Raw genomic sequence first — 72089 nt, 5'->3', positions numbered from 1 at the left:
ACTTTCATTTCTTGATGTTCTCCTGAAGGGCACCGCTGGTTAAAAGCCTGCATGGCAAGAAGAAAGGAGTGTTTTCCGATGGCGAACCTCTCACTAGATCTAGGTGGCCTAACACTCCTGTTCTGAACTTGTTTTGTGCACGATCGTTATCTCATTCCTGAGTCCGCTTACTCTCAAAAAAACAACTAACTTCCTTATAATCAATTTGTCTGAAAAATGTACCCATTCAGTACACACAAGTGTACTTACTGTACCGCATAAAAAAACTAACTATTTAAGTTCCTATGAACATACATCCTAATATCTGATAAATCATCTACAACTTAAAACTTAGAATGTCTACACTGATATTGTACGATTCCATGCAAGTGCACCTTCATTGTCGTGTTGGTCCGTCTCTTTTCGCTATTATTTGGTCAAACATGGATCAGTTTTCAATTATCCTTTTGAAGTTTTGGCATAATTCAACGACCAAGTACGAAATTGATTATGGAATGCTGTAAAAGTACAGTAAACGTTTACTGTTTTGTTTTTATTATGTAATTTTTTAAGGGCACTTTACTTTAGGGTCAATATTTGCTAAGGGGTTTCCTTGTGCTATACTGAAAAGTGTGGCATGAAAATAAGCTTTAGCAAATTAACATTTTCTCCTAATCGGAGCGTCAAAATTCAGCTGTTGAAGACGATTTGTCGTGCCCAAAGTTTTAAATATTTTAGATCAGGTGTAGAAAGCAAGGAACGTAATAAAACATTATGTACTTGGTATCTAAAGAAAAGAAAGCTATTAAACAATTAAATCCCCTTTTTCACTATGAAAAGGAAAAGAGCGATACAAGCGATGTGAAGTTTTTAATTTTTGACTAGTGACGGTGTGAAAGGAGTCACGTGGAAATGAATTATTGGATAAGAGGTATTTGGCACTTGATACTAGATAAGTTCCTAAAGATGTAAATACGAGAAGGAATAGAACGTAAAAATTAAGTATGCCACATTGATGCCAAAACCAGCTGTGACCAGAATAAATGACAGCGACCAACTAGGGGGAGGGTGAGACCAACCAAAACATGGCGTGAGGAACCAAAACGTGAGGAAATTGATGACTGGTTATTAATTTCCTAAATTCCTAATCCATTTTTAATTTTCTAAAAAAGGAGCCAGAAAGAACCAATAAACTGTACCTTGCTACGATGGTCAAGTTCCTAACTGTAATCCTGTTCTATCATGGTCAATCCATAAACTTAAAGCTTCCTAACCTTACACGGCCATAACCATAACCCTTTCTAACCGAACTTCACTATTAGATCAATCCCTACCTGTGGAATCCGGGACATACCGGATACTTAATCAGATTGGAAGTGAAAAAGAAAAGTCACGAAACATTGGCCCTCCTAAGTAGGAAGGAACAACAGGAAGCCACGCGATTTTATTTATTTATTTTTTGAGAAAATTGACGCTCGCCATGATTTAGACTTTACCAACACCTACAAATTTTCCTAGGCATTAAGAACGACATGGAAAAAATGTATACCAGAAACGGTTCACCTCAAGGAGAATGATACGTGTTCGTGTAATGCTGCGGCTGCCCAAACTTGGGAACACCTGGTGTGTTTCAAACGTTTCCTAACCTAGTCTCACCTAACCAAACAAGTCCCTTACCCTAACTTTATCTCACTCTAATCCTAACCTAACCTACAACGTCCCAAACTCTAACACTTCCTAACCTAACGCATCTCAACCCTAACAATTCCTAACCTTACCTCGCCTAACGTAATAAAGTCAATCCCTAAGCCTTTTTAACGTTTTAACATAATCTAACACGTTCCTAACCCTAGCCTAACCCAATCCATCCTAACCTAACTCAACCCATGCACAATCGCCGGTGATGGAAAATCGATGACGTGAAAATGGTCATGTAACAAAACAGTGACTCCAGGTAGAATAACATCAATTAATGTCAATTCAATTTTCAAGTTTCAAAAATCCTTGGCCGATATCTTTATTAAATTATTTCAAATAAACATATAAACACACATACAAAAACAACAATGAAAGATAAACAAATATCTTGTTATTTATTTGAATATAATACAGTATATTATATATTACATATTTTTGTTTCTGAGCGAAATGATAATTTTAATAATTATCAAATTGTATATACATTTAATGAACAATTTAATATTTCTAACATGTGAAATAATATTTTACAAAAGCAATCTTTATTTCTTATTTACTATAATAAAATGTCCGGCATATTGAGCCAATTCAGATGACAGTTGTTTTTGTAAAACAGCAAATAAACTAAAACAAATGACAACAAATGCTTGCAACCAAGGTGATATTAAGATTGCAATTTTTTTAAATGTTCATAAACACTTAAAGATTACCAGAATCAAGTTGTGTATGTTCTTCGGCTGGACCTAGTTTTCATATTCGGACATGGGATGGATTACAGTGGAAAGACTCCTGCATAGAAGGTAAGCATGGAAACAAATAATTTTTCAAATATTCTTTAATATCCATTGCAGTTCGTGGTCCGATTGACCGATTAACATTTTTCAATTAATTAATATTATTCTTGTTTCTTCTAGGGGTCCTTCCGAATTATCCAAGAAGTTCAATTGGAACATACGATAAACTTACTTGTTAAATCTAAAAATTTACTGACGTTCCAAATCACCAAAATTAATTAGCTGAATATTGTCACTAATATGTTTAAAATTGTGGCAAGTAAATTTAATTGTAGTGTCTTAACAGTTTATTTAACGTTTACTTTTTTGTAACTTTTTTGCAGATTTATCTATGTGATTAGGATAGATCTTTTTTCAAAGGTATATTGGATCCTGAGTGAGCTCAAAAGAGAGAAATTTATTTTCTTTCTTTTTATGTATAATCTCACTAGTCTCCAAACTGTCTATATCCAAGTAAATGGAGTACCCAATTACATTTATTAAAAATAAATATTTATTAATTCATTACAATCATTTTATTTTATTTTTACACTTTGGAAAATTGTCTAAGCATCTCTGAGTATATACAAATTATTGTATAAATTTAATTAACAAAAGGACAATATAATTAGGTTAATATTTGTCTATAGGTTTCATCTACAAGACTTTTGAAACAACAAAATATTAAATTAGGAAACGTTGCGGTCTGCCAAGTGATGAACCTAATCTTGATCGGTCAAACCACTTGTAACAAACAAATGGAAAGGAACGAGAAGGAGGCAATGGACTTTGGAACCTGTCGGAGGCAAAAGTGCAGGAAGGCTAAAAGGCGGAATACAGAGGACATTCCATTGGAAGACATCGAAGAATCCACATCGTACGTAGCTGCTTCAACTGGGCTTGTAAAAAAAACATCTGATGAGAAGATTTCAAGAAAACGGCATTCATCTTGTGAGTTCTTTCCTATTCCTCATTTCCTTAATTTTATTTCCTTGGGGATTGCGCATAGAGTAACAGGAATTCATTTATTTTAGTTTAAATACGTCTCAATTATATTTTAAGTTTTTTTATATTATTTCAAGGTGAATTGATTTTATTTTTTTGTATTAATTTAAGTTTAAAAGATTTTTAAAAAAAGTGTGAATTTAATTTTGAAAAAATAGAAACAATTAAGTTGAATTAAATTGGTTTTCCCTTACAGTGCCTTTTATTTTTAAATTCTTCCCATTATTGAAATAATTGTAAAAATAAAAATTTTACAATTATTTTTGATTAATCAAAATTGTATATTAATCTCTATGTAAAAAAAACCCTTAAAGTCTAACACACTGAAGATGTCGAAACGGGTCCGACACATAAAACCAGCCAGATAATACTAAGTTACAGGTACAAGACCCAGTCCCAAAATTAGACTCGAATTGTGAACATTCCAATTGTTTTTACTCAATGTTTTTGTGTAAATTAAAATAATTAAAATACCGCAATGGGCATAGGCTACGTGACTTCATAGGTGGCTGGAGTCAACCATGCGAAAGGCTTACAGACAATCTGTAACAAGTCCTCTCGGGCGTGAAGCTACCAAAATTACTCTATTCGTTATCCGAACTGAAGGAAACCAGAGCGACACAAGGTCTTGAACATGTTTGAATTAAGAAACGATTACGCTTTGCCGGAAGACCTCTCTACATGATATACGAAGTGTGCAAAATTGCCTAAATGGAACAGGACGTACATATGAAATTCCAAAAGATTAAGAAATCTCCCTGTAACTCAGGGCAAAATATGGTACAATGAATAATAAAAATTCCTTATAAGGGCGTAATTAGTACCAAATATTGTTGTGCCAATACTGAGTGATAAAAACAGCTCTTTAGATTTAGGTTATTGTTGAGATAACATTTTGAATTTAAAATAAAATGTATACATAACCATACAACAACGTTTTTCGAAAATAACGGGACACCAAGTCTCTGCTGTTGCCAACTCCCAAAAAAAGCATCGTTCGCCATTGTCGAAGGTCAAAAATGAAATGAATATGTGTGATCTGATTTTTACATGCTAATTTAAGGAATTTGGAGTAAGAAGAAACAATAAAACAAAATAAAATTATAAAACTAAAATACACACAATTTAAAAGTTAAATAACGCAGACGAGGTGGCTACTTAGGCCGGGACGCCCAACCTCCGGACTTAACCACCGCGATCCGTCTCTTTGACGTGAAAAATGCAATAAAAAGACGCAGAGAAACTTTCACGTATTAAGTGCACTGTCGACTTAGCACTCTGATATCTGACTCGTTGAAGAAGGATCATCCTCGATTCAAAATAGGCCATGCGAGGTTGACATTCTTTCCCGTCCTAAAAAGGACAATGAGGATCTTTAACGTCCACACCTAGCCTAGTCGGCCTTATCGGACGTTTTGATTCTCAAGATGAGAACTGACGCACCTCCAATACGACAGAATGGTGTTACTGCCGCAGTATTGGTATAGAGGCAGCTAAGTTCTGAATGGCCAAGACAACCTCGCTCCCCGCTTACCCATTCCGAGTGGTCGGGTCTGCATTAAGCATCAGACCGTATACCGCACGCAAAGGGCTACCTAAGCCGAAATACTCAGCCCGGTCTCCCGCGCACTCCCTAGATAGAGAAGGCCATTCTATCCCCCAGAGTATTGGGGCTTCTCTAGCGTCGAAACTATCGGATCCGCTCCGGCCGCAATTTTGTTTAAAGTGGAATTGCTAACCACCACGTAGAGGAGTACCGCCTACGGTAAAAGCCTCCAATCGAGCTCAGCCTACACCTACTTATGCGAGGTTGACACACGGACATTTACTTTTGAGTCAAACCATATATGGTTGCTCGATGTATCCCACTTAACTGAAGGGTGCCATTCCTTGGTACCATATAGAGAGCGTTTAGGAATATATGTGAATTGTGCTTGAGCACAGCAATGAGTCCCCTGTTCCGATTTTTAAAGAAAACAGCGTTTTTACTGTTTATAGTACTAATAGATTTGTGTAACTGTCGTGTGTTGAGTGAATGTATTTATTAGTGTGAATGTGCAGTATGTTTGTAATGTATGTACTTAAGAGTAACTGAGAGAGTAAATGGTTATGTTTTTAAGAACTGATTGCGTTGGGGTCTAAAATAACCTGTTGATATCCCCTCGAGTCCATCCTGGCACCTGGTGGCTGGATATATAACATTAGTAGATATGTGTAATCAGTAATCAATAAAAGTTACATATGTTCTTAACCGTCAAAATAAAATGACTTCACTTACATTTTTCTATAGGTCCAAGCTTGTCGAGCGTAATGCGCTAGAGGCAGCCAATCAGGGCCATTAAAAATTTTACAAAATTTCTCCCTTGATAATTCATAACATCCAAAAGCCAGTCTTCAAAATTCTAAAAGTATTGGGCATTGGGCTTCAAAGTGAAATCTGTCTTTTAATAAACTCGTGTAGAACGGAGAACATAAGTTTAATTGTCTATTGCTATAAGGCTTACCTTTAAATTTAAAAGTAATCAACGAATTAAAAAAAGCCAATGAATCGTTTGTTCGTCTAGGTTAGTCGTCCCTCTGCCTTGTTTGCCTTAATTGAAATTAGGAGCCTATCGCAGATCCCATCTGAGTCCTAGCAAACTCAGTAACCCCATATGCTTCACCAATCCATTCCAAGGCTTGACACAATATAGCTTACGTCTGACAATTTCCTCTGCGACAATTTTAGGGTAACGCGCTGGTAGTATATGAAATACCTTCACTACATTATTAAAAACGTTTTGTTTTTTTAGGTTATGGGAAGAAATGGTTTTAACTCTGTTAACAAGGACATATAGAGCAGTATACAGACAGGGAGGACAAACGTTGTAGTAATAAAACCATATCAACTGTTCAACCTTTTTTTCCAAATCCCTATGCTTTAAACGAGTCTACATAAAAAATCTTGTTGAACTGGCACACGGGCACTACTGGGTCTGTCTTCACTTGAGGTTTTTTTTGTTTGAGTTATTCAAACGCGTTTCGGCATTACGCCATCTTCAGTTAAAAACTCACACATTAGTGTCCGTGTGGTAGTTCAACATGAGTTCACCAACAGACCAAACACCATCATCTACTATAAAATATCTTGCTGCATGGAAGCTTTGCTGACAATGGGACCAAGGTGTCTTATAATATATTCCAAATAAAATTCAAACTTGTCGTGAGAAATACACTTAAATATTTACTGGTTAAAGATGGCGATAGGGTTTTGCTGAAAGACCCAAGTTTCTCTCGTACTTAACCCACCCCTATTCTTAAACACCATCACTTTCGATTCGGTGCCAAGTTTAGTCAACAAACCCTGGCCCCCATCGTGCATAGTATTTCTCAAGAATGTTAATAATAGTTTATAATTCTTCTCGTGATATAGCAACTGTGGCCGCACCATCTGTATATAACATAATAAATTAATACGCTACTCACATCGTACAGTTTGATAAGAATAAAGAAAACTTCAGTTATTTTTGTGTGTTTAGAAGTGAAGATCCATCTGCTTATCCATAATATTTATATACACGATTTGGAAAAATACTAGCTAACCGTGAAGCTCCAGAGACTTACACACCACCTAATCTCATCCTCGCCAAGTAGAGAGTTTTTCTCACATTCCCGGGTCCATTCAGTATATCAAGGTTTGATCTGAATACTATATTTTACAATACAACATGTTAATCTTGGCATTTGTTCTCTTGGTGCACCCCACATTTGAGCAAGACCACTTCTTTCCATTCATACTTACTGTGAACTTGTTGTTCTACCTGCTTAGAGTATTGAAAATATACAAAGCATTGTTCATAAACTAATGAATAATGATAAAGGTAAAAAGCCCAGTATGGACTTTTATATATAATGATGTGTTGAACACTATGATATTAACATTATAATTATTACTTCGAACTCCCTTCGGGGTTGCGTCGGAATCCGATTTGGCGATAAAATAGTTTGTTGAAAGAGCCAGCGTCCAATTAAATGTTATAAATGAGATCTGAGATGATATATCTGAGGTGAAAATGGCGTTAATGCTTGAAAGCTCAATTCACAGGGATGCCGATTCATCCGCCGCCGAGGAACCTGTTTTGGCTTTTTGCTGACGACGCTTGTAAACATTGCCATCTTGGGATAAGGCGACGGGATTCTGATGAGGTCCGTTTTCTCCCGCTTGTCTTGCCCACGGGTTTTCTCGGTTTTTCTGAAAAATTCCGTCGGTTCAAATGAACGGGATCGAGGGACGCAATTGGCGAAGAAACACGAGTAGTCCCAAATGAGAAAACTTTCTTTTGCATATTTCATTTAAAATGGAATTTTTTTATTCGTTTTAAAATTCATTCAATCCCAAAGTGATTACGATTTCTTATAGAAGCAAAAATCTTCGACTAATTAATCATTTTAAATGTTTTATTGTGTTAATCAGGGAAGCCTGCTGGATGGTTTTCACAGCCAATAAGATTTACTCTTTAATATCATAAACATACCATTCCGCTGTGGTCTATGCAATTGGGGAAAAAAATTGACCAAGCATTTTTTTCTAACAAAATATAATAGTCACTACATACACAATTAATTAGAGATCACATAACTTAGAATAAATGAAACGCTGAAACGAGTCAGTAACGCAGCCACACTTTTTGGTGCGCTTCAAAGGTGTCTTGGGGGCACCATGTCTTTTTATTTCTCCATTAAGGTTTAAGTAAGATATTTCAATTTTTGTGCAATTTGTTTTTTCATGGTTTTAATTGTTGTTTTTTATATGATAATAAAACAGGCCCTGAAGATGACAGTATAAAAACTGTCGAAAGCTCGGCGAAAACTGAAAGCAAGTTTTTCTCTGTGTTGACCTCTTCCGTAGATCCTCCGAAAAAGCTTCATGTTTCCAGCAGGTCGATAACCCAGCTCATCTTTACTAATTTTAGTTTTCCTAAATAAAAAAAATAGTTTTGTTCTTTAGAAGGCTACAGCCACTAACATTATCTAAATTCTCAGTATATTCTTAATCAAATTACTATTTTATAAATTCAAAGAACTACTAGAAAACCATCAACCGGTGACCAAGCTGAATTCAGAGTTATTTCAACAGTATAAATCTATGCAATAAATCAAATTGTTGAGAAGGTAAATCAGATGACATACACTTATACAAAAAACATTCGACGGTATAATCCATTTATTTATATATACAGCGTTTGAAATATGAATATATGAAAGCGCAAAATATTGAAATATGAGACAAATGTACCATTAAAAATAAGTCAATAGTAATGACAGCAAAGAAAGAGGAATATTTTGATGTAAACAGAGGTGTTCTTTAACGCAAACTGATGTCATCCTATGTATTCAGCTTTGATCTTCAAAAAATAATAGAAATTAAAATGGAAAGATAAAGGATTGAAACAAAATGGAAGACGCTGAAATAACCTACAATTCACTGACTTTTTTCAGTTTGTTTCGTCTCCACAGAAAAAATGCTACTCTCTATGATAACCGAATTCAATGAAGCTAGATAAAAAGCAGGGCTAAAAATAAAAGACTGACCTGCGACTATTTCTAGTTTGTAGGTGATACAGCCAACAATTTGAATATGAGCAGTATATAACCAGTTACATGGATAGACTATGTAGTTAAGAGAAATGTTGCCAGTGTAGTGTAAATTTTAGTTACAAACGAAGTTCTATAGCATCAGTGTAGTAAACCTACACTTGTTCAATAACCTAGCAACAGGTCGAAGTAAAAAAAACGAAAACTTTAAATTTTGCTTAAAAATTTCAGTATGTATGCGTGCGTCTGTTGCGCGTGTGTGACAGAGAGAAAAGGGAAAAAGAAAAAGTTCTTACGTACGTAGATAGTTTCAAAAGTTAAACTATTATTCTATCTACGTGACGGCATGTCTTGAAAAAAAAATGGAAAATACGATAGCATACATGCATTGTGCGATTTCATGCCGCGGATGCTAAATTGATTTCCACCGGGCGAAAGAAAAATGCCATTGGAATGAAACAACGATGAAATTATATGCAACTGTTTATCTGTCTCTTGTAATATATACATATTATACAATGGGGCCTAGAGGCTAAAAGGTGAAAGGGTTTTTTTTCTATCGCACCTGGTGAAGAGAGAGGATGGGGATAAGTGCACTAAGAAAGGCAAGTGGTATTGTTTTGACCAGGAAGGCCAGAATGTGCCTCCAGGGGGTGCTTCACCTCCTATTATATCCCATATATAATACATTGTAAATAATTATAATTTTATAATAAAACTCAGGGATAATGACAATTTAAAGAACACACTCAATGCTTTCGAGCAATCTAATCTTCAGAAATCGTGAGATGCGGTCTGGTGTGATGTAGGTTTCAGAAAAACATTTTCTTTATCGTGCCAACGTTTCGATCTTTATTCAGATCATCTTCAGGGCTCTAAGTGTTTGTCTTCTGTGTAATTGTGCCATTCTTGCGTGTTGTGTTGAGAGTGTCCCCTCTCTCTGAAACCTACATCACAACACACGGCATCTCACGATTTCTGAATAATTATCGACTAACGGTCACTACTCACCACACATTTCTACACGAGAAGAACGAAGAACATGGGATTCTATGAACAAATTTCAACTATGGACACGAAGCTAAAAGTATACTGAAGGACATCGCCAACAATGAGGGACGCTCCCAACACGACACGCAAGAATGGCACAATTACACAGAAGAAAAACACTTTGAGCCTGAAGATGATCTCAATAAAGATCGAAACGTTGGCACGATAAAGAAAATGTTTTTGTGAAACCTACATCACAACAGACGACATCTCACGATTTCTGAATAATTATCGACTAACGGTCACCACGCACCACATGTTAACTAATCTATTCACAATATTAGAACTAAGCTTGTGAATTTTGAAATTTACTAACTTCCCGTACAAAAATTATATTGTATTGTATGGATTATAATTATATCACATATTCCTGTTGAGCTCTGTAGGGCGTCGAACCTGTAGTTTGGTCGTATACGACCTTCCCGGCCCGTCTTTCCTCGCTAATTTGGTCTGTCAGACTTTTACGTCTTCAGTGGCTGATTTGAGTAATTTAAAATCTAATAAAAACAATATTTTTGAAAAAATTACAATTATCTCTTTCACATATTAGTTGAAGGGATTCAGTAACTATTGAGGTCGCGTGCCAATCTTTCCCAAGGCTGCCAATCGCAATGGTAACATAGAGGTTTGAATAGTATGTGCATTAGTACAAAAAACCATGGAAAATTAGTCGCCCGACGACGTTTTTATAATGGGCAAGACGCAATAATACAATGTTCATAACGTTGAATTGTGAAATAAAGTTACAGACATTTTTATTGGCAATGCTGAAATAATCAAAAAATAGACTTTATAAAAGATTGATTTGCCGGGAATCTTGCATAATTATTATCAGAAAGGATGTTTTGTAAAATAAACTTTAAAAAACTATCAATTATTTTAATTAGGAAAGCTCCGTGTGTGCATGTGTCTTTCCATGAATGAGAAGTTTTTCCCGAATACGCCTCCTATTCTTAAGCAAAGTTCTAATTACATGCCATGCTAATTAATTGTCCATACTTTTTCTTATTTCTTTGTGTGTGTTTTTGTGAGTTTCTTTGTGACTTTTGAAGATAAGTCTTCTGCTTTATAAAATCTTAAAAGATCGATTTGGGTAATACAAATCTTCTAAAATCATTAACTAATCGTTGAATTTTTTACCAGTTTTGTTTATGGTAGTTAAGATTACTTTTTTGATAATAATTATCCTAATTTCATTCGAGTTATGTAAAATTGCAGGAGTTGCAGTAAAAAATAAAGTCCGTGATGGATCGCCGTGTCGTGACACGGGAGCCGAAGTACTTCCTGCCCACATTGTTATTTCTGGTCAAGCGCCGTCTTTTTTAGAAAGCGCTCAATCCGAGCTAGGATAGTTAAATTAAACGCCGGAATCCAAATTCCCTTCTGGACAAATATCAGGAGTGCCTGAAGAATAAATTTGCACGATCGGAAGTCACACGTTGCGTCTGATTATGTTTAACTTTGGTTAACTAATCGACAGCGACCATTTCGCATTTGGCTCGGTGAGAGCTGGCATTTTCGAAAAAGATAGTCTTTAATTCCGTTTTTTGGTTAGCACGATGGATGAGAATCTGCAAATGAGTGTATAAGAGGATCATAGTGTACATTCAATGAGTGGTGATTGATAGAACAGGCTAGGTCCATCAAAAAGGACTATAGTGCTCCTCCTAGCATAGGCAATCTATCTCCCGGTTTTATATTAGTGTCCATAGCCTTGATAATGGCTCCTAGGTTAAAGTGATTTTTGGTTTCGTCTTCTTCTTGGCAGAACATACGAAAGCTATCTCCTGTCAAGTGTGTCGCCCATGTCCCATTAACATACCTGCAAAAATAGTGAGTTTAGTCCGGCATGGGGGTAGTAATTTTAGGCGAGATATTTTTTGATAAGATATTAACTTTATAAATTCGTTAATTGATTAGTTTTATGGCAGTTTGAAATTTTACAGATTTTTGAGTGCTATAGCACTGCAGAAGACAACTCCCTGGCTAGTCAGTCTCTTCGTTGCCCTTTAGTCCCTGGGACTGTGACAAGAGACAATTTGTTCTCTATTCCCACTTTTCCCAGCACAATCTGATCTTATAACAAGTGAAACCGGTGCTTCGAATGCAACTTGGAAATCAAAATACTTAGCAATCCTAGCTTTTTTCCAAAAGAAACTCGTAATTTCCTTTCTAAATACAACTACTGGGGCCTTGTTAAATTTTTCAGAGGTTATTACGCCAAATAGTCAATGTGATCAGAAGTCCTTTCTCCCATGCTGCACTTTTTTGCTCGATAATTTATACTTGCAGAAGATCTGTAGTATAGACGATATATGTTTTGTCGAGGTCATCACCAGGATATCATTTCTTAATTTGACTAGGTCGGCAATTGCTTTTTGACCATACGGCAATTTGAAATTGTACAGAAAGGTGTGTGTACTACTAGTGCTGTTGAAGCCCGCCCTTGCTAGTCTATGATTATCTTCCTGTGTGTCCCGAGATCCAGGCAAAAGACAAGTTTTTCTCTGCATCTACTTCTCCCAGTTCCATCACACAGTTGCGTACGATACGTTATCTTACCACAAGTGAGACCAAAGATTTGAGAACGGCTCGACTATCAAAACTTGTGATTTTTTAACAAGCTTTTTTCAAGGGTAAATCGAATTTTTCATCCATAAATAAAGATTGTACCGATTCCTTAAATTCACTAATTTCGTGGTCCGCTTGACCAATTAAATCATTACAATTATAATTAAGGTTTTTAGTTGAGATGAAAAAAAGTTAATGGCACGAGCGGGATTACAACCCACGATCTTCGGCTAGATACGCCGCTGCTCTACCACTTGAGGTCACGATAGCTCAAGTGGTAGAGCAGCGGCGTATCTAGCCGAAGATCGTGGGTTCGAATCCCGCTCGTGCCATTAACTTTTTTTCATCTCAACTAACTCAACTTAACCTTAATTAATTGTACCGATTGGCCATCGTTAAAAAAAATCCCTTCTCCCTTGCAATAGTTTGATTCCTTTCTCAATTGATATAATAATTTCGAATCTTTCGGGATTATTGAAGCTTTGAAGTAAATTTAGTTAAGAATTTTTTTTGACGAAGTCTTTCTCCTGATCTATTCGAGAATCGCTTCATTTTTCAACAATTTGAAATTTTACAGAAAGGTGTACTGTCTCTGCTGAGGACCCCATCCAGGCCCCAGTGTTCCGTTAGGACTTTGAACAGTCCTTTTACAAAACATACAAAATCGTTGATCAGTATTTCTTTCTCTCATGATTGATTTTTGGTACGATAATTAAGAATTTCTTATCATAGTTATACTTCAGAATCATGTTGTTTGTAGGCCTTTTGAAGTTCCTCTCTGTATGTGTTAATCGTTGTGAAGTTGCTTATGGCCTTGGATGAGCCTATATGTACTTGATATGAGAGATAGGTATAAAAGAACTTATTACCATTGATAGTAATCCCCCAAGAAGAACACATCAAAAGTCTTTTCTCTTAGCTTTAGCTTTCACTATGTTCGAACGGTTTGGAACCGATTTTTTGCTTCAAAAGGTTGAGATCTTGAGAAAAATTATATGGCCATGTTCAAATGGAGAAGAATTGGCTTGTTATTGAATCCTCACAAAATCCGCTAAAAGGCACAAACAAGTGTGACGATACGTAAAATATGTAAAATACTTCAAACAGAAAAAAATGTACTTCTCATCAGTCGGACGCAATTGGCTTAGGGCTATTCACCACTGGTCATATCCCATTAACTTACCATTTGGTGAAAATGGGAAAAGGTGAGACAGAAACTTGGTGACTCAAAAATAAAACATCAAAATATATTCTGTGCGTCTGTGAAGGCAAGATGAGATCATTTGAAAGGTTCCTTTGCGATATGGATAAAATTACTTTTGATATATGTTTTATTGTCATCTGCAGTGTGTACACTCTGTACTTATTGAAAAATTAAATTTAAATGAAATATATCGACAAAAAAAGAAAATCGAGGCACGCCCTTGTTTGGAGAGTTTTTGGACCGTATCGCCTTAAATAAATTAACGCATAGCTTGTTAGAAAGGAATAGTCCTGCCGCTGGTGTACCAGGTCTCGTTATCCCGTGGGAGTGGGGCTTAGACGAAGAAGTGGGGCCGCCTAAAACTCAACTTTTCAACCACCATCCTCACAAACGATCTGTCCGCATTGACGAACTCCAATGGATATGCCGCTGGTAAGTAACTGACACCATGCACAAATGAGTTAAACTCGCGATTTTTGTGACCCTAAAGAGTTCCTGCATAGTTTCTTATTAAGTGCATCGCCGAATGAGGTGCACGCGATGCCAGACAAAATTTTACATTCTACTATTCTCTTATTAGAGTAAGTAAATGGCAAGTCTTTTAATTGTAAAGTTCTTCAGGAGAAAGAAGGTTAATGCTGTTGATTGTTTACTTGACTTTATATTTGTGTGTGTGTGTGTGGGGGGGTCTGTTAGAGTAAGAAAAAGTGAGATTGAATAAATGATTGTCTGCCTGTATGTGTTTTAGATTTGTGAGTAGTACGCTTAGTAATTAATCTCTGTCTGTCTCTCTCTCACTCTCTCTCTCTCTCTCTCTCTCTCTCTCTCTCTCTCTCTCTCTCTCTCNCTCATTTTTGAAGGGGGTTGGGACCAAATTCAGGGTCGCTGAGATCCGATCCCGCCCCTTCCATTGATGAGGGCCGTGTCAATTTCTTTCGATTGCGGCCACCGGTCCCCTTAGGCGTCAGAAAAAACCCAGAGGCGAACCCACGACCGCGGGATCTACTGCTGAGAGTCTGACGCCTTAACCACTCAGCTACCGCGGCCCTCCCCCATTGATATGATGATGACGATGTTAGTGATTGATATGATGATGATATTAGTGATTGATATGATGATGATGGTGGTGGTAGTGGTGATGATGATATTAGTGATTGACGGGCGTCGGTGGCCGCAACGGTTTAAGGTAGCGCTCATCACTGTAAGGTAAAGGTCCCGGGTTCGAATCCAGCGGCCCTGCATTCGAACCCGACGTACTTACAAATTTTTTTTTTTAAACACCGGCACCCTGAGGGTTGATGTAATCTCTGCTGTTGCGAACCCTCGTTTAAAAAAAAAAAAAAAAAAAAAAAAAAAAAAAAAAAAAAAAAAAAAAAAAAAAAAAAATACTGTTATGACTCTGACACTGTCATTCTCACTCACATGCCTGACTGGAGCCATTTGGGAATAAGAATAATATCATTGAAATCAACGAAGAAAAAAGATTAACTGAAAGCAATCCTTAGACGTAGCAAAATGGAAGTACATAAGGTTACGTTTTGTGCAAATGGGATTAATCAGTACAAAAGTAAATTAAGGAAGTAAACAAAGCATTATTTACTGTTTATTTTGACTACGATAGCTATTATCTGTAACTAATATAGAAAGACAATGGATTTAATTTTAAACTCAGTAAATTGACTGGTGCGTTAAATTTGTGCATCAATGTTTAATTTGTATTTATTTTTTCAAGTCTGTACTCATACGTGTGTAAAAACATATATACGTACAGAGTTGAGCTAAATAAATCTGGAATTAGTATTTATATTGTTTTTTGGTTATTATGTTTAATGTACATAATAAATACTGTTTGTGGAAATTAAAATTTTAATTAAATATAACTGTTCGTTTTTCTCTTTCCATTTAGTTACATTCGTTGAAAAATTATAATATCTGCGTAAGGTACCGTCAAATTTTGAATTGGTATTCAAAAGGAGTAAGAGCGATTCGAATCGAATGCTTTCGATGGACGACATAAAATAAATCATGCTGGTCGTAAGCGGTTGAGAATATATGAAGGGGAACGCGTTATACCATTTTAAAAGCAGTCCCAAAAAAATTAAACGGAAAACTCAGTATTAGGCAACTCGGTTGTGTCTTAAAATTAAGATAATCTTTTCTTTTGCGATTTCACCTTTGGAGAGAAGGAACGTTCGTTGGAACTGATTTATGTGGGACCAAAGTGAAAGAAGACATTTTCAGCTTTGTAGCCCAACGCTCAAACCTGTAAGAATTACGTCTTTTTCACCCCTCTCGTCGTTCTTTATTCTCAGCTCAACTTAATCCTTTTTCTCCTTCGTATAATTGCAGATGGTAGCGAACTGGTTGAAACATTCAGCCACTCGACGAACTCGTTCATGCGTCTTTTCGCCAAATTGGGTTTCAGGCGGAAAATTTATCATTTTTAACGTACGTTATTTGAATGTAAAATCCCTAATTTGATGCCTTTGTATTTTATACCCGTGTAATGTTATAGAGAAAACTTCCCACAGATGGAATAATTCCAAGTCGCAATATTCTTTTGAGATTTTATTTTTGAATATGAAACTAAGTTGAAATAAAATATTTTTCGATTCATGAAATTAATAAATGTAGCTCTTTAGGTTGAAAATTTGGTACAGCAGTTTAGAATTTCATTTTAGGTATTAACCAGGTTAGCCATACCCATGTCTCGTTGTTTTTCGTTGGCAGGTCGAAAGCCGCCGAAAGGACCGACCCGGCGCGAAAGATATGCATGTGCAATTTTCGTTGCACATTTTTCTTGTATGCTGCCAAACAGATGGCCTCGCAGTCCCGCAGGTGATATCCTCTTTCTCTCTCTCTCTCACGCTCTCTTTAATTCTCACCCTCTTTCCATTTCTCTCACCTTCTCTCTACCCTCTTTAAAAAGTTTATCTACTTGTCCATTTACCTCTTACACACACAAATAAACCTGCGGATAAATTATCAAATTTTTCGATACGTCCACAAAATTCTATAAACAAAATGTTATATTGATGTTGTGGATGTGTTTGACAACTAAATTCCACAAAATTCTTTTCCTGGTCTTGAGGAGTGAGATATCCTTCCCTCTTGCTCTCCGTCTCTCTCTCTCTCTCTCTCTCTCTCTCTCTCTCTCTCTCTCTCTCTCTCTCTCTCCCTCTCGTTTTATGTCAGAGCCAATTGTAATTCATAACGTATTCATAAAAAACTAAAAGGAAAGTTGCCTAAGTATTCCATGGCGGATAAAAAGTATGAAGAAACGCGTCTCTCCTTTTCCCCCCTGAATTTCCATTAAATAAACTGTAGCATAAAAATTTTTTAGGAGAGTTTAATCTTTTTATATTCGTGGGTTGAAAGAATTCATTGACTTTCTGTTTTTATGTACATTTCGACCTTTTGGAGCTAAAATGAAAACGTTTTTAATTCAAAAGAAGCAAACTTTTGATATTCTATTTGACGAAACTTAAATTGCTGGGATCGGGATAATAGCAAAATTTAATTATAAACCTTTTCAAAATAAGAATTCTGCGGGCTTAAAAGGTTGAAGTTTATGTCATTCATCCGTGAAGGACTAATACGAATATCAAGGTGGGTCATCTGATAAACTGACATGCTGTGGGTTACTATGTTCGGTGCCCTTCATTTATTACTAAGGATTAAACTTAACTTATCTCGAGATTTATAGTATTTAAAGGTATAACTGCAAATAGATCGTAGGTTAAATTTTTCGATATTTTTAACTTTTAACAGCCCTATTAAATTTGTGGATTTCAACAACAAAAAGAAAGATCGTCAAAGCGCGTCGGTGGCCGCATCCTTAAAGGTCCCGGGTTCGAATGCAGAGCCGCTTGATTCGAAGCCGACATACTTACGAATGTTTTTTTTTTCAAACCCTCGAAAAAAATAGTGCACAAATTATTTCTTGAACCAAAAGCTTGTAAATACAGCGTTGCTTTGTTTTGTTTTTACACAATATTCGCGTTCTGATTGTTTAATTTTTGTTGATCTATTGTTACAAAGTAAAATGAAAGCAAATAAAAGCCGTAATGTACTTGTATGATCGGTTTATTAAATTACAGACGGAAAACATCTTTGCGTGGTTAAAAAGCAACATTGAAAGAAAGACAAGCCAAGCGATAAGAGTAGCTTTAGTAAAATAATAACATACTAATAAAGTGCTAAAAGAAACGTTTTTAAAAATAAAAACTCGACAAATTTTGAAATAATCAACCAGAACAAAAGTATCCAGGCACAAAATATTGTATCACAACAATCCTGGAATCAGAAGAAGCATACAAGTATATTTGTTTATCGGGGGTGTTTCAACCCTTTATATGAACCCTCGGGGTATCTGTGTTTTTGAAAACAAAGCCCATTTGTAAAAATAAATATGTCAGGACCGCTGAAATCCAACCCCGTACCTTGCAAAGAATATTGCCGCATCAACGCCTTACCCGTTGCGGATTAAATAGATAATTACAAGTTTTATTCTATTATAAATTAGTACTCTGAAGAAAACATAAAAAGAAAAGTGTGTGGTGATTAGTGACCGTTAGTCGATAATTATTCAGAAATCGTGAGATGCGGTTTGGTGTGATGTAGGTTTCAGAAAAACATTTTCTTTATCGTGCCAACGTTTCGATCTTTATTGAGACCATCTTTAGGCCTGGGATTTACAAAAATTGTTTCAATTTAACAAATACATGTAGGATGTGGAAAAAAGTGAATTTATATCATCACATCACACAAAACATATAACATATAAAACATTCATCACATTCCACACATCAAACATTTTTACACAGTCTAATTTTTGAACAATTTAGCTTTCCTTTTCCTATTTATCCCCTTCTATATAATCCTGAAAGGATAATCTGGCCGAACCATTATCAACGTTTTTTCCCATCGTCGGCTCTTTTCACCTCAAAGAAGCCGACTTCTTATACAAAAATGTCTTTCTATACCGACTTCCTTCCCCACCCCTTCAAAATCCAACGTATATAAACGTAAAACAGCAATATCTTACTGGCACTCTCAACACGACACGCAAGAATGGCACAATTACGCAGAAAACAAACACTTTGAGTGAGTAAAAATACTTTGAATATAAAAAAAAAAATTTTTGCATTGTATAAATTCACTTTTTTCCACATCCTACATATTTTTGTTAAATTTAAACAATGTTTGTAAATCCCAGGCCCTGAAAATGATCTCAATAAAGATCGAAACGTTGGCACGATAAAGAAAATGGTTTTCTGAAACCTACATCACACCAGACCCCATCTCACGATTTTTGAATAATCATAAAAAGAAAAAATAATCGTAAACTAATAAAAAAAATTCTTAGCTAAAAGTCTTTCTGTAGAATAATTCATATTTTTCAAAGAAGGCCACCATTAATTCAATAAAGTTCAATTTCTGTGAGGGGCGTTGGGCTAAAATTTAAAAAGTAGTAGTAAAGTTTACGCCAAGGTATAGCTTATAATTAAGTTCGGCAGTTTCACCCTACAGCTAATTTTTTTTTAATTGTGGAAACTTTTATTTGCTCGCTTCCAATCGAAGATAACACAGAAACACATAAGGAAATGTTTCTTTTTTAAATATATAGTAATAGGATAAATATATAGTACTCTTTTACATGTTCAATGAATGAATAGTACATTTTCTAAATAATAAAGTGTCATATCTGTTCTTAATCCAGTTGGACGTTAACTGTAAATGTACAGTGGTGGCATGGATACTTTGGAGGATTTGGCAAAACATTTAAAACATATGAGAAGTGCAACTTTAAAGCAAAACCGAGCGTAAAGGTGTTTCTAATCGGGTATGAACTTACACGTTTAGAATCCTTCTTCGAGGAATACATATTTTACTATTTACATAACTAAAATTCACTCATCAGTTGTGATAAAAATAGGATTCAGACAGTACACTGATTCAATTGCTGCTTTTTATATATATTGGAAAATTTTAATTTAGGCAGGCCATGTAAGGAAGGAATATATTATACAGATAGTTCGTTTGTGTTTTATAGCCTGCGTTTTTATAAAAATTGAAAAATCACTGCCGCTAGGACAATTCGAAAGTGAGTAATTTTCAATAATGATTTTAACTTTCCTATCAACTCGACAGTGGCAACAATCGGTTAAAAAGTAACTTTTAAAAATTCCCACACAGCGCTTTTCATGTTTTTTATTAATCCAACTTTTTTTTACTTGTTCAAATAAATATATGCGTGTGTTTTGTTTAAGGTAACATTTAGATTAACATGAGGCGCTTAACATGTTCGATGATGGCCCGTTCTGCCGGGCGTTCGCACACATTCAATTACACGGTCTGTCGCGATAAATGTTTAGTTAGTTAATGCCGCCTCTTGTATTTTAGCACATGGTTGAGTACGAATCGAAAACGGGCGGGATTAAATCACGTAGAGCTAGGCCGATCCGAAAAGCGAGATTTTGGTACTTTCTCCACGAGCCCATAGGAATTATAGTCTCTTGAAGCTATTTGGCGCTGTACGCGACTTTATATTTTCGCATCTTTATTCCACACAATGATCTTGTGGACCGAAGATATAACATGATTTCGGCTCATTTCTTGCCAAATCTTGTGGCCGGTTTTGTTTGGTTTCTCAATTGCAACACTTGGCTTCGTGACATTCCCTTTTGAAAGTGTAAGCAATCGGCTGGCTCCGAGCGAAATGTATCTCGATGATAATAAAAAAGCGAACCATTTTCTCTTTGTCAACGCAACTCCCCAATGCTGTCGTTGTCGTGTAAAACCTTCTCTATCTTGATCCATGATTTGCACAAATCCCACGTCGCACCGATTTAAATTATAGTTTTACAATACACTCATTTAAACGATTCGCAAATTCGTGGGGATTTACGCCTGGGAGTAAATTTGGTCAATCCTAAAAAAAAATACTTTTAGTTGTGAGCATAAGCCACACTTGTGATAAACAGTCTACCATTAATGCTCCAAGAAGGTTTTTCCAGTTTATTCCATTTTTACTTTCACTTAAACCCGTTTAGCACTATGGTATTAATGGAAATAAAATGACCACTGAAGATAAGTTTTCAAGCAATAGCTTTCAGTACATTACTTGTTTTTATCCTTTTTTTCTCGTTGGTTTTTTTTTTTTTTTTTTTATATTAAGTATGTGGTAGGATGGTAGGCTTGACGAACATTAATGACTGTTTTTTCACCTTTTTATTTGTATACATTTTTCCTTTGTCTGTATTTTTAAAACTTGTAAATCTTATATTATTTGGGTCTTTTGTATTTTTTATTGGAACTTTTTGTCAATATGTGTTGTTTTGTGGATAGTGCCGCTGATATTTTTGGGGAAAGCATAACAGTTTTTACATATAATGAGAAAGTGAGTCGAGTAATTTATTACTGCCAGTTTTAACGTAAGATAATTCACCAATTAATGTTGTCAAAGAACAGTCTGTTTTATATTAGTAATGTGAAAATAATGTTTGTTATCAGTATTTATGCTTGCGAGTATGTACGATGTTTGGAATATTACTATATGATTTCCTTTACTTGTTTTTTTTTTATCGTTTTGTCTTCTTGGTGGTAAGATTTGGTCTTTGTGAACTTTAGCAGCCATTTGTTTCTTTCTGCTTGTTATTTCTGTAAATTTTTTTCTTTGTCTGTATTTTTAAAAATTGGAGATCTTATATTATTTAGGTCTTTTCTATTGGAACTTTTTGTCAATATATGTTGTTTTGTGGATAGTGTCGCTGATATTTTAAGGGAAAGCATAGCAGTTTTTACACATAATGAGAAAGTGAGTTGAGTATTTATTACTGCCAGTTTTAACGTAAGACACTTCACCAATTAATGTTGTCGAAACAATAGTTTTATTTTAGTAATTTGAAAATAGTGTTTGTTATCAGTATTTATGCTTATGAGTATGTACGATGTTTCTAATATTAGTATATAATTTCCTTAAATTGTTGTTTTTTTATCCGTTTTCTTCTTGGTGGTCAGATTTGGGCTCTGTGAACTTTAACAGCCATTTGTTTCTTTCTGATTTTTATTGCTGTATATTTTTTCTTTATCTGTATTTTTGTATATTATATTATTTGATTCTTTCCTATTTTGTGTTGCATCTCCCACTATTTTGTCAATATTTTTTGTTTTGTGGGTAGTATTGGTAATATTTTTGGAGAAAACAAAATAGTTTTTACATATAATGGGAAAAATGTGTGGTGTATTTATTACTGCCAGTTTTGACGTAAGATACTTCGCCAATATATGTTGTCGAATGAATAGTTCGTTTTATTTTAGTAATTTGAAAATAGTTTTTGTTATCAGCATTTATGTTTATAATGTTCTTAATATTGGTATACCATTTTCTTCTCCTTTTTCTCGTTGTTTGTGCTTTTCTATTAACTATTGGGTAACATGTGTACTTGTAAATTTAACCACCACATTTTCCTTTTAGCTGTTTTCATTTCTATATATTTTTTCCTTTATATGTATTTTTAAATTCTGTAGCCGTGTAGTATTCGTATCATTTCTTTTTTTTATTAGAACTCGTGATAGTATAATATTTTTTATTTTGTGGATAGTATTGCTAATATTTTTTAGAAAACAATATATTTTTTACATTTAATGGGAAAAGTGAGTCAATTACTGCATTAATGCCAGTTTTAACGGGAGGTACTCCACCAATTTATGTTGTCGACAGGATAGTTTATTTTCTTTTACTAATTGAAAGTCATGTTTGTTATCGCCTATCACTATTTGTGTTGACGAGTGTTTGTGTTGTTATTAATATTAGTACACAATTTTCTTTATTTTTTGTCTTTTTTATGTGTTTTTTATTAAGTACGCGGTAGGGTGTATGAACTACATCCAACCACATACTTTCAGTTATTTTTATCATCAATAATATTACTGATTTCTTCGATAAGTACAAGGCTTTCTACATCAGAAACATTCATCCAACTCGTACTATAACGTTCCCGCTCCTGTTTCACAATTTTTACAAAATATTTCATGTTAAGATGTCTTCCACAAGCAAACTTTTCCGTTCCAGCTGAGAGTTTTTGTAGCTGATCATTGCTGAAGAATGTTTTCTACTTTTCTGCAGACTAGCAATATGTGATGTAGATTTTCGTTGATACATGATATAGTTCGAATGTATGGCTAATTTTATAGAATTATGCTGGACTTATGCCATATTGCATAGTCTATATTTACCTTTTGTCAAGTTAGCGTTTTTTAAACCAATGCTTGCTTCCCTATGAGAGGGCAAATGGTTTTATATCCTTGGCTTTTGGAAATTTGGAGATTACTGCCAGTCAATTTTATTGTATGTTTCTAATAGTCCAAACAGAAACCAAGGTTGTGGCTTTTTTGGCTATTCGTTCTGCTCCTCACATCTTGACATGCCAGTATATCCATTAATCCACATCAAAGATATTTTGCGGCCATCATTATAAATTAAACTGTCTGGTATACAAAAGTGCCATTTTATGCCATCAATTCTGCGATGTGATTGATACGAAGTGGAATAGTTTTCCCTATTTTTACTGTTGAATCAACCCAGGAACAACCGACTTGGCCAGCTACAAAAGAACCTCTGCTCAAGTCTTGAAACACTCTTCAGAGATCGTCAGATGCGGTCTAGTGTGATGTAGGTTTCAAAAAAACATTTTCTTTATCGTGCCAACGTTTCGATCTTTATTCAGATCATCTTCAGGGCTCTAAGTGTTTGTCTTCTGGCCAAGAATGGCACAATTACACAGAAGACAAACACTTTGAGCCCTGAAGATGATCTCAATAAAGATCAAAACGTTGGCACGATAAAGAAAATGTTTTTCTGAAACCTACATCACACCAGACCGCATCTCACGATCTCTGAATAATTATCGATTAACGGTCACTAATCACCACACATTTCTACACGAGAAGAACGAAGAACATGGGACTCTTGAAACATTTTTAATTAATTGCATTAAAACAACCCAGGTCAAACTTGATAGTTTTTGGCTGTATACTTTTTAAACAATTCTTTCATTCATTCTCGTGCTCTTTGAATGATGAATTATGCATTTCCTTCTATCCACTGATTTAAAATTAAAAACGAGTCGCCTCTGATAAGAATCTTTTGTGAACAGCTTCGATTTTACGATTAGATCGGCACGGGTCGTAACTTCGACATTCAATCCCGTTAAAAGTGAAAGATAGACATATCGCATCAGATGATCGACGCCAGTTAATATTGAAAAATATATGTGAGTAGGAAGTGACGGATTTAATCTAAGTTGGTCTGGTTATCGGATCTTTTCAAACGCTTCGCGGATCGGATCGTTCGTGGATATCCTGAAATGAGAAAAGCTTAACCACCAAGTCCCCCCATCAACATTACAAACCGGATGGTGTGTTTTGATCGTACTATTTGAAAGTAGTTTGAATATAAAAACGAGTAAAAAATATGTTTACACCTAATTCAGCTACTTAAAGAACACAAATTGAAACAAATTAAGGATGTGGTTAATGGATTCGAACCCACGACCTTCTGCTAAATAGGCCGCTGCTCTACCACTTGAGCTATCGTGACTTAGATCCACTCGGACACTTTTTAATTAAGATTTTTGTTTAGATAAAAAAGTCAGTGTCACATTTGAAAAATGGCAAAAAGGAGAGAAAATTCAAAAGGTGGGGTTGAGATGGGAAGTTTGTGTCCGAGTGGATCGAAATCACGATAGCTAAAGTGGTAGAGCAGCGGCCTATTTAGCCAAAGGTCGTGGGTTCGAATCCCGCTTGTGACACTGACTTTTTTATCTCAACAAAATCCTTAATTAAAAATTAATTAATTGAAAAGAATTTATTTGGTCAAGCGGACTACGAAACCTAATAAATGATGGAAATCGTAATGCTTAAAAACCGTTTCAGGGTGAGTTGTAACTACTTCTTGTTCCCAGTTAATTGGCCGTCCACTCACTGAATGATTAATTTACACAACAAGTATGAAAAATGTGAGCATGAGAGTGTTTGAGATGGAAGAAGAAAGTGAGTGTGACTGAAGGACAGAAGGGGAAGAAAGAAAGTGAAAAATAGAAAAAGAGTCAGAGTGAGGCAAAGAGAGAAAGAAAGAGAGGGAGAGAGAGCGAAAGAGAAGAAAGAAAATGAGATAGATACAAAGTAGGTAGACAATTATAAGGTCATTTAACAAGTTATCAAAACGTAAAAAATGGATACACACACGAAACAGTGAAACGCTCGGGATACCTCTCAATATAGATAAATTATGAAAAGCGAATGTCCGACCAGAAAAAGGAGATAAGGCATAAGAGGATGACCTGTTGTGACAGCTAAGCTCATCACTATGTGTGTGAGACAGAGAGAAATTGATAGATAGATAGGTAGAGAGAGAGATTGATTTATATTTTATTTATCGTATACTTTGACCACTCTTACATCCAATTGCTTAAGACATTGGACTTTCAACTACAAACAAGGCGAGGGAGGAGAGATTGATTGATATCGCTTTATTTACATAATCTCTCAAGATTTGGTCTCGAGGACCACTCTTACATCTAAAGAGAATGTGATTTAAATTGAGAGAGAGAGAGAGAGAGAGAATGAGATTTAAATTAAGAGAGAGAGAGAGAGAAATTGATAGATAGGTAAGTAGAGAGAGATTGATTAATTGATTGATTTATGCTTTATTTATAGTATATTTTGACCACTCTTACATCCAATTAATTAAGACATTGGACTTTCACTAAAGACAAGGCGAGAGGGAGGGAGGGAGAGAGAGAAAGATGGGGGAGGGGGAGGGAGAGAGAGAGAGAGAAAGAAAGAGAGGGAGAGAGAAAAAGTTTGTTTAAAAAATCATAATTTGACCAATTGTAAGACAATTTTGATTAAATCAAAACCTCATTAAAATAGTATTACTCATATTTGTTTGTCACATGAAATCACATAATTTATATATTTTTAATCAAAAGGTTTTGTATTGAAAATAATTTTATTTTGTTCAAATGGGTAGAAAGTAAGTTTACCATTACAAACGCAATACAACTACTTAATTCTCTTTGAAAGGGTTCAAGAGAATTAACAAGAGGGGCATTTCAGCAAAGTTACATAAAGCGTATAAAGACGTTCCAACGTTAAAGATCAAATCTGTTTAATCTCGTTTTACTTCATGATTAGAAAGCAGCGGTTGATAAAATAAAAGATCCTCTAAGATTTTAATTCCATGTTGCAGGGATTTCTTTTTATCTGTGCTGTGGAATTAGCGGCCGCAAGCCACGGGTTGTATCAAGACGGTCATCAGCTCATTCAGGACCCTCATCACGTATGTTGCCACCAGTAAATCATTCTTCTACCCGGCTTTCCTTGAGTTCCTAATCCCGCTTTAAGATAAGAGATTGGTACAAACTTAGTACAAATAGCCACTTGATTAAGTAATCTACTGTTAAGGTGCTTTTTCAGAAGACAAAAATAAACTGATGTTACATTTCAAACTTATTTGTTTAAACATTAATATTTTTTATTACATTTATTTTTATACAAAATACTCTGTTTTAAACATATTTAGAAATTGGGCGGGTCATCCGGTTCGTAAATTGTAACATTTATAAAGATTGTGAGAGAGCTTCTTGTCTGTATTTTGGTCGTTACCGATCATTTTTCAATTCCTGTCATCTTTGTTTTGGACTGTCAGATTGTATAATTTTTATTGGGAATCTATCAGTGTAAACTAAAAGAATTACGTACACACTGAGGCGCACAGGTCAAAATGCATTTTCCCCCTGTGTGTCCATCCGCTCTAATGATTTGTTATACCAACACTGAAGATAGAAAAATGTCGAAAAACAATAATTATTTTATAACCTTCAATTGTTGGTTTAAGAAGAGAATTGAAACTATAATAAAAAATAAAACTGTAATAAACTACAATTAATTAAGGTTTTTAGTTGAGATAAAAAAGTCAATGGCACGAGCGGGATTCGAACCCACGACCTTAGGCTAGAAACGCCGCTACTCTACCACCTGAGCTATCGTGACTTCGATCCACTCGGACACAAACTTCCCTTCTCAACCCCACCTTTTGAATTTTCCCTCCTTTTTGCCATTTTTCGAGGTCACGATAGCTCAAGTGGTAGAGCAGCGGCGTATCTAGCCGAAGGTCGTGGGTTCGAATCCCGCTCGTGAAACTGACTTTTTTTATGTCAACTAAAAACCTTAATTAATTGTAATATATTAATTGGTCAAGCGGACTACGAAATTAGTGAACTATAATAAACGTCACACGCACAAGGACACGAGCTTACTGAGTTAGCTGAAACGCGTATCACAGACTAGAACATCAAGGATTTAATTTATTTGTATGTATTCAATATACGCATTACAAAGTATATTGTGTGGAAACAACAGTGCACCCGGATGATTAGGGCGAGGTGGTCTAGGGTTATCGTCGTTTGAGACTACGTGGAGAGTTCTTTAGATGTGTAGTACTGGAAAGGGTTTGAGCAGCAGGGTTGGAGGTTCGGGTTGAAAGATTGAAGTGAAGCTTGAGGAAGTGGGAACGGATCAATGCTCTAACGAAGGGAATGTTTAGATCAATATGATAGTGAGGTTAGAAGGTTAGAGACGTAGTATGGAGTAAGGGGAATTCAGAATTTAAGGAGCACTTTTGATTTGAATGCATGGATTTGTCATTGGATAGTTGGTGTTACCCCTCAACTCCACTGCATATGTATAAATAGGTGGATGTAATATTTTTTACAGTTTAATTAATTTAAGGTTTTAAGGTTGAGATAAAAAGTCAGTGTCACGAGCGGGATTCAAACCCACGACCTTCGGCTTGATACGCCGCTACTCTACCACTTGAGCTATCGCGACCTCGATCCCTTAGGGCACTAACTTCCCATTTCAACCGCACCTTTTGAATTTTCCCTCCTTTTTGCTGTTTTTCAAATGTCGTGTAATTTATTTGATTCTCGGCGACAAGTGAAATGTAGTGGTAGAGCAGCGGCGTATCAAGCCGAAGGTCGTGGGTTCGAATCCCGCTCGTGACACTGACTTTTTTATCTCAACTTAAAACCTTAAATTAATTGAATGGTATTAATTGGTCAAGCGGACCACGAAAAATTGTGAATTTAATTTTTTACAGTGTTGGTTTGGTTTATACAATATCTGACGTCGGTCCTAGAAGTCTGCCTAGTTACACAAATCTTTAGTTCTTGTAGCTTTAGTTTTGTGAGGATTCCACCTCAATCTGAGTGTAATCCTAGGTACCTGGATACGTGTCAGCAATTCTTTGATACAAACCTATAGATGTATGCGTACTGTTTGTTTAACGTGATTTGGACGCATTTGTCCTCATTCAGTTTCATTTTCTTATGAGCTCAAGATGCACCGCGATATTGTAAGTGGCTTGGGCTGGATTGGATTTTGAGTAGGTTGTAAGGATTGTGTTCGGGCGTAACGGCAGGTCTATTTTATAAATACAGGGTGTCTCACAAAACCTACTTCAGGTTATCCTACATCTCAAATTTGACTAAAATTTGTCTATTGTCCCAAGTCCGATTCTTAATATTGCATTCGAGATATGTCACTTCTCTACTTACTTTAACTAATTTTGCCCATAAAGCCCTCGTATCTCATAAAATATTAATCCTACTGTGAATTTGATTACATCTTTGGAAAGTGCAATAAAAATCCTATAAGATTATTTTTTACTTATAAACAACCTAAGGACAAAGTCAGTTAAACTTTTACGAGTAGCTTAAAGTTCATGCCTAAAGTTTAAGTTAGATTTTCTTGGCTCTGCAAATACTGATTGATGTACTGCTTACAGAAATGTTTCCTCTACTAATGAGCAGTAAACACACATACTTTCATCTTCGCATTTCTCAAAGGTCAGTTATCACATATGTAAAATTGACGTTCAATTGCTAAAGATTTGATTTTGCGGTTACAAACGTTTAAAAAAGATTATTTATTTGAAATTAGTTATTAAAATATAATGAAACTAATATAAATTAAACAAAAACGACTCTTTGGCAAAAAAACTAACAATAAGAAGACAAAAAACTTCTAGAAATTAAATGCTAAAAAGGTACTTTATTGAAGAATTGACATCCTTTCCTGACAAATTTTACTGCTCTCATGAGTTCAACCTATTTTTCTACGCTCACAAGGACCCGGTCCTGAGGTCGTCCTTAGATTTGATTATATGGTCTATAAGGTCAAAATAGACTTCATTTTTAAGAATTCCCAATAAGTACATCGGGGTTGAAAAAATCTGGTTATTTAGAAATTACACGTTAATTTTGCAACGGGGAATTTTGGTGTAAGCGCTGACAATTATTACAGAACCCAGAAAATTCGTAGGACTACCATGAATAACTTGTAGTAAAAAACTTGTATAATTGATAACTCGTAAAAAAAATGTTTAGCTCGCATTCTTCAAGAAGGACTTCTTAACATTTACCTTAATTTTTACGTCCTTTTTGTTTTTTCTTATGTTCAACTTTGTACCAACTTTCTTTTTTTATTTATTTTGTATTTTTTTTCATTGCCTTAATTTTTACGTCCTTTTTGTTTTTTCTTATGTTCAACTTTGTACCAACTTTCTTTTTTTATTTACTTTGCATTTTTTTCATTATCTTCATTTTTACGTCCTTTTTGTTTTTTCATATGTTAAACTTTGTACCAACTTTCTTTTTTTATTTACTTTGAATTTTTTTCATTACCTTAATTTTTACGTCCTTTTTTTTCTTATGTTCAACTTTGTACCAACTTTCTTTTTTATTTACTTTGTATTTTTTTTCATTACCTTCATTTTTACGTCCTTTTTGTTTTTTCTTATTAAACTTTGCACCAACTTTCTTTTTTATTTACTTTGTATTTTTTCATTATTTTTATAGCAGTTTCAATATTTTTGTGTCTGATTTTGTAAAGCCATTTGTAACCGGAAAATCAATTTTTTAGTTTAAAGTTTATTAGAAGAAGCAAGTTTTATGAAAACCCCATTCCTGCAGTATTTACAAAACCAAAAAAAAAATCTTACTTAAACTTGAGACAAGAACTTTGGAAACTCGTAAATGTGTATGTTCTAACTGATTTTGTACTTTGTTTCTTTAATGTTACTACTATAAAACTAAAAAATCTTACAGGACTTTTACTGCTCTTTCCATTGATGTAGTCAGATTTATAGCAGGATTAATGTTTTACAATAGGGCTTTAAAGGAAAAAGTTGGGAAGTAACATGAGAATTGGAATATTTCGAATACAATTGAAAATCAGACTATGGAAAATAGGGACGTTTTAGTTCGTTTGAAATGTAGAATATTTTTTTTTTTATTACAATCTGTAATTATTATTTACAATATGTAATTTGCTGACACATGAACTTATATACAACTATTTACATTGAGGGAAGCAAATAATCAATGTTATCCTCCCTCTTCATTTTGTTTATGTTTTTTACTGTTTATTCAGAAAGGAGGTCGCGGGGCCATTTCCTCTTGAGACGGCTTATGGGGTTGTAGGGATGGGTTCTATTGGACAAGACTATTTTGATTGTGGGACAGATTTTTGTGGAACTTGGTAAATTTTTGGGAAATAATTTTTTTGGACATAAGGAATTTGAAGGTCGTTGTGGAGTGTAGCATTTGAGATATTATAAGGAGCATTTACAATGGATCTGAGGACTTTAGATTGAAAGGATTGGAGACGTTGGATATTGGAAGGTTTAGCGGTTACCCACAGTTCTATTCCGTATGTCCAAATCGGTTATTGTAGTGTTTTTTAAATTGTACGTTTGTTTTTTGTCGATAGTTTAGACTGTCGTCCTGTGCAGTACACCATACCGTCAAACAGACAAAACAAGGTTTTGTCGTGTCAGTCGTGTATGTTGCCCACGTTAGTCGTGTGTCTAGGTGGAACCCAAGGTAGCGAACGCGGTCGGATTTGGGGATAGGAACGTTGTTGTAGTATACCTTGAGAGGAGGTTTGCTTCGGAGTGTAAATGTGACATGCAAACCTATAGAAAATAGCACCTAAAGTATTGACGACTTTTCATGGGACACCCTGTTATTATTATATCTTTCATTCTTGAGAGTTGGATTTCGGTTTTGGTCTTTTTATTTCATTTTATGTTTTCCAATTTTAACGTTTCTTTAAGATGGTGATCTCCAAAAGAGGATTTCAAAATAGGATCTTAAAAAGAAAAATCTTCAAGAATATAACTCTTCGCTATGAAGCGCTTGGTACGAATTGACAAGGGGATAAACCGGATTTTGTACAGGATAAGGAGTTTGGGACAATTTCTTTTCCGGTGGGTTACATCGAAAGCAGTCAGAATTTGAAAGTGTAAGTCGCACAGGTCGTATTATTCGTCATAGCCCTCTCACGGAACCTTGAAATGAGAAATTACACCTTCCCCGCTGGGAAAAAGTCTCTCAGGAGATCCCTTAATTGTTGAATAATTGAAACATAAAAAGTGCACACACTCATCGGCCGGCTATCAAAGTCGCACAATGGGCGTAATTAAACGAAAATATAAAAGAGAGAAATAACTTTCGAATTTTTCTCCTTTTTTCCCCCTTTCTTCGCGATTTCTGTCAATAAGCCGTTCTAAAGGATTGGCCAATCGACTATTCGCCCATTCGATTCTCCAGCTCCATAAACAATTTAATCTAATTTCGTCATTTGTCGTGTCGTAACGTATCGTGTTGTAGCAACCACTTTTCATAAGTTCGAAAAAATGGCCTGCATTGCGTGCAACCGACCTTCACATACCAACGTTATCTGTACTCTTGTATTTCCAGCTAGAAACCGCTTGAAAGTAGTTGTTATTATGTAGCATTAAGACTGTCCATTAAGACACTGGTTGAGTACAGGCTGTTTCTACAAAGTGTCGCCTTCTAACTTTCCAGGCTGTCCGGTTTTAATATCAACGAAAATCACTTCGGGATCTTTTTTCCTTAGTGAAAAGCGGAAGTCTCACTTTTCGTTAGAGGATACTCTTTTTACCTATTTTTTATGAAGACTCAGTTCTCTCATTGTCGTAGTGGATGACAAAGGATGATCTGAATCGATTCAGATTTTATTTCCGAGTTAGTAACGATATACACGCTTTCACGAGACGATTTATATTTAGAAAAAAATTGTTTATATTAAATTCACTAGTTTTCGTGGTCCGCTTGACGAAGTAATATCTTTCAATTAATTAAGGTTTTTGGTTGAGATAAAAAAGTCAGTTTCACGAGCGGGATTCGAACCCACGATCTTCGGTTAAATAACTAACCAATCTATTAATAAATAACCAATCAACCACTAACTAATCTATTCACAATATTCACTAATCTATTCACAGAACTCAGCTCGTGTATTTTGAAATTTACTAACGTCCTGTATAAAAAGTATATTATAGTGTTTGTTTCATTAGATTTCGTGAAAAATGTGTTGAAAAATGGCAAAAAGGAGGGAAAAATCAAAAGGTGGGGTTGAGATGGGAAGTTTGTGTCGAGTGGATCGAAGTCACGATAGCTCAGGTGGTAGAGTAGCGGCGTATCTAGCCTAAGGTCGTGAGTTCGAATCCCCCTCGTAAAACTGACTTTTTTTTATCTCAAGTAAAAGCCTTAATTAATTGAAAGGTTTATATTAAATTCACATATTTTTGTGATGATTTGGAAAAAAAACTAGACATAAATCATGATCTTCAGTAACGTTTAAGTAGCTTTAAATCTAATAAAAAGTGCCCAATCAAAAATCAAAGTGGTTTCTATTAGGGAAATAATTCAGTTCTCCGTCTTTTCTAATTTATTGTATTTAACGCGATTTAATATACAGTACCGGTGGCTTTTAAAATGAGCTTGAAATATGCTTGTCGTGGTGTACAATTAAATAGGGCTTTATTGATATTATTGGACGATAAGAGGTAAATATCGTATATATGGCTATTTTAGATTTGTGATCTCATAATAACAGCATTTCTTTCTGAACGTCTATAATTTATTCGGGCCTGAAGAGACCCGCCTTAAACACCGGTTCCGACAACGGCAAGTGTTACCCGGCTTCATAAGAGGTGTTCAAACGTGAAACTCTCAAAAGCTATATAAAATAGAAAGCTGTTTTCACGTCGACTCATTTACCCGGAGACTTCTAATTGAAAATCCCCTTAATTTCATTGATAATTTTACATTATTGTCGAACGAGGGGATCCGCTGGTGACAGGTCGACGGGTTTAATTGGAAGACCGGTTCAGCCGAAAGCGGAATCAAGTCCGTTCAAAGAAAGTCTATTTAAATGAGTTTCGTTCCACTTTATTATTTGATGTACATCACTAGGAAACTATTCTAAATGAAAATAATACACAATATATACATATGAATATAATATACAATAACAATTTCGTGTTTGTCGCAGCACAGGATAATTCTTTCAATGTCGCCTTTCGACAGATTCAAATTTTTACAATCGCTTAAATAGGCGATTGGACATAAGAGTATAGGATTTAAAGCTACAGTAGCTCAAGTACTAGGCGCCGTAGTTATATAACTTTCAGTTTTAAAGCTCGCGAATCCAAAGGTACGCGAAGCGTTAAAGTGAAGTAGATGGCCGAATGAAGAAGAAGTAAAACTTTGCTTCATCACTGTGTTCTATCGAATAGCATCGGTATGAAAGTTACAAACTGTCAGGGGCACAGCCCTCTTCTGAGGAACTGCATTTGACGATGTTGGCCCGACCTCGACAATGGGGCACAACTACACCACGGCCACAGGGAGATCTTGACTGTTACAACTTTGATGATGGATGTCGGCCTACGAGCCGGTGAATTAATGCTAGACACAAGTGACCCAATGCCGGTTCAGTATGTTTGTTTTGTTTTTTTTTACTTTATTTACAGTTTACAACCAATCTTGAAAATACAAACAACAAGTGAGCGCAATTAAAAATTATTTAAAAAGTTTAAAAAAGAACTCCACCAAACACAAAGTATCACCTTTCGTTGGTGAACATACGTTTTTCGCGTCAATGGTCAATTGCCATTGACCTCCTTAATCCAAGAACATAGAAACAAACAATTATACAATATTTGGAACCCAATGAAACCCAACAAGATGAGCCAACGAGGCCATAGATCAAAATTATTAATAATTCGATCTAATATAACGGTAATATTAATAAATTAATAATTAATAATAAATGATTTGTGCTTTTCACACTTTATTATTTCAACATTTTATAAAAAGTATAGATTTTTTTAAAGCTCTCCTTCTTTCCCGCCATTCTTACTTAGCGAAATCCTACACCAGCGACCTGCCAATCAATTTATTTTAAAAGGTCAAAATTGTCATTTTTAACTAAAACTTCTCTCCTCTTTCCTAGTTGAGTTCTGAGAAATTGGAAGGGAAACCAGAAAGAAAACTTAGTAAAGTTGATCCGCTCTGTTGTTTTCACCCTTTCATTTCTTTGCACTACTCATGCTGAAAATGCTTCTCTATCCGGAAGTGAACTTATGAAGCTAAATTATTTTTATAGATTTCTAATGTTTTCATCAAGAGGTCATGTTTGACTTGACTAGAACATCAATGTACAAATTGGCTAAATCTATACCACTTATTTGCTAAAATACCAGTAGCACGAGGTCGACTGTAAGTTGGAGAGGCCACTCCAAAGAACAGCTGGCAAATTTTTTTCAAGGTAATGATTATAAGAAGGATTTTCTAGATTTAGCTGGTACTGCTCATAGAGAATAGTGATATTAAGAATGGTAAAAGAACAAACGGAAATTCTTTCGGATAACAGGTGGTGAATCGAAATGTATCACCCTCAAGCACTCAGGACTTGGAGAACATTTAGCTGTAACTTAAAATTGATTAATCAGGATTACATTTTTGGATAAGGAAAGGTTGCCCGTTACGTCACTCAACAGTAACTCGATCTAGTTAGGTAGATCGGGAAGGTCATTGTCAGGGCGACGTCTGGGGAAAGTTGTTCAGCCGAGGAGGAAAACCATCCACCTAGAAAGTAGGCGCTTTTTAACAATCGCCTGTAGAAACAAGAATCTTAGCGACGATCTCCGCTCCGATTTTGCCCTCCGTTCTTCGAGGAAACGCGAAGGAAAGATTTCGCTAGGTTCAAGGATCAGATCCTTTACCGCTTAGCGAATCTGAACTAAATGTCACAATCGGAATCAGGAGGCTTAGAAACGTCCAAAGGCTATAAAATACGAAAATGGAGTTGTTTTGCGACTGAAATGGAACGAGATCTAGTTTCACTCGAGGCAGATTGACGGGCAGAAAGCCCATTTGCTAAAAAGTTATAATTGAGCGGAAATTTCAGCCCATCGGACAAGAAAGTTGTCCGCTTTTACTCCGCCGACGAATATTCCAATCGTCTTTAATCGCTCATGAATAACACATTTCGTGGGACAGGCGGATTTATCACATTTATTTTTTATTTATGAACACTATTTATTTAGTACTACTACTTCTTAACTTATTCTTTTGTAGTTTTATTATATAAAATATTACTGCTACTAAAACAGTTCATCAGCACCGCGCCAAAAGGCAGGAGATTTTTCTTTCTTCTTTAACTTTCATTTGAATAAATCATAGCGACTCAAAAAATACCAAAATATTTAATGAAATCGTCAATTGCATGTTAAATACAACAGAAGAAGGAGATAAAAGCAAGATTGCAAAGATGAGTTATTCATACCTTCTTCACAAAACAATCAGGATTAATGCCACGTGGAAAAGAAACAATCAATGCATTTATCAAGCATTCGAAATTTGGAAACCAATGATATTTAGCACATAAAATGAAATTAAAACGAGATCAAACATTCCTGTTCATTCTAGAATTCTACAATCTGATAATTATATCAGACATATTACATTCCCAATACATGTAAAGTTTAAGCAAATCTTTCAAATAACCATCACTTAAGATGTTTTAATACTATTGAGAATAAGTAATAAGAATGGAATAACATTTTTTTTAATCTGGACACAATCTATTATCCACTATTTGTACGAACGAAATACCTGATTGATGAGAGCAAACATTAACACTGTTTATTTCGTTGAAGTAGTGAGGAGCGGTTAGGAATGAAGTATTATGGAAAAACACCTTTCTTATATTTTTGCCGATGTTTCTACCATTATTCCGGTCATCTTCAGGGCCTGGGTTAGTTATAAAACTGATTGGGAAAATAATTATAGAATAGAGATAAAATCTAAATTTTGAACCAAATATTTCATAATCAAATAAAGTGTGGTGTTATTCTTGTGGTGTCATGTTTGTTTCGTGTGAAATTGTTGTGAAACGTGAATTTGTATTCTGCTGATTTTATATGAATGTGACGGGAATATTTTGGTTTGGATTCATGATTCGGGGTTAATTCAATGGGCACAGTTACTAACATTGGAAAGAAGTAAATTATTATGGACAATAACGAAGGAAAGGGAAATATAAAATAAACTGTAATGGTTTATTTGCTTTATGACGTTGGCGTAGCTATATAACTGTTCTGTAATTAATTCTGTCTTTCTCTGTTAATGTCAACCATTTTTAGGAAAATGAGTTTGTATTTTTTTTTCAGTATTGGGTATTTATATTTTGTCGAAATCAAAGTTGTGTGTAGCCAGTAATGGGGGATTAGTTTTTGGCGTTTACGTAGATGGGTTGTTGTTTTTTTCCGTTTTTTCAGATACTGAGCTAAAATTCCAATGGATGTAGCTGGACAGTTCATACAATTACTATATATTTAGATTTAATTGACTGACACCTTTTATTAAACAAGCAATATCATTATTTTCATCTGGCTTGAAGTCAGCTGACATAATTCATTTACTTACGCAGAAACGGACACGTTTATACACTCATGTTCGGCTGTTCGCGAAATAACGGAAGATGAACACGGATAACTGTGGGCAACGCTCTTGCCGCTGCAAACCTGCCTCTCAGCAGAATTCCACATGCGCTATTCCTTGCCCTCCTCGTGTGATCTGCCTGCCGCCTTTGATGTGCTGTTATCAGCCTTACCGATGCTACCCTCAGTGTCAGCCGATGAACAATTCAAACCCTCGATATTGCGTACCAAGCGGTTGCTTGAGCCCGTGTTTGCCACAGCTGGGATGCGGCGGGAATTTGTGCGTGTCGAAGCGTTGCGATGGCCGCGGGTCTGAGTGCGAAGGTGCCGCGTGCAGAGATAGGGACGAAGAGGGCGGACAACAAAGGAACGACGACGGCGAAGACCAGCTATTAGCCACAGAAAGCGATGACAATTGGGAAGGCGGAGGTGGAGGCGGAGCCTTCAGCAGAGGAGGCGGCGGCGGAGGCTTCGGCGGAAAAGGCGGTGGCTACAGTGGAGGAGGCGGTGGCCATGGCGGAGGAGGCCGTGGCTACGAAGGAGGAGGCCGTGGCTACGGCGGAGGAGGCGGTGGCTACGGCGGAAAAGGAGGAGGGGGCAAACGCAAGGATAGAAGCGGGGCTAAATCGCCCAAATCAAACCAATCGAAATTTAACAGTCAGCCAGTTTCCAGAGAGACTTCGGACAATTTCTCCGTCGGAGCAGCCCTCGTCGACCAGAATTCCCGTGCGGATCAAGTGCTGTGCGAACGGCCCAGCTATACGCCGTTTCCCAGGCCGCAGAACGTCATCCTGGGCTACGACCCGTGCCTCTGCGCGGGCACTCAAACAGATTGGAACAAGAACAATCGTCAGTACGGCGGCATGATATAGCCTCCACGCGAACCGACAGGCCGGCCAATTGCAGATTTACGCAGGACGGCAAAGATTACTCGTTTTGTTCACAACTGTGCGACAACCGAATAAAAAATTTCACACAAAATGTCTACCTTGTTTGAATTATAACGAAATAAAAAAAATTTATTAAACAAAAACTGCTGATTTTGCAATCGCAAATTATTTTATAAAATTGTTTGCGTTGCTTTTTTGTTATAATTAAACACCGTCGTTGAAATGGCAAGAGGTTTTTCTCATTATGTTTCCGATTGTTGCCTACAATGAATGAAAGAACGAATAAGTAAGAGTATTTATTTACATAAAATACAAAGAAAATTAAGCGGAATTGCAAAAAGACGTGGGGACTGAGCCCAAAACCCTTGGCGAGTATATATATATATAAGAGCGTACATCTACCGATAGCGACATACGGTGGTGCAGCTTGAGCACAAAAGTTAAAAAGTCGGAGAAAAGTATTCTAGAACAAAGTCAGAGGATAGCCTTGCTAATAAGCATCAAAGCCTACAGAACAACATCGACGCACGTCCTCCAAGTAGCCATCACACAAATTAAAGTTGGATAAACCAAACCTACAAGGCGTAGAAGAGCATGAGCTAGAAAGCCTGAGGAACATCCCAAAAAAACAGCGCTCTGATTTAATAAAAAATTGATGGACACCGCGTGGCAAAACAAACGGGAAAACAGAACTAAAGGAAGACTGACCTACGAATACTTTCCAAACATCGAGGAGAGAGCACGAGGGAAGTAGGTGTCTCCGGATTTCTGGGCCATGCAAATCTTGTCTAGTCATGGCAACTTTTTGGCATACCTCTTTAAATTCAAAAGGTCCAACAGCCTTTTATGCCCCGAATGCGGTACTAACGATGACGTGCGCAACAAAATTCTCTCTTGTGGACTTTTTGGAAGGAAAAGAGAAGACCTAAAAGCCATCTTCAGCAAAAGCTGGCCCCCAACTTTAAGCGAACTTGTTCAGCACCAAAACCGCTACCATGCTCTCAAAACGTTAAACCTGAAAATTCTTAATCGTCAAACATATTTATTTATTTTTTCATATATTTGTATTTATTCAATTAACTGTAAATACGGTTTAATAGGCTCATAAGTTTAGTCCGGGCTGGAAAGTGAAAGAGAAATAAAAGAAATAAAAAATATAAGAGAAATACTAATAATTAAAATAAGGAAATGAAACCATGATTATAATACATTAATAATTAAAGTATTGGACCAGCTCGAATCTGTAAGTAAAAGCGTGGCGTGAAAATCTAATGACAGGGCGACACAAACGGCCATCATTTAACATTGCTATGAGTGCGGGTCTGGTCAGCCTGGCTAACCTGTAAGTCGCGAATTTCTGCCAGAATCTAACATTCGAAGACAAAATAATTTCCGAATTTTTCCGAAATTTTCCACCGCCCTGTACATAGAGAGCACAATTCAACAGATTTTTCTCTCCATTGAGTGTAATTTAAGAATAGCAACTTACACCTAAATTTAAATAACCAGCGGAGCTCGCTAAGCGATAGACCAGATGGCCGGTCCGCAATCAAGCTGCGTATGCCAGTACAATGATCAAGTTCCCGAAGTAACCGATATTTCCAATTAATCAAAGGTACTCAATCACGTGAATCCTTATTCCCCAGGATCTCTCGCACACCTATGTCCACCAGAGGTCCAATTCTCTCTCCCCCTTATTGTTTATCCGAGATTCTCAATCCTATTCATTGGGCTCACCGATATACTACGGGACGGGACTACAGATTTTTTCTGAAGCTCCTCGTGGTGAGAAGATTTCATTTTACTCAATAAAGTGGCCAACTGGCCTCTACATAATGTCAATTCATGATCAAATCTCTGAGCATAATCGATCCAATTCCTAAACCAGAAAGTTTTGGCTTTTATTATTTATAAGGCAGAGATTCTTAGCTATCTATGAGGAGGTAAATTCAACACCAGGAGGCAGTAATCAAAGTGTAACTTCAAGGTGAACACCAGTAGAACACTATTAGATCGACCTCCGTTTCGAGATAAACCATATGGTTTGGAGCTACCGACGGAATACCAAATATTTTTTTAATAAAAAAACGCTGAAATTTCTCAATAGCTTCAAATCGCTGAGAACCCCAAGCCTGAGCTCAATAACAGACAATGGAAAGACAAAGAGACCAAACTTAAATGGAAGAGGCTGGGAAAGGAAACCAGACCAAACTCTATTAATATCGCGTATAGCTTCGGAGACCCTTTCAAGAAGATGCTATTCATTGATAATCTCGGAGTTAAGGATACACCCAAATACTTATACTGAGATTCTGACTCTATTGGTTTCCCATTAAAAAAAAAATTCATTGGATGCATACCGACCGCCCCGAAAAAAAAAAAACTAGAAATTTGGTTTTATTTAAATTAACAGAAAGATTCCGGATATCACAATAAGCCACCTCTATTGAGAAGTTAGTCAATATTTTTTTCGAGCGTAACAGGATTTGTAGACATGAAAACCACATCGTCTGCGTACATTAACATACTGACTGACGGGAACGCCACCATCAAGGGCGGGTCAGAGGGAAGGTCGTCTAGAAAGAGTCAGAAACAGGAGAGGATTTAACAAACAACCCTGTCTGACACCGGATTCTGCACGAAAAAATCTGAAAATCCATGTTGAAACAAGTCTTTCTCGTGATAGTCAACTATTGTGTCAGCCTTTTAAATGTATTGGACCATTTTTATCTTCACTTTCAGCAGACTACTCATTTTCCTGTTTAACTCCAATTAACGTTACAGTAAAGAGTCAATGCTTAGATTTTTTTTCTAAGTGAAACTTCCTCTACACAAGTAAAAGGTTTTAAATTAATTTTTGAAAATGTCCTTTTTATCTTGAATCAGTTCCCACTTTTATCCAAATCCATTATTGAAAAAACTTAGATTTTGTATTTTCTAAAGTAGCGTTGAACTAAAGATGAACAAAATCTGTCGTGAGAACCTCCGGTTTAACGGAGTTGGCTTTTGGCGTTAAACGTCGAGACGTCCGTTTAAATTATGAGTTGAAACATGAATTGAACGTGTGTATATTATTTGACAATTTCCTGTACAAATTTTTAACTACGTGTTTTGTTTTGTCCTTTTGTTTATAAAATAGTTAAACAACAAAAATGACCCTTGACAACTTGAAGTGTGGGACTACAAAAAGTAGAATTTTACCTTTGGAATTGACGGATTTATTATGTATTTTGAATAAATGGCCGACATTTATGAACCCCACGGCCTAATGATGTCACGACTTTGAGTGTAGATGTGGGAGAAAATGTGTTTTTTCTTGAAATTGAAATTTCAACAAGACAACTGGAAGATTACTGATCTTCCATCGCCGATTAGAAGAACAAAATTAAGATGGTTAGAAGCATGTAATGAATTAAATCAAACGTTGATCAATTTTTATAGAAAGTTTGAACTGATTCAAGTCGCTTTAAACTTTTTGTTCTCCAGCAAATGGTGAGAATGCGCCTTCAAACTCTATCCACGAGCTGCCATGCCATGGGACTTCGTGAAAATAGTTCTAATTCGAAAATTAATTTGGTTGAGCAACAGCGTGAGCGAAGTAAAATAGTTACATAAATAACAAGCTAATTCCAATTAAAACAAAACGAAAAGCTTCCGAAGGACAACGAAACGAAAAGAGGATAGTAGTTGTTCGTGGGGAATAGAGTGAGATTGGAAGTTAATGTGGAATTTTTTGTAGCTGGATTTTACAACTTTATTTAAAAAGGGAACATTTATGCTGTAGATGGTGTAGTTCGAAACATAGAACAGGGCGTTGAAGATGGATCTATGGATTCATGATTGTAAGGTCCAAATTCTGCAGAGATTGGAAGGTTTAGTTGAACCCCCATAGTTCTATGCCGTATGTCCATTTTAGTTTCGGTATTGAGTTGTAAATATTTTTGCGCAAGGAGAGTTTAGAGTTGTTGTATTTCAAATAATCGGTTTCGTCGGTTCAGTGCTATAATTTTGAGTCGTATATGAAGATTCTAGCTGAGTCGTTGATCTAGATACAGCACAGAAATTTTCGATGGGTCAGATTACAATAGATTGGAGGTAGTGTGATGCGACGAAGGATGAAGGTTTTTGGGACTATGTGGGCTTCAGTTTGATTGTCATTTTTGATCCATTGTTCTTTGGAATTTTAGTGTTTCTGGCGGTTTCAGTGAGCTATGACGGAATCGGAGTTAGAGGATAGAATGGCTGTGTCATCAGCGTATGTTAGAATAGTAGTCGGGATGGGAAGGGATATTAGCAGTATTACCGAGCCCAAGAACGATATCCGGAGGGACTCCCGCATTCACCTGTGCAAAGGAGAGGCTCAGAATCATACTCTAAGGTGTCTGTCCACTTGACAGAACTTAAGGATGAGATAGGGTGCACAGGGTAGGATGCTCTTCGGTTTTCAGAGCAAATCCAGGTGCCAGATTCGAGAAATACTTCCGAGCAGCATTCTTTCTTCTCAAGGGAAGGTGATGTCCACAACGTTATGGCACTATTTCACAGTGGTATTCAATTAAGTTTAGAATAATTATTAGATAATTTGTGGTGTACTTGTCTATAAAGGAGTTTTTCAAATAGTCTACCAAGAATTGTCAATAAACTGATGGGACGGTAGGAAATCGGAATATAATGTGGTTTGTTGAGTTTAGGGATTGTGTGAACCATGGAAACTGCCCATTGCGTCAGGAAGTGAATTGTACAGAGAGTTGCATTTTGAAGGGTTGTTAGGGAAACTATAGCTTTTTGGGAGTTGAAGGATTGAAGGGAAATCATATAGAAAAAATATCATTTAATACATTTGCTCAATGAGGGATGAAAATAAGAGCGGAGTTATCTGCAGTTTGACGTACAAAATAATAAACAAAAAGAGAAAGGAAAATAAAGGTAAACATCGGCCTGTGGTATGGAAAAAAGTGTTTACTGCATTTTCTTCTTAAATCTACAAGATTTTTATATATTAGTACAACATCGAAATCAAAATAATAAGAATGAGTGATAAAAAATGAAATTTCTCACAAAAACCTATTATTGAAAGGATAAATTACTGCAAACCACGAGGATAGGCGGACAATCGGAAACGGCCTAACTAGAGAGTAAGACAGTGTTTTAAAAATCAGCTGTTTTTATTCTATTTCATTTGTGTGTTGGTTTGTTGGTAAAATTGACAAAAACGTTTAAAATGAATAGCCACATTTGAGTTGTCGCAGTTGACTTCTGTAAATCAATCAAGAATAAAGTTCCGAATCAGAAATGTCATACATGTAAGGAGCCTTGAGCCTGTATCTTTTGTACGGTTTAATGGCACGCTCCGGTTCAGTTTTTACTTCTTCTTTGGGTTCTTCTTTTGGTTCTTCTTTCGATTCTTCTTTCGGTTCTTCTTTCGGTTCTTCTTTCGGTTCTTCTTTCGGTTCTTCTTTGGGCTGATCTTGCGGATTTGGCGGATCCGTCGCACCTTCAGCCGACTTATCCAGGGAAACGATGGCGCTATAGACGTGGATGCCTTGACCGCCTTGATGAGTAATGGGTTTCTCGCCGTTTGTTAATTTGATTTGTTGTTCAGAGTTTCCTTGGTCATTTAATAAACGCTTTTGGTCGTTTGTTCTTTCAACGCATTTTGCAGAAATCGGCCTGATCGGCCTGCCGTCCGACGGTTGAATATCGACACATATGTCCGTTATGTGACCGAGTTGATTTATGTTCTCGCAATTCCTTTCTCGTTCTCCGTCTACCGGAGACTTGCATCCGGGTTGGGCAGGGGCGGTATTGACGTCCTGTGCAGGCTGACATCCGGGCACACATCCCTCGCCCCAATGGAAGCAGGGCTGATGAGACCAGTTCGGAACGCAGTACTGAGGGGTCGATTGCAGTCTGACTGGTTGGCATTGATGGAACTGTTGGAAAAGACATGTCTCTTGAGGCTTGCTGGCACACTGGTTGTAAGGATAACAGTAATAGTAACAAGGGAAGCAGATATTGTAAGAAGAAGGCGTCTGTTTTGATTGCGGGTAAAACGAGAAGCAACGCAAGTTGCAGCAACGGCATGTGACTGGAACTTTCTCTGTTTCACTCGGGGGATCTTCAATCAATATGTAAGTCATATTGGGGTGGTCGTGGTTCTCTTTTATTTTGTTTTTATCGTAAGTGACACGGAATTCCATAACAGGCACATTAGTAATTAAAGGTTGGGCTTCTTTGTTCTCTTCGTAACGCGGCTGTTTTGTTTTCATGAATTCGGGTACTGTACTATATTTCCCACAACGCAGCATAGCTTCTCTTTGGCGCATTTTGCATATATACTCGTTCAAGCTACTAACCATATCTTCCTGTTCTCTAGCGTTACTGCAGACGTGCCTTCCATACGGTGACACTTCCATGATGCCACAGAAAGACAACTGTAAAACTTATAACTGAAAATGTGGCGTTGTGACAGTTTCGTTTGGTGTTTAATGGTGATCTCGATTTGTAAGATTAACGATCATTTTGTAACCCTGCGTTACACTACGACAAATCGAGGACGTGTCAAGTGTTTGGTACAAATGTAGGAGAACTCGTCAAATGCGTTGCAGTGTAATATGTGATTTTATTTTGTGTCAGTGTCGACTGAAACTGAACCCAGCTGACTGATAATAAAAGAGACTTTTTAACGTTCGAAACCCTCCAATTGGTTCGAAATCCGTTTGGCATGACATGTTGAAAGTACGAAAAGTTGCCAATCTCAAATATCGTCTCAAAAGTATAATGCTCATTCATAAAAATATATATAAAATATAAAATGCATGAATATTAAAAGTTAAAACAATTTCCATATGTCATATGCTACTGTTTTGAAACGGTAATTAACTTAAATATATTAATTTCTTGCATAAGATTCTGTCCATTCCTTAATACATCAGGATGATTGTGTTTCTGTAAATTGATCATTCCCACCCTACTTCGAGCTGCATTACTTTATTGATTGATTATAAACCAAAGAATCATAAAAACTATTTTTCAAATTAACGTTCAACGTAAAGGCAGCTACACTAAATTGACAAGTAAGACGGAGAGAAGTTTTAGTTACGTTTTCATTCTTTTTAAAGCTGTACTTATTTAAGTATAAAGCCTGGCCAATCCTGTTTGTTTTATTAGAATTTTATAACTGTACAATTAACTACATCAAGCAAATATAATGTTAATTTAGAAATATAATTGGCTTGATCGGAGAGGTCACTCAGTATACCTAACCACACACTTGTCTCCAGATATCACTTCGGTCGGTTGAGGTCAGGAAGATTGGGATGACCGGTGACTGAAAATTGTTATATCTCGATTTGATGGCGTGGAAAACAAGAGAAGTAATACTTAAAGGTACGATTGGACGTACAGAAAGGAGCATTTGCAGCTCAACGGTGGGATTTGAACTGGAAGAATTCGATAGGTGTGGGATGCCCATATTTCCAAGCATCAGGCCATGTAGTTTGAATTAACAGTTGTAGATTAATGTGAAGGATAGTTTGGGATGTCTGTCTAAGAATAAACAATAAGATTCGAGAGAGAAGTTTGCGAGGGGGACAATTGACAAGTACAGGATTGCAGTATCATCTGCAAATATGAACAGGGAAGTATTAGGATGATTAGCGATGTCATCAGAACACATTTACAATAGAATTGGACCAAGAGCACTACCTTTCTTAGAGAAAGATATTTTAGTTTAAGAGCAATTATTTCTTCCGCTATAAGCACTGGAATATGAATTCTCAGGGCTCACGGAAGCCCACTCTCAATTTGTATGCTTAATTTATAATTGATAATAAAATCAAAACTTAATGAACCAATTATGTTTCAGACGCACCCGAGTTATATGTTCAAATATGGTGTGAAGGATTTGCACACCGGTGACATCAAAAACCAGTGGGAAGAAAGGGATGGAGACGTCGTTAAGGGCGAATACAGCTTAGTGGAACCAGACGGCTCGATCCGAACTGTGACCTACACCGCCGACGACCACAACGGGTTCAACGCAGAAGTGAAGAAGAGCGGTCCCGCTGTGCATCCTCAGCATACCGAGCTCAGTGTCAAGACGCCTGTCGTAGTCCACCACAGACCAGCGGTCCCACGGCACACGGCACCAATCCATTCGAACTTTAAAAGAGTCAAAGAGAACCAGGAAGTGGTGCAGCAGTCGCTCGACCAGGCGCAAGCCTTCTACCACGCTCAAGCTCTTCAGAAATACGCGGATTGGTTTCACAAAGCGAAGATCCCGGCTCCGGCCCCCGTCGTCCACAACTTCGATTTCTCTTCGCACGTCAATGGCGGCGAACAGTGGCAACCCATCGTCAAGCCCATCATGCAGATCCATGAAGAAGGAATGGTACGCAAACCGGAGAAAATGGCGATAATACCTTTGGCTCCAACATTCCGATACGTACCTGGGATGGCACTTTTGATGAAGCACAGGATGAAGATGCAGGACGATTCCAAAAAAGGACCCGTCCTCTTTCCCGAAACTCCAGACGAAGCAACACCCGCGACCGAAGCCGACGGCACCCCTGTCGAACCCACCTCCAAAACTATGGCCCAGAAACAAGTGAAAAAGCAGCAACCCTTCTTCAACAACGCCGAATACTTCGCCAAGTTTTTCAAATCCCCGGCTTTGCTCAGGAATTCAATCTCATACCTGCCCGGATTCGGTTTTCTGTGACAATCGCGTTGAAAAACAATACCGTCTTGCTCACGTATTCCTGTAAATAACGTATTTATAAGAGATAGATGATCGAAGAATTACCAAAGATTGCAGGTGAATGACAGCTATTCCTTAAACGCAATAAATTCCTCTATTTATCACGGTTGTGTACAGTTTATTTTTATTATTATTTTAAAATTTAAATACAAAGTGCTGCATTCTAAACGTCTTTGATGTTAAATTCAAGTGATGACAAATAATAGGTTAAGCTAGTCGAAGTTTTCTTTAAATATATCTTGTAATTATGAATTATTAAATAGAATTTGTTAATCTATTTGCTATTATTATTCCTGTCCTAATTCTTATAAAATTTCCCTTTGTCCAGCATCAAAAATGAGGGTTGAGTTTATCATGGCGAGGTGGTTTTACAACTTAATCATAACCATTTTTTACTGATATGCTAGTCAAACCAATTAACAACACTACCCCCACTTTTTTGTACTTGTAAAACTTTATTACTAATTAATCTTTCATGCTTGAAAATCAATCTGGTTCATTTCTTAATGCTTAAAATTAAACAGCCCTGAAATTTGTTCACTTTAACTTAAATAACAAAAAATTTTTAACGCTCAAAGTTCAACTGATTAATAAGTATATAATAGGCAATTAACAAAAAAATTAATAAAAGAATCAACAATTAGAACAAATGAAATGTTAGGATTACCATACATTTGAAAACTTTCCGAAAAAGTAGTAAAACTACTTAAATCAATTTGTAAATGTATGTATCCATCCTTTTCACCTATTTAATTGATACATTCTCTCTATCAAAAAAAAAAGTTTAAAAATATATTTCGCTTTGGTTTTTTGACCGCTCTTCATTTCGGAGACGTTACCAAAAATCTGGTAGCAGGCTGACGCCCTATTTGTTTTCTTACAAGCAGCACTTGACTTAAAATTATGGTTTTAAATTGAAACGAATTGACCAGCTTAAAAACGCTTGTTTAAAATATGATAATTCAATAAATAGATTCACAGATTTAGTGTGCAGTGATTGAACAGAAAATGTAAAATATATTTTTTGGGATTTGAAAATATGAAAATTGTCGAGTTATGTCGTTGCAGTGGTCTTGGAGAACGCTTGGACAGTGTGAGGTAAGTAAAGGCATGTAACACCGACTATTATGTCCGAAAAATTGGAATAGTATTTTTTCATGCAGCAAAGGGAAGCTTCGTAGAGGCATGCCAAGATGACACCGTGGAAGTTGCGCTCGGACAGAGTGAAAGTGGACATTATGATGACACTGAGCGCCAGGGAGATATCGATCATCTGAACTTCCAAAGGCCAATCGGCGAGCATGTCGAGGACCACTTGGAGCACCGGGTATAGCAGATGGATCAGGACCAAATTCGGCTGGAGGCCTCCTTCCAAGCACACGTCCGCGCACAGGAACGGTATCGCCAACGTAGTCGATAGCAGCGCTATTTCGTGGTACAGCTGCTGAATGTACGCTGGACACTTGCTGCCTGAAAATGACACCATTAACCAAAGAAATGTAATCTGTGCTTGATCACTTACACTGTACTAGAGTTCCGAAAAGTCCTTTTAAGAGAAACAGCGAGCAACCAGCTTTGCCAAACCCTTTTTGCACCTTACACACGCCGAAGAACGCCGACAGAAATAGAATCAAGTTCGAAGACAAGCGGAACAAAGCATTTCCTTCAAGCCAAGAGGCGGCGCCGTTCTCTCCGGTTTCTGAGTCAAAACTTTGGAAAGATTCTTCGGGTCGTAGATCATCAAAATCGCTGGACCAAACGACATCTTCCATTATTTAGGCTGAATCAAAAATAATAACTGTTTAATTTTGAAAAAATTATGCCATTTACCCATTTATCTAAAACCGTGTGTCTGACATATGATATAAACAGCGTAATTATAAAAATAAACAACACGCTTGGATACTTATTGAATTTTATTTTGGGGGAGAAAAGTGGGACCGATCATATTTTCAATGCAAAATACTTTTTGTTGCATAATGTAAATACAGATACTTTCGATTTTAACATTTGATCAAATTTCCAGCCCTGTCTCAGGAGCATCACTTTGAATCCATGACGATTGTTGACACTTAGAAAATGCAAATAAAATAAAATCTTTAAAAAAATTGTTCTGAAAAATTACTGGAATCAAAAATGGCGCAAGAAAAAGTAAATCCCCCCTAGTTTCAATCACCTATCGCAGAATATTAGAAATGTCAACGATAATCATGGATGCAACTCGGCTTCCTGGAGTTAAATCCGTCAAATATTAAGTCGTCAAACTCGATAAAAGAGTGAAATATTCAAAACATAAAGTGATGATCTGATTAAACGAATTTTGGAGCGAACCCTTGTTCTGAAGCCCGTTCTTGAAAAAAGGTCTTCACTTTACTCTTCAACAAAAGGCTGTTATACCTATCACTTCTCCGACCTATTTGCCAGTGTGCGTCACCATTTCTGAGGTCTGCAAATGACTTACATTAACAATTAAAATGACTTCAAGTCCAACGAAATCGAGTTTTGGGGATTATCACGAATGTTGCATGTTAGGTGGTAACTGTGACTATCCGATCTTTTGATAATGATTTTTGGTTTTTATTGGAGTTTAACTTCGACTGCTCGCTTCATTGCCCACTCATCACCTCGCGAAAATGCTAGCAGTCGCAGCTGCCATGAAGCGGCCCGAGGGTAGGCGAGTGGAGCCCCCGCTAGTTTATTTTATATCTTTCAAATAGGTAAAAAAAGAGAAACTCCAAAAAAATAAAATAAAAACTTCAGCGACTCTCAATTTTTGGTAAGCTTGCTAGAAAAAATAACTTTTACACTACTCCTACGCTTCGTCGAATATTTTACTTTTAATTTGCATTCTGTTTTAATGCACATCTTTGTTTTACAGCTCGACAGGGCTACATATAATTGTCCATGTGTAAATATTGCGTTTTTTGAATTTATAATCAAACCTATTTTCTCTGAGGAGTGGTAGGGTTTGGGGACATGCCCAAGGGGTCCTGGCGTTGCTGGCCCGCTGGGGGCGTCCACGGTCACTCTGGCTAACATGAGCCTCAGGCCTTACAGAGTGTGGACGGCATGGCACACGTGCACACTCTGGGAAAGGGTTTCTGACTTCATGAATATGTTATTACAACTAATTATATTATACTAGTCTTATCAGGATATATTGGGAAGAGAGGGATCGGGATGCCTGCTGCCGGGCTGGGGCGCTTTGGGGTTCCGGAGGTTTCTGATCACGAGCCCATTACTCAGCTCCTCGAAAAATATACATATATGGCCAATCAGCTCAGTACTGCAAGCAAAAAAAAAAAAAATTTCTCAAAAGTATGGACATAATTTTTGTGACATATATGGTCATAGGATGGACTGGGAAATGATGCAACCGTTTCAAAACTAAAGGTATTTCGGTATCTCCTGCTGTAATGAAAACATCCGCCCAGTTTCGCCGATAGTGGTGACGACCAATTCACGATGGTTACCATAACTAGAAATATTCACACTAACATTTAATGAACTTATCATAAAGACCTGAGCCTACAATGAAATTGCAATGTTTTCAATTCGACCAACGTCTCAAATGGAATCTTCTACTAGACGTAACAACGTACTCTCTCGACTGTTAGACAGATGATTCAAACTATCCGTTAATAATAAAAGATTTACTTTCAATTACCTTCTGGACATCTGGCATGGTCTAGCAAACGCACAAAATTTTAGGATGATAGACAAGAGCCAAGTCAGCAGATCGGGAGTAATCAGAAAACATCAATCTAAACCTTCCCTTTGTTCTTCATCTGCCAGCCCATGTGTGTGTGTGTGGGGGGGGGGGGTTCCACGTCTGTCAATACGATCACATCATCCCTTATCGATATTGCAATGATGACAGAAGTCCGTGAGTCGTCTCATTGATGACCTCGGCGTTCTACCACATCCCAGTCCTCTGAAACAGTTTTGAGGCTCTCGTCCACGCTTCACTCGATATCATACACTTTACAATTCCTTGCGAAGCAAGTTTTCAGAAGGATATGGATAAAAACCATTTATAAAATCAGGTACATAACATTTACGGAAAATTCTACCCCCCACATTCCGGGAACCAATCGTCCAGAGCGTTTGGAGAGCTAAACTACTAAATATTCAGTGTACCACTGCAACGCTAAAATCGGTAATCTCCTCCTCGCGTCATACTCAACAAGAAAGTCTTCAATATTCAAAAAATTTACCGCTAAAAAGGAAAAAATAACTTTTGCATAATAACATCTTCACTTTTGCCGACTCAGGGCATGCCACGAGATTAAGAAGAACCGTCATTTCTGCAGGCTTTTCTATAAGCCAGGGTGTATCTTAGGTACAAAGATAAAGATTTTAATCGATCGTAGGATTTGGGTTTGAAGTGAAGTATGGTTCTTAGGATCAAACCAAATTTTGATCTCGACGGTTTCTTTTGATTTCAGCACCCTGTGAATACAGTTTTCCGACGGTTATGCCCAGACGTTCATTCTGCGGGTTAAACATGGGCGTGGCTAGAAAAAACCTCGGACCCCGGAGGTTGTAACTGCTTTCACCGACTTCACACCTTTGCCTTTTCGATGAAGAGGATAAAGAACGGCAATAAAGTAAAAATGTATCCGCCCGGGGGCGCCTGGTCTCTTGCTTTCCGCATGACTAATTATTAATCCTCGAACTGGCTATCGAGGAAATAAGCAATGTTTGCTTTCATACTTAGTTTTATTATGTAAATCGATGTTGAATATGAAATATGAAATTCCCGAAGGATGTGAACTCCGTTCCAAATTTACATTTCTAATGAGAAAGCTTTTGCCGAAAAACGCTTTCATTGTGAGACAATTCTTCCCGGGGTTGGAACAATGGCCATGGATTTAATATGTGAGGACGTATTAACTGTTTTAATTATGTGATAATTTTTCAATAAATCCTACAGTTAAACTTGTTCAATTATCCTTGTGTGTCACCTCATAACTGTTGAATTCATTAAGTTGAAAGCTTCTCGTCTCAGTGAAAGTCAGCCTATCAAATTGTCCATGTCGGACGAGACGATTTATTACAGAATTTAATAATTAATTTGCGGACCTGGAAAAAACTAGTCCTAATTTAAGTTTTTACACGGAAATAAGTCGTTTCACCAAAGTCGGGTATGACAAAACGTCATCTTCGTTTGATTTTAAAAATAGTATAACATAAGGATAAATTTTCACGTAAACATGGTTCTATATAGACAGCAACAAAATGCAAAAGGGCTTAATCCCTTCTACTCCAAATAAAAAATACATTTATAGTAAAACAAAGCATAATAATAAACTACTGAGGAATGCGATTTGGCACGCGATCAGGTAGATCCGAGACGAAGGAGGCTCTACCCATCTGAGCGAGGTTTCGTCTATTCATGACAGATCCTGGGAGGACCCTCTCCATGTGGTCTTATTAAGAATAAACTGACAGGCAAAAAATCCCACCCAATTACAAGAAAATTCTGCTCTTAATTTGTCTCATTGTTTTTACCAATAAATATTTGTGTATGCTATGTTTTAAATTGGAAATATCAATTAGAGGTAAACACACTTAATCCTTAATCTAAAACAAGGATAAAGTATTTTTCAATGTTTACTTTTTACGGAATTTAAAATGTTTATTCAGCTCGTTTGAATTCTGATACAATAAACTGTTTAGTTTTCATCTTTGTTTTGTTAAGTTTTTTTAAGTTCTTTGTTTTCTTTCATCTTTGTTTTTTGTTAATTTTTTTTCTCCTCTGTGTTAATATTGAGATATGTTTAAATTAGTTCTTTTTTTACTTCAGATCAGGTATATAGGCAGGGGGCCTGAAGCCAGTCTTTTAATTTCTTTGTAAATACTGTATATATTTGTTTTCTTAATTTCAATTTTTAAACTTAATGATGCCGCTTAATGCTGAGAATGTTGAGCGTGGCGTGGCACTGGACGTTCCATCAGGTATGCGGCTATTGTCATCTTAGTTCCCTACGAGAACTGCGAGACCGACAGATTTTGCGAAACCGGCACCATACTGTTGTATTCGATTCATCAGCTCCAGGAAGTTCGAGGTGTCCAAATTTCTGAACGCACTGATCGAAGAAGATTAAATCAATATGGACTGATGGTTTTTCGCCACGTAAGAGGTCCAGAATTGACCCGAACACGCAGAGTTGCACGGCTCCCATTTGCTGGAGAACAGAGACATTGGTCTTTGGGCGATTGGTCTGCTGTACTTTTTACAGATGAATGTAGATTTGCTCTACGATATCTAGATGGGCGTGAGAATGTGGGGAAGACGAAATGAAAGGTGTGAAGCTGGTAATTTTTCCCAGAGCCAACCTGTTCAACGTACCTCAGTGATGGTGTGGGCGAGAATTGGAATGGAGAGTCGCACAGAGTTGGTTGTTGTTCGTGGAGTGTCTTTGACGGCCACTCTCTATGTGGATGAAATTTTGGAACATCACGCGTTGTCTATCCTAGATGAAATTAGTGATAATCCTACGCTAATGCATGATAATGGCCGTCCACATGTCGCTTGCATAGTACAAACGTACAGCATAACATCAGGGTCTTAGCCTGGACACCCCGTTCTCCAGACTTGATCCTCATCGAACATTCATGGGATAACCTCAAAAGACGAATCTACGTCCATCACTCCACGATCTTGAAAGGACGTGTGATTATTAAATACGTACAGTAGGGGGAACGATGCTCACGGCAGAGGGGACAGAGTTTTTATATTTCTTCTTCTTGACCTGTGTTATGGGGACAATGCTAGAGAGTGGATTGTTGGTGTGGTGGTTGTTCCTTCCTATTGTCTTTTCCTGTCAAGAGCCTTTTTATAAGTTTCCATTTCACTTTATTACTATTTCATTCTCAAAGTAATAACAGAGAACACCAAATCTTAAGTTTAGTTTGTTTTATTAAATAAAATGAAAAGAGAGGTTTTTTTTAGTTATTTGATTTGATTTTTTTCAGTTCCATTCATTTTTCTCTTCACAGACTCTTCGTGAAGAATGGGCTAACCTCCAACAAACAGACATTTCCATTCTGGTAGAAAGTATGCTGAGGAATCTTCAAGATGTAAATAAGTCAAGAGGAGGAAATACGCGATATTATTAATTAAAAATTAAAACAAATTTCATTTTTTTTTTTTACTTAGCAATTTATATATATATACATAATATTACTTTTTAGACAAAGACTCAATTATTGAACGTTAAAAAACGTGGAACTTTGATTAATATATAACATATATTATACGAATCAAGTTATATGTATATATACAAAAACACCTTTGGGAGCTCCACCAAAGAAATGTTGGAAAAATTAGAAAAACTTATTGAAAGAATGCCACGAGTAGTGCAAGTCGTCTTGAAAAGCAAGAGGGGATTTTTTACGAAAAAAACGTATAGAACGCACACTTTTTTTCTGCGTTATTACTATTAATCTATTGCTGTATATCATTTTATGTACATTTATTTAATAGATATCTTGTCATTTTGTTTGAAATCTTTATTTTCATTCTTTTATTGCAAAAAATTGAGGTGGTCCTAAACTTTTGACCAGCATTGTAAATAGTGTAATAACTTGAAAACGAAGACGAAGAAAAGATTATTTTTCAAGAGAACCAGTTTCAGGAAATGACTTCATAGATAGATGAGGTGATACCGTTTATCACAGTGGCTAACCTTCTTTTGGTATAACCTTACTTATCAAAACAATGTTAAAATAGTCTCGCTTATTCACCGTTTAGGAATGTCACTTCGGCCGAGTTGATATTTTTAAATAAATAAATTTTCGTCGGGCGATAGAAAACGGATTTTAAACGATATGGCCCCAGAAACACCTCTCGAACGAGCTTGCGTTCTTTTTTCCACTTTCGTCTATGACTCTAAGCTGGAAGAACAGTTGACCCGAGCTCCCAGCGTTGGTGATATGGTCGCGCAATTCTATCAACTGATGAGCTTGAGCGGGGTTTTTCCGAAACAGAACCACCCGAGTAAAAAATCAAATAACAATTCGGTGGCGTCCAGGACGAAAGGCAATCGTTATTACTCCGAGAAAGATTACATGAAAGCTCTAGAGTTGTACACACGAGCTGTCGGCGAGGCACAAAACAATAGCGCCGAGCTGGCACTGGCGTACGCAAACAGGTCCGCGGTGACTTTCTGCCTGGAAGAGTACGAAGACTCCATCGTGGATGTTGAGAGGGCTTTGAGCGGCAAGTATCCGCAGATGCTGAGGGTCAAGCTGCTCGAAAGGAAAGGGAGATCCCTCGTCTTTCTCAGATCGTATAGAAAAGCGGTTGCCACTTTTGAGGTAAGCCCTTGCATGTTGAAACTAGACCATGGGTGAACGTTTAATTCTCACAAAAGAATGACAGCTTGTGAGAAAGAAGAGCATTGCTGATTTGTTGATCTGCGATACACTGTGGCGTGAGATCCAGCCGTTTGAAACTCAGTCTTACCAATGCCGCTGCAGAACATGGCCGACATTCACCTTGTTGGATGGTGTTATGAAAATCCTTACAAAACGTTCTATCCCTTCTTACATGTCAAATTTGCAGTTTGGAATAAGTTGAAATGAATTTTGCCTTTATTACGCCTTGTCTATCTCTGAAGCAACATGGAAACGAATATGAAAATTATTTCCTTCAACAAATGAAAAATAATGTGGCGAGATATGCTAAACCTAACTAAAATGTCAGTTTTAAACTTTCTTTCAAATCTTAAGATACTATGAAGAAAAGGTTGACAGACGGAAAGCTTCGAACACACAGAATGGTGTGCACCAGCTGGGTATAATTTTTAAAACATGTGAAACTTTGGTAAAATAATATACAGTGGAGTCTCACTACTCTGAAAGTCCACCTTATCCAAACATGTTTTTATCGATAATGTGGATATTTTTTAGTTCACAAAATATATCTGGGGGACCGCGGTAGCCGAGTGGTTAGCATGAGAGACTCTCACGCCGTGGTCGTGGGTTCGATTCCCACCGTCGCCTCTGACCCTTTTTCCCGATAACCCCCCATTTTGAACACACAAGAATTCGTACTATGGCTAATATGCAAGATCATAAGGCCAATAAAATAAAATAAAAAATAAAAATATATCTAATTTCTTTCTTGTATTTATATAGTATTAATTGTCAGTTGTGGCTTTTCCCACTACTTACTCTACTGCCTTTAGTTTGGTCATTTTGGCTTCCCACCATAATTATTACAAGGCCTTTTTTCTTTTTTTAATTTACAAACAAACAAAAATAATGTGTTTTCACAAAATGGAAAAAAACTCTAAAGAGCATTCAAACCCGTCATACTTTCAAATGGGGGGGAAACTCTAAAGATCATTGATCACATGAGCGTAGATGACATTAATTCTTTACACCATATAAAGCAATATAAAAGTAATAAATTTATCCTGGTTCAAACCACTCAATTCCCTAGACCTTTATACTTTTAATATTAACTGTATTCTCCCTAAACAACCATGAGGTTTTTTTAAATTTTTAGCTTTTGAATCATCTGTTCATTTCACTTATTTGCAACTTGCACCGAATTGGGCCTTAGAATTTAGATATATGTACAAGGGACTTGATCATTAAAAGGTACTGTACCTTTTGAGCCCCCAACCATTCAGTTCCTAAAATCAAACCACACTCACAAAAAAAAAAAAAAAACTGTTTAATGTATTAAAAATACTAAAAATAAATCAAGGTACTGTGCAAATTGCATTCATTTTCATTTTTCTTGAATTTTCTTCATATTCTACTTGTCTTTTATATTCTTTGTCTTTTGGAAGTCTTACATTCTTATTATTAGCCAGATTGGCCTCAAAATGCATCGGCATTAATTAATTTTTTTTTTTTTTTTTGTGAGAGTGTGGTTTGGTTTTAGGAACTGAATGGTTGGGGGGTCAAATTACCTAGCTATTGATAGTCCATAGCCCCAGTTCATCATCGGTGGTTGGACAAACAAGACGGAAGGATGTCTGATCCCCACAGAGGGTGATTCTTGATGTCTGCCAGTAATTTGCAAAAGCTTGAATTGCCGGTGTACTGTAAGAAATGATAGGCTCAGCATTATTTGTATGTGCAGATTTGAGCTTTTATAAATCAGTAATCAGTTGGGTGTGAACTTATCTATGTTAATTACACCCCTCTGAGAATGATTCCTTTGAGCATTGCTCATTGTTGCTCATGCCTGACGGAGGATCTCTTTCATTGACTGAGTGTCCCATTCTTTCAGTTTAAGGTTCTCTTTTTGGGATTTAAGAGTATGTTTGATTACAAAACATTCCTCTGAGTTTAGACCTGGTTGGTTTTTTTAAGAGAACATGTGGATCAGTTTAATTTAATTTTATACTGAGAAGCGCTAATAATATTTAATTTATTTTTGTTTACATTTTATTATTATGTTTGTATGTTCTTAATAGCCTTTATTAGAGTGAATTTCAGCCACATCAATATAGAAGAACTTTTTTTGTGTTTACTACTTTATTTTTTTAATAAAGTTCTTTTTTATTCCTTTATTCACTAAACTGTGTTAAATAGATAAATAAATAATGCATTTAATATAGTAATGTATTAAATATATGTTATTTATGGGCTGACAAACATCAGGCCATCATCACCAGCCTTCTGCAATTTAAACAAAAAATTCTTTTTTCTTTTTTTTACTTCTTCCTCGTTGACTTTTATTTTGTCTCCTGTTTTCTTGACTTGCTAAGCTACAGTTACGTAATTTTTTTTTAAATGATTAGATAATGGAATTTAATTGTTCTGTTAACCGATAAATAATACAGTATAAAACATATTAAACTCATTCCGTAGGTGTAGGTCGTTTTGCAGTAGTTAGACATCAACACCCAATTAGGATGCCAGAGATATTCCGTTTCCCAAAATATTTAAATCTGATTTTGCAAAATCTAAGCAACAAAGAGCCATGAAGAGATAAATTTGGACAGCTACTACCTAATTTCACTAACAATATTCTAAATTGAATTCCAACCATATTGAAATGGGACAAACTTACTTTACACACCATACACCTGAATTTTTAAAATTAAAATTTTAAATTCTTACCCATCTTGCGCAATTGAGTTAAATTCATTAGATAATGACACTGCTAGATCAAACTTCAGACCTATATAGGTACTGTGCAAATTGCATTCATTTTCATTTTTCTTGAATTTTTCTTCATATTCTACTTGTCTTTTATATTCTTTGTCTTTTGTAAATCAATTAGCCAGATTGACCTCAAAATGCATCGGCATTAATTAATTAAAAAAATGGTTGAAGAAGTTCACTAGTGTACAAATTTAAATAATTTTAGGTTACTTTATATCAGCAGGGAGTTGAGAGGACAGCCTTGTTTTTCTCTCCTATTCATCTAAACACTTCGCTTCTTCCCTTCATAGACCAAACTTTAATCTTTATAGGAAATAGAAAGGGCAGTCTTTGAGGAGATGCCCAGGTTGCGGAATTTAAAAATGAGCGAATGCCTATCCAGAGTCAAAAGCAATGGAAAAGTCTTTACAAAAGAAAACCATAGACCTTCATCTTCTTCACATGGAGCATAGTGTAATAAAATAAATGAAAGTGAATATACTGATGGACAAAATAATTGCATTGCCCTTAAATTTTAATGTGTTTGGGTTTAGTCATATTTTGTCAAAAATAAGTTTGGTTGTAAAAATAATACATTTGAAAAAAAATGCTTATTACCTCATTCAAAAAAATTTGAGTAAAGAACAAAAAAATTTTTGTCCCCTTTAATGCCGAGTATTTCCACCTCTGGCACAAATCACCTGGTAAATGCCTTTGCCATCCTCAGAAATTAGTTCTGATAAAATCCTGAAGAATTCTATCCCATTCAACCAGAACAGCCGTTTCAGCTCTTCTAGGTTGTTAGGACCTGAATTTCGTGGTCGTACTCATCGGTTCGTTGCAAATGTCTGTGTTCCATTGGGTTCAAATATGAACTTAGAGCTGGCCATTCCAAGCACTCAATTCCAACCTCACTAGGGTAGTCATCCACAATACGTGCACTATGGGGCCTGGCATTAATCTGCATTAGCAAGAATTTCTTGCTGATCTTCAGTTTCTTGTGCCTAAATGACAGATGACTACTTGTATACCTGGGTTGAAAACTGCCTTCTACAGTGAAGCCCTGTTTATCTGAAGTGCCAAAGAACCCTTTCTATTATAGATGTATTTACACTCAATTCTCCTGGTGACTTCTCGCTGGCTGTATCCTTCTCTAATAATATTATGACCCTGAGACACACTCCCTCAAATCCACCTGATCTGTCATGTTTAAATTCACTCCTTAATAAACCAGCCCTCTTTTTGTGTGTTTCTGCATTATTGCAGTTATTCAGCTAGTCTACAGAGCTTTGTCCAAATTAGTTCGGAATAGTGGGACTTCAATCGACTGATTTAATAATTACAATTAATTGGTCAAGTGGACCACGAAATTAGTGAATTTAAATGATTTAATAATTTTTATTGATGAATCAAGTGTGTACATTTTCTGATACACATCACCTTGGCCATTGTCAATCACCTTGGCGTAATTGTGATGATATGTGGCCAATTATTGTAAACCGTTATTTTACAGTAAAATGTTATTATTTTTTAATGTTCTTTGCCTTGCATTGACAATAAGCTTTGGGTTTATTTATTTTTTTTATTTTTTTCAAGGAAGCATTACAAGCATTGGAGTACAGTAAGATACCAAATAAACAAAGGTCCAATTTCCGCACATCTATTGAACTGGAAATAGCAGAAATCAGGGATAAGTGCGATGATGTGATAAATAGGGTCCCAGCTGTTATGCCAAAGCTGACTCATCCCCCTTCAGACTGTATAGAATGTGCGTCAAACGCTGTAGATATTGATTACATGCCAGGAATGGGGAGAATGGTAGTTGCGGCGACTGATATATATCCTGGTAATTTGTTTTTTAACCCATTGCCAATTATTTAATTATATATTTACAATTTTAACAGGTGATGTTATTGCAATTGAAAGGCCATATGTATCATCCGTCTTGGCTAAGGAGTATCTTCTTTTCTGTTACATGTGCAAAAAGAGGTGCCATTCTTTAATTCCCTGCTTGAATTGCCCTCAGGTAAGAACACTCATTTCCTTAAAACAAAAGGGTTAAAAAAAATCTCATTCATCAATCTCCTGATATGCACTCTTCCTATGATGTCCAAAAGACTCCTTTCAAAACATTTAATACCCATCATTAACGTTAACAAAATAATTCCTTTTGAGCAATTTGGCTTCCATGATCTGACAAGGTTTCAAAGTCATTGACACTATTTCCTCTGATCTATAGACAGTATTGCTTTGGTTTGTACCTGGATGTGGCCCAGCTTTTGATATGGTCTAACACCAATCCTTTTTTTCAAACTTCCTAATGCTTCCTACCACTTCTTACTATTTTATACAACAACAAAAACTCAGATATCATGCCAGTAAAAGCTGGCATCCGACAAGAAATCATTTTTAGTCCCATCCTGTTCATCATTTATACTATTGACTTTCCTATTCATCCCAACACTATCATTACCACCATGATGCCAGTGCACCATAATTCTGTCTCTAACCTGAAGCAACCTCCACATCCAAGAACACGGTTTATTAAAGGCTGGTGCAAACAGTTGAGGCAGAAGAAAAAAACCGTCTTGCCTTCTACCATACATCAACAGCTAGGAACCGACTTCCTCTCAAGTTACTACAGACTATACCTACACAGCAGACTGACATGGAATGTCCACACAAGATTTAACTGACAACTTAACATGAGACTTGGACAACTATGAATTCTTTTGGGACAGCAATATTTTTTGACTGTCAAAATTCAACATTGGATTGGAACTGGAATTAGAGTGGAACTGTAGGTTCAGCTAATCCAACTAAAATCCAGTGCTAAAAATGATAAATGATTAAATCTGTGAACCATCTTTTACGAAAAGAAAATCCAATGCATCCAATTGGACACATTCATAAGTGCTCAGGCAAATTGTCAAAGCTCCTCACCATGTAACTAACTTCACAATCCACAAGGACTTCAGTAGTCATGGGCATAATAACTGCCAACATTGCCTGGTTTCTCTTAACCTCGTCCTCTGGGTGCTGGCGATAGTGTCAGTGTTGTGATCAAGAGGAAAAATTATTTATTTAAAAAAATTATTATATCTTTTCTCCAGGTATTTTTTTGCAATGAAAACTGCCGAAATTCATCGTGGAATGAGAGCCACAGAGTCGAATGTGATATCCTTCTTACGCTTCACAAACAAGGCTATAATAAATTGGCCCTCTTAGCTCTGCACATTTTGTTGAAAATGACGAACCAAGGAGACGGCCTTAGAGAGTATGTATATAACGAACATAAATTGCACAGTGTGAAGTCACCAAAGCTCAGAGGATTCAAAGACGGTAAATACTCATGCAACAAATACTCTACATATCACCTCGAAACGAATTTTGGTTTACGGAGTTGGGACGATGATACTTTCTCAAGGGTGGTCGGGGCGTGTTGCATGCTCCATGTCTTAAAACAAACATCATATTTTGATGCTGTTAAGGAATCGAGGGATGAGAAATTACTTTTCAGACCGAACATGTATCCTGACCTGACCCAAGTAGAATCGATCGTTGGAGCGATATTATTAAAATATCTTTTCATTGTATCTTGCAATGCTCATGAAGTATCTGAAACAAGAATAATAACAAAACCAGAAGTCAGTTCTGAAATTGCTGAGATCGGTGCGGCTTTGTACCCTTTTCTCAGTTTAATCAACCATTCTTGTGATCCTAATGTTGTAAGGACAATTCACGATGGAGACTTGGCCGTTCTGACAGCTATACAATTTATCAAGAACGGTGAACAAGTAAGTCTTTTCACTCCCAATTCCTTATTGAAAAAAGTAAAGTAGTTTTTAATTTATAGGTTTTTGACAACTACGGATATCATCATGGAATCCATGGCGTTGATTTAAGACAAGAATCTCTTGTCAGGCAATATTATTTTGTTTGTAAATGTCGAGCTTGTTTGGAGGACTGGCCCACCGTTAAAAAGCTACCAGAATGTGTATATCTAGAAGGGTAAATGATTACTTTTAATTATTAATTTTATTAATTGATATTAATATTTAAAATATATTTTTTTATAATTTGTCACTATAGTGTTGACAAGGCGGCAGTGGAGGCGGCAACTAAACAATTTCAGAAAGAAGTAACAAAGGTTGTCAACAATAATGAAAACTACGATTTAAAATTTTTATACAATTTTTTGGGTATGCTGCACAATTCAGTGCAAAGGCCTTGTGCACTGTATTGCAAATGTCAAGAAGTAATTAAAGAATGTCTTATCCGCAATGCCAATCATTATGTATTCAAATAAGTATTTTCTTTTTGATGTTGAATTTATAAAAAATTTTACTAACGAATATAGCTCAAGGGAAAGAATCCCAATACTGAGGTTATGTATTCACGTTATTTAATTGGAATTTATATACATATATTTTATTTATATATGTATATGAAACATATGTAACATACTTTTACCAAAAATATAAATATGTATATTTTTCTTATTATTTATTATATCAATTTTAATCCTTAGTTTTCATGATTTAAAGGTTTGTCCCATACTGCCTTCTTAACTAAACAAACATACCATACTAATAATTCTACAGCACTGTCAACTCAAACATGTGCTGTGCTGCAATGTTTTATATAATAAAACAGAAAACTGATTTCTGGTTTATATAAGTTTAACAGTAACATGCATATGCAATACATTGTACAGAGTTGAGCCATCACTTCTAGCAGTGCGCCGGCAATTCCAGCTCTTTTATTTGCAAATACCAGCAGGCCTCAAGAATCACCCGCCTTGGTGTTGACCTGAACCTCCAGCTGCCAAGGTTGGGCTCCAATGCTAACAGCTAGGTCATTTCAGTCCCCACTGAAATCAGGTCCTGAAACCTATTCACTCTCTCTTAAATACACTGACAGGCAAAAAATTCCACCATTGATTTTTTTTTTTTTTTTTTCATTTTCTTGATAAAAGAAAATTCTGCCCTTAATTTGTTTCATTAATTTTTACCCATAAATATTGGTTTATGCTGTTTTAAATTGGGAATATCAATTATAGGTAAACACACTTAATCTTTAACAATTAATTAAGGTATAATCTAAAATGAAACTAATATATTATTTTTGTCATCTTTTCTATTTCCATGGGCCAAATATTTAGGGGGTTGGCTTGATGTGTCCCATCTAGTTGAAACACAACCATTGCAGCCACTAATGCCCCTGCTTTTTTAGGAAAAAGTGTACTTTCCAACGTATGGCTCTTATTTATAGGGATTTCACAATAGACCTATTTAATTTTTTTGATAGGTCCATTCTGATTTTATGGACCTACATTATAAGTTGATGAGTAGGAAGTAAATTGTCTTTTTCAGAAAAGCCAATTTATGACAGACTACTCGCCACGTTCAGTCGTCCAGACATCCATTTTGAACTATAAGTATGTAAAAACTCGTCAAAGTACTTTATTTAAAAAACAGTCACTGAAGATGGTCTATATTATACTGAAACACGTCTGACAAATAAATGCCTATTGTGGAAAAGACAATTTACTTCCTACTTTTCAACAATGGAGAAAAAGTTTTATTTGACGCCCATCAAAAAAAGTTAATTTTTTGGGCAATAATTGATCAAACTGTGCTATTGCCTTCTTGACAACATTCTTTATTGGTCTCCCTCCCACATTAAATAATTCCAAAAATCCATAAAGTATACTTTCATATGGGCAGATAAATTATACAGTATTACCAGAATAAAAAAAAAATAAAAATGTATGAGACAATGAAATTTTAGAAAACATAATCAAGGAAAACATTCTATTGGTCTCCCTCCCACATTAAATAATTCCAAAAATCTAAAGTATACTTTCATATGGGCAGATAAATTATACAGTATTACCAGAATAAAAAAAATGTATGAGACAATGAAATTTTAGAAAACAATCAAGGAAAACATTCTATTGGTTTTTTGGTAAGTATTTCAAGATAAGTATTTTTCTTTGACATAATTTCTTCCCTGAGGTTTTCAATTTTCAACTTTAATTCGTCATCGCTTAGATTTTCCAAGTGCTCATTTTTTATTTGGTCCAAGACTGTTTTTATTACAGCTTCACCGTCTTGGACAATTTTCCTTTTTTTGACATCATCTTCTGATTTGATCAAGCTCTGAAAATCTTCCAATTCAGAAAGTTTCCTCTTAGCGTCCTACGAAAAGAATTTTAAGTTGAATTAAAATTCATAGTTCTTATAACACACACACATACATTAATAACTCGTGGAGGGATTTTGGCCATGTTGGCGACGTGTATGCCAAAACTTTGATCGCAAGCTCCTTGTTTTACTTGATACAAAAGCGTCAGAGAATCTTCTGACGTCACTGCCGTAACGTGCAGATTTTCAACTTCTTTTATTTCATCAGACAGCCTTGTAAGCTCGTGGAAGTGAGTTGCGAACAGGCAGAACGGCTTTACCTCTTTGGCGAGAAATTCAGCAATGGCCCATGCTATACCGCATCCTTCGTAAGTAGATGTTCCTCGACCCAGTTCATCAATAATAACAAGAGAATTACCAGTTGCCATCTAACAAAAACAACTACCATAAAAAATTGTATAATTTAATATTAATTAATATTAAAGATAAAATGACCAACATAAAATTAATTAATTGGACTAAACTACCAAATGGAGCAATAATAAACAACAACTGGATTATTTTTGTTTTTTAATCTATAGCTTGTTTTTAAACTGTCCCACATTTGAACTTTTAATTGGAGTGTATTGGAAGAAAATAAAGCATGATCTGTCTGAGGTGTTTTTTTCTCTCTTTAATCCACAGATATTTTTCTCAGAAATTCTAATCCAAATTAATTACACTGTAAACTGAAAATTTAAAGTTTAATTTAAGGATTAAACATTACACATAGTTTTGTCTATTTGATTTGCTTATTGGGGAGGGTTGCTTATTGAAAAAGGAATTAAAAACTCATTTGCTGCAAGTAAATCGTCAAAAACATTGTAAATTAATTTATTTCTCACCTTAAGGATGCTCGCGGCCTCCACCATTTCAACCATAAAAGTAGACATTCCTTTAAACTGAGAATCACTGGCTCCAACACGAGCTAGGATGGCATCGAGAATAGAAATTTCAGCCTCATCACAAGGGACAAAACTGCCAATGTGTGCCAATAAAGCTGCAACCCCTATGCTTCTTATATATGTACTTTTACCACCCATATTCGGGCCGGTGATTATGTAAAATAGTGAACTGTCTAAAAATATACATTGTATATAATTTAAAAAAATCATTGGCATCACTGCAAAGGCCACGGTTTAAATACAAGCGCTCTAAATTTGAAACCAACATAGAATGTAGTGTTAAATTTGAATTACCTTTGTTGAAATTTGCATCATTTGCAATGAAGGACATGTTATCTAGCATTTCAAGACAAGGATGCCGGACTTGCGACATATTAAGAATCCCTGAACCAGCCGGTTTCATGACAGGCCTCACATACGGTTTTGGGGCACAGGCTGCCACAACGGCAAAACTGCATAAAACATCAAGCTGAGCAAGTGTAAAGCTCAGTTTATTAATCGTTGAGGCATAACCAACTAAAAAATACAAAGAATTTATTAATTTATCAAGTTGTAAAATAAGTCTGTATAGATTTAAAATGGGTAAATTTAAAAATGAAAATTGAATTTTAGGAGAGAATCAAAGATGGAGATGTGGTGCAATAAATTCTTCTAAGTGAGAAGAATCCGTTTATGCCTCTAACAAACATAAATTGCTCTTATATGCGTTAATTTGCTGTCTCGTGTTATTGAGGTGGGTTATGTGATAAAACTTAAATTTAGGCATCATTTAAGACCAGATTCACATACGATTACATCTTGTATTTCTAATTCTGATCACAATGAAATCAAGACAGAAAGTCAAATCATGGAAAGGACATTCTTTGTTTTACAATATTCTTATTTTGCACAAAATTGCGTTTTAGTGTTATCGCATGCAAATACACATTTTTACAGTTCATGGCATAAAATTGTACTTTTCCCCATTTTTTTATGTTTATTACTTTTCATCTAACTAGAAAATATGTCATTTTTATGGAGAAAATGAATTGACGATAAAATCTTTTTTGTAATAGAAATGATACTATGTAGGAAGGATAGTTCCTACAACTTACTGTGAGTAGGAACTATCCTTTTAAAAAGTATCTTTTTTGTAATGTAAAGTCTTTCTTCATCTACAGAGGACTTTTCATTGGAAGGATTCGATGTGCTGGATGTTAAATGGCTTGGCAGAACCACTATTCCACTCCATATATCCCAAGTGGTTGCAGTGAAGTCTTATGTAAGATTTGTTTAGTTTTGATGGCCAATGTAAATTTTGGTCCTAGAAGTGTTCATAGTTGTACAAGTTTTCTGTTTAGTTGTCTTATGTCTGTCAGCTGTCTAGGTACTGTCCTAAGTATTTGACATGAATGGAAGTTGGTATCTCTTTGTTGATGTACAATGGAGAGCAAGTCTGTTTTCTCAATGTGCATGGTCCATGAACACATTTTTCTTCATTCAGTCTTGTCCTCCACTTTTTGCACCAGTCTTTAATAAGCTCAAAGTGTTCTTGGATGTTGGAAGTAGCTTGGATTCAAGGTAGAGGACAAAATTGTGGTATCATCCACGTAGGTGGTGAAGACAGTGTATAGGTAGGTCAGCAGTATAAATAATATAAAAGATCCCTATCCCTAAGTTCGTAGATCCGAAAGTTCAAAAGTGGTAGCTACAGGACTACCAGGAATCAAAAACCAATGGTAAAATTATTTTAAAGAAAAAACTTGGTGTTTTCTATGGTAAAACACCTTATGGATGATAGGAGGTATAATCTGAGAGATAATAAATAAATACAATAAAATAACATAGTGGTGTTAACTTACAATGAAAAAATTTATTTACTTTACTGCTATTAATTTTTTACTATTTAAAGTTGATTGTGTATTAATTTGTTTATTGCTATTTGTTTTTATAAAAAGTTTATAAACTTTAAAGCTTGCAGATGTAAATGTGTGGTGTTTAGTGAGCGTTAGTTAGAGATTATTTGAAGATCGTGAGATGCAGTCTGCTGTGATGAGGTTTTAAAAAAACATTTTCTTTATCGAGCCAACGTTTCGATCTTTATTGAGATCATCTTCAGGGCCTGGGATTTATAAACTTGTTTAAATTTTTTTCATATCCTACAAGTACTTATAAAATTTAAGCAATGTTTATAAATCCCAGGCCATGTAGATGTTCTCAATAAAGATCGAAGCGTTGACACAATAAAGAAAATGTTTTTCTAAAACCTATGTCACACCAGACCGCATCTCAATCTCCAAATAATCTTTAAAACTTGCTTTATTGGTGTTGGTATAGTACGGTATGGTATAGTGGAAAAGGATACTAGGAAGCGGGGTTTGTATTCCCCAGGCACTGCAGCCTTCTGGCTTATTGTACCTTCCTAGTTCCTTAGTTCAGTGCAATAGACACGATCCTTCTCCTTAGAAGTATCAGGTCATTACTGTTGCTGCTGCAGTTTGATTCCCTAAGTATTTTCCGTACGTTAGGTTAAACCTCCATTGAGCTATTGCTTCGCATTCGAAGATGATATGGGTGGCTGTTTCCTCCTCCTCATTACATAATCTGCAAATGGGATCATCGCTGTTGTGTAGATGTTTTCTCAGATACCAGTGACCGGTTAGTAGTCCTACCACTCCTCTGAGTTTGGCTCTCTCTCCAATTGCAGCAGTGTTTTTGCCAGTCTCGGTGAGGGTTGTTTACTATGTCTAGCACTGCTAGAGATATCCACTTCTCCTTTTGTTTTGCTTGGATCCATTCTGCGATGGAGGATTCTATATTTGTTTTTGTTATCCCAAGAATAGGTTCAGGGCCTATGTATGGTCTTGCAGATCCTCCTCTGGCCAGTCTGTCTGCTTTCTCTTCACCCAAAATTCCCCTGTGCCCTGGCACCCAAGATATCATCAGGTTGTTGTATTTCCACAGGTTTTGGAGATTTTGGATGCATTCACTGACTAGTTTTGATGTGATTCTTTTACATGCTAATGCTTTAATAGCTACTTGGCTGTCAGATCTTATGAGGATTTTTTGTCAGTGTAATCTCTTTTAAGAGTTTCCAATGAGTTTCAATCCAACATTGATCGCATGTATTTCCGCTTGAAAGACCGAAGTGTACTTTCCTAATGAGTTTGATTGCTCATGTTTTGGGCTTGTACAGAAAACGCCTGGTCCGGTTCCTTCATTTGTTTTGGAGCCATCTGTGTGCCATATCATTGTATCTGATGCTCTCCTGTGTTTTCCTCTCCTTTATAATCCGTTGAGACTTTATAGGAAGTTGTGAAGATTGTTTCCGGGATCATGTAGTCAGTCCCCATTTCTAATAATGGGTGTCTGATGTTGATTATGGTCATATGCCCGAATTGTTTAGTTCCTTTCCGATTTGTTTCTGGTTCCTCTAAATGAGCTTTTCCTAGCCTCTCCTTGTATGAATATTTCCAGTGGGGGTAGGTTTAGCAAAGTTTCTAATGCATTTGTAGTAGTAGTATATTTTTCAATTTAATTGGATATTTGTATATATTGAGTTTGAATAATGAGTATAATTAATTGTTTATAAAATATATAAAATAAACAATAACGATAATTAATTAAAAGTCACCTTATGTCACCTTTACCTTAAAGTGATGAGCCAAGCACCATGTCAACGCCTAAACTATTGCGGCCAACAACACTCGTTTTTTACTATTTAAATGAGAGTTTATGACCTTTATTACACTATTTTGCAAGTTTTGAGGTTTTTAATGCATGTTTTTTATGTTTTACTGCATGAAAATCTGGTCCTTTGTATAAAAAAAATCTTACAAAAATGCATTATTTTTTTTCAATTTTCAATTTGCAAAATACCACATTAAAATACGAGATCTTGAACAAAACTAATTACAAACACCTTAAATCCGTTTTCAGAGTGTGTAAACTAACGACTAAATAAACATTGATTCCAAACACAAGGGGGAGAAAATTGAATTATTGAAAAATGCTACAGACTGATTTTACAAGCCAATTTTAAATTTTAGGTATAAAATATACCTACCTGCAGTTGAAATGATTCCATCTACTACGACCTGCTGATGTTCTTCATAATCATTTCTCAAAGTTAGGTATTCATCGTTCATTTCCCCAAGTCTTGCATTTCTGAATCTAACACCGTTTTTGTTTGTGTCGAGCACGCTGTATGCGGATTTCTTTCTTAATGCTTTTTCATCCTAAAATTTTTGCGATTTAAATCATTTTGAAATTAAACCCTTGGACTTTGTGCTCACCTTTAAAGTTATGCGAAAGAAGTAACCATATTGATTGTTCGACTCAAGTTTTACCGCTTTTGCATCTAAAGACAGATCCTGTGCGACTTTGTTCATCTCCTCCTTCAATTTCTTTTCCAACTTGGTTATCTGACTGTGTAAAGCTGAAAAACATGTTCGCAAAAATTATGAAGCAATCATGAGAAACAAATTTTTGACAAATAATGCAGTCCAAAACAGAAGTCAAAGTTTACCTTCTAAATTGTCATCGAATTCAGGTTTTACTAAAAATTCTCCCCTATCAACGAGGTTCAAATCTATCGTTGTGACAATCATTTCTTTATACATTTCCATATCAGCATTATATTCTTCAAAAGGTGAGACAATCATGTCTCTCAATGTGTGGTAATTTTTATTTTCTTTGTATTCTTTGAGCAAACTTATGAGGGGAGGTACCCTTTCGACAGCCTGGTAAATCCTTGGAACAGACTGTTAATATGTAGATTTTGTAAAACTAATTTTTGCCGTACTGAGCTTACAAACGCTCTGAATCAAGGTCTGGTCTTGAAGAAGAAAGCAAATTTAGTTGCTATCACCAAGTTTTCGACTTACTTTAAAGTCATCATCAGTGCAAAACTACCTTAAATATGTCTACAGTTTGACATATTTAAGTTTAAACAGGCAATCTCAAATTTCCTTGAAGACCAACTCAGTCCCAACATTCCCTGATAATGACTCTAAATAGGTCAAAAGCATTAGCAACTAAATTTGCTTTCTTCCTCAAGACCGTACCTTGATCCAGTGTTCGTAAGTGAAAAAGTGGTCAATACTTCTAATACTGTACTGAGCTTACCTGTAGCAATCTTGCATTGTGGCCTTTTTCCGGGCCAGTTTTTTAGAAAGGGCCTGCAAATCTGGAAACTTTTTGAGATGGTCTTCATAAAGTGCTTGTCTCAAAACCGTATCGTTAACAAGAAATTCGACGATGTCATGCCGATCGGATATAATATTGATGTCTCTCAGCGGCTGTTTTATCCATTGTTGAAGAAGCCTTTTTAAAAAATTGGCAAAATAATTTTTAATTGTTTATATACAGGGTGTCCTAGTTCCTTCTGACGAAACTCAGGGAATCGATTCTACTCATCATTTGGAGCAAAAAATGCTCAGGAGAAAATTTTCATTAAGTTCTCTATTTTGAAGATATTCGTCAATTTAGGTTTTTTCAACTTTTCACTACCTTACCACATAAAAATGCTTACAACTTCCAAAATCTTGAGACTACAACAAATCCAATTACACCATTTGACGTAAAATGTTAGCCAATATCAGTTGGAACATGTCAAAATTACAAAATTTAAAATTTTGGTCATGATTGCACATTCTACTGAGGTTACAAAAAAATACCTATAACTTGTCAAATTTCACAAAAACTTCATCTAATATGCTTTACATTGATATATCCAGGTTTTTAAATAACGTTCTAGTAGAGTTGAAAAATCAACGTAAAGCATATTAGACCTCAGTAGAACGTGCAATCATGACCAAAATTTTAAATTTTGTAATTGGGACATGTTCCAATTGATATTGGATAACGTTTTATGTCATTCAGATTATTGCAAATAGAAGTATCTTACAGCAAATTTAGCGTTCTTTCAAATGGTGTAATTGGATTTGTTGTAGTCTCAACATTTTGGAAGTTGTAAGCGTTTTTATGTGGTAAGGTAGTGAAAAGTTGAAAAAACCTAAATTGACGAATATCTTCAAAATAGAGAACTTTCCGAAAATTTTCACCTGAGCATTTTTTGCTCCAAACGAAGAGTATCGATTCCCTGAGTTTCGTCAGAAGGAACTGGGACACCCTGTATGTGTTTGTATATTTTTCACTTGGAACAGACCTATGACCATGTGTGGTCCTACATTTATCTAACAGTGAAGTTATGCTGAAGTTATTTGATGGAGTTGATTCATTTCCCAAAATGCTCAAAGCATACACTGCAGCTGAATCGAGATGAACAAACCTTCCGTGATCCAATGTATTAATATCAAACTTTCCAAAGTTATCCTCATCAGCACATAGCTAAACAATATCAGCAATTGTATTTATATTAATAGTTTTAAAAAAAAGGTAATTTTTGGTACCTCTAAATATTTTAAGCCTGCAGCCAAGGCAGACATAGCATTCGAAAATTCCATTTGAGGAATTACGTTAGCGCTCTGCTGTTGACCTTCATTGAACTTGATAAGTCTGTTTAAGTCCTGTACCAGACCGTCAGAGTTGAAATCAGATTTTTTCCTCATTGTAACAAGCACCCCACAACGTTCAGCAATCTTTAAACAATTATTCAGTTAATGAAACAAATTTTTAAAAAAGTGGGTAAATCAAATACCTTCTTTAAAGCAGCTGCTTCGGGTGTAGATTCATTCGGTATTATACATTCTTTCGGGCCAAACTGAATGATAACGCCCTCCATATTAGCAAAATGTTCATCATCAGGAATCTCAGCAACCAAAAATTGACTTTCAATAATGTCAATTAAAGCAATTCCTGTTACCTAAACCCCAACATAAAATTAAAATAATATTAATCATTCATTTTTAAGGAAAACTTCTTTTTAAACAACAATTATTTATTTAAAAAAAAAACATTTTATACTTTATAGAGTATTTATATTCAAAGAAGTCATGGACATTGCCTTTTTTCTTCTTTTTTTTAAACTATATTATAGTTAAAAAATTTTATAAGCTAAAGATGAATAATATTTTTAATATTAATTGTAAAATCAATACAAATGGTATTATTGTTTTATTAGTGCATTAGAACTCACTTTATTCTTAGGATCATATTTAAGAGAAATGGTAGAATTTCCCTCAAGTTGATCAACTCCAGAGAAAAGTATCTCTTCGAACTGGTTGAGATTTCCTGGTGAACCCTGAAAAATGAAAAGTATTAAGTATGTTAAGCATTTTAGGAATAAAACTAATTTTTAAAAAACGTGGGCAACTTTGTATTCGAGGGTCCAGCTGTTCGGATTTTTATTCCCCTTGTTTGTGTACACCTCGACTTTGTACTGCTTGACCAAAAGTAAATCCCTGATCAGACTTTCAAATTGGGACTTGTTGAGAATCAAAGAATCCAGTGAGTCACTATCTGTAAAATATGGTGCTGGATTAATTGTAATTTTGAACTTGTTTGTTTCTTGAGAGAAAAATGTCAATTCGTACCAGAACCGATAGTTTT

General features: G+C 36.0%; 3 protein-coding genes across 8 annotated transcripts in view; 2 read left to right on the top strand and 1 right to left on the bottom strand.

Moving 5' to 3' along the window:
* Nucleotides 1-14138: 14138 nt before the first annotated feature.
* Nucleotides 14139-46811, top strand: LOC106665256. 5 transcript variants are annotated; one of them, XM_014391557.2, is made up of 3 exons: nt 14139-14286; nt 26111-26200; nt 45497-46811. In XM_014391557.2, the coding sequence occupies exons 1-3, from the start codon at nt 14272-14274 to the stop codon at nt 46349-46351; spliced, it is 960 nt and encodes a 319-aa protein (XP_014247043.1). In that variant the 5' UTR covers nt 14139-14271; the 3' UTR covers nt 46352-46811. The 5 variants fall into 5 exon arrangements, with proteins under 5 accessions (XP_014247043.1, XP_014247047.1, XP_014247044.1 ...); XM_014391561.2 differs by lacking the exons at nt 14139-14286; nt 26111-26200 and adding an exon at nt 42648-42764 and having other exon boundaries at nt 45497-46656; XM_014391558.2 differs by lacking the exons at nt 14139-14286; nt 26111-26200 and adding an exon at nt 42813-42932 and having other exon boundaries at nt 45497-46646.
* Nucleotides 46812-54096: 7285 nt separating this feature from the next.
* Nucleotides 54097-61965, top strand: LOC106665273 (SET and MYND domain-containing protein 4-like). 2 transcript variants are annotated; one of them, XM_014391593.2, is made up of 6 exons: nt 54099-54715; nt 59102-59351; nt 59410-59531; nt 60619-61302; nt 61362-61516; nt 61598-61965. In XM_014391593.2, the coding sequence occupies exons 1-6, from the start codon at nt 54227-54229 to the stop codon at nt 61812-61814; spliced, it is 1917 nt and encodes a 638-aa protein (XP_014247079.1). In that variant the 5' UTR covers nt 54099-54226; the 3' UTR covers nt 61815-61965. The 2 variants fall into 2 exon arrangements, with proteins under 2 accessions (XP_014247080.1, XP_014247079.1); XM_014391594.2 differs by lacking the exon at nt 61598-61965 and having other exon boundaries at nt 54097-54715; nt 61348-61516.
* A 1183-nt stretch (nt 61966-63148) lies between these two features.
* The window catches only part of LOC106665222 (DNA mismatch repair protein Msh2-like), a 21727-nt gene continuing 12786 nt past the window's right edge, over nt 63149-72089 (bottom strand). The window contains exons 3-16 of the mRNA XM_014391487.2: nt 72074-72089; nt 71854-71999; nt 71677-71781; nt 71239-71403; nt 70991-71179; nt 70747-70928; nt 69705-69902; nt 69106-69329; nt 68873-69015; nt 68644-68815; nt 64893-65114; nt 64539-64771; nt 63768-64082; nt 63149-63708 (exon numbers count right to left, since the gene is read on the bottom strand). The exon at nt 72074-72089 is cut by the window's right edge and continues 108 nt beyond it. Of these exons, the coding sequence (XP_014246973.2) occupies nt 63448-63708; nt 63768-64082; nt 64539-64771; nt 64893-65114; nt 68644-68815; nt 68873-69015; nt 69106-69329; nt 69705-69902; nt 70747-70928; nt 70991-71179; nt 71239-71403; nt 71677-71781; nt 71854-71999; nt 72074-72089 (2571 nt within the window). The 3' untranslated portion in view covers nt 63149-63447. The remainder of the gene's footprint in view (nt 63709-63767; nt 64083-64538; nt 64772-64892; nt 65115-68643; nt 68816-68872; nt 69016-69105; nt 69330-69704; nt 69903-70746; nt 70929-70990; nt 71180-71238; nt 71404-71676; nt 71782-71853; nt 72000-72073) is intronic.

The sequence above is a fragment of the Cimex lectularius genome, unplaced genomic scaffold, assembly GCF_000648675.2.
Source record: "Cimex lectularius strain Harlan isolate CLEC.00 unplaced genomic scaffold, Clec_2.1 scaffold297, whole genome shotgun sequence".
In the NCBI taxonomy this organism is placed as follows: domain Eukaryota; kingdom Metazoa; phylum Arthropoda; class Insecta; order Hemiptera; family Cimicidae; genus Cimex; species Cimex lectularius.
This window is presented reverse-complemented; position numbering and strand designations above follow the sequence as displayed.

Bases quoted from the DNA above. Each gene is read 5' to 3' on its own strand.
- LOC106665256 (XM_014391557.2), top strand. The intron at 26,201-45,496 runs GTATGTTGCCAC...ATTATGTTTCAG, and splicing joins TCATTCAGGACCCTCATCAC to ACGCACCCGAGTTATATGTT.
- LOC106665273 (XM_014391593.2), top strand. From the start codon at position 54,227: ATGGCCCCAGAAACACCTCTCGAACGAGCTTGCGTTCTTTTTTCCACT. The intron at 59,352-59,409 runs GTAATTTGTTTT...CAATTTTAACAG, and splicing joins GGCGACTGATATATATCCTG to GTGATGTTATTGCAATTGAA. The intron at 61,303-61,361 runs GTAAGTCTTTTC...TTTAATTTATAG, and splicing joins TTATCAAGAACGGTGAACAA to GTTTTTGACAACTACGGATA.